We start from the raw sequence: 72,089 nt of genomic DNA on the forward strand, positions 1-72,089 counted from the left end.
CCACTTAGTTATCACTTTTGCCCTATGGCACGGTGCTCCATCGTGCTGGAAAATGCATTGTTCTTCACCAAACTGTTGTTGGATTGTTGGGAGAAGTTGCTGTTGGAGGGTGTTTTGGTACCATTCTTTATTCATGGATGTGTTTTTAGGCAAAATTGTGAGTGAGCCCACTCCCTTGGATGAGAAGCAACCCCACACATAAATGGTCTCAGGATGCTTTACTGTTGGCATGACACAGGACTGATGGTAGCGCTCACCTTTTCTTCTCCGGACAAGCCTTTTTCCAGATGCCCTAAACAATCGGAAAGTGGCTTCATCTGAGAATATGACTTTGCCCCAGTCCTCAGCAATCCATTCAGCATACTTTCTGCAGAAGATCAATCTGTCCCTGATGTTTTTTTTGGAGAGAAGTGGCCAACATTCTCACCTGAGTTAACAAGACGATTACTGAAATGATCTCTGCAGGTCCTTTAATGACAGCAATGAAATGCAGTGGAAAGTTTTTTTTGGGATTAAGTAAATTTTCATGGCAAAGAAGGACTATGCAATTCATCTGATCACTCTTCATAACATTCTGGAGTATATGCAAATTGCTATTATAAAAACTTAAGCAGCAACTTTTCCAATTTCCAATATTTTTGTCATTCTCAAAACTTTTGGCCACGACTGTATAGCCAGGGGAGTATAGCAAATCTCCCAGCGTATAGCAATCCCCAGCGTCGATCAGTTACCCAAACACCAGCCTCAACATGATGGAGGATAAAACAGGAACTCTTTATTGAGGGCTACCCGCCCGTATTTATGCAGGTCCCCATCTGGTGGACACGCCCCTAGGGGACCAAAATGAAGACTGTGACACAGGACAGATATGCAGCACTGCAGGATACACAGAGGCAATACATCCCCACAATGCATCATGGTTTCCTCCTCTCTGCCCTGGAGACACCCGAGGAGTAATCCAATTATCTCTCAAGACAAAGGGAAATCACCAATACACATGTGGGGACAACAGAACAGAAATCACCATTTAAACATACAATGTCACAACCCTTTTCAATACACAGACATTTAACATCCCAAAATGGCACGAATTAGACCAGGAGTTAAGTTAGTTCAAGTCCTTTGTAAACAAATGAGGCCTGGCTGATGAGAGGGCCCATAATCCTGGGGCAAGAGGCCAGAAGCCATGCCCCTCCAAAAACCAGTGGCGAGGTTGGTTTCGCCACAGGAAGCCTTTTAGGTTCTTGTCTAAGTCTCTTCAACTCTTCACTCTAGAATCTGTGTTGAATGAGTCTTATGACTGTTCCTTCAGCTTTCAGTCTGTCTTCTACATTCAATGATTCCTTCTTTCTGTTTCCCTTTGCCAAACGTTGAATTCGAGCTACTAAGTTTATGACTGTATTCCATTTTGAACATCTGGCTAGTCTTTCAAGTAGGTCATCAAAAGCTCTTTGTACTAAGAAAGGATGACCATATCTTGCATTTTATTTTTCCCAAGCTTGCTTGTAGGCTTCTTCGTCTTTTCTATAGAAGTTACCTTTAAGAACTTTCTTTGCTTCCCCACCAACATATCTCTGAAAGTAGAATAACTTGTCGATTGGACTGAAGCAATGATGCCCAATGATCATTTCAAAACTTGCCTTCCACTCTATGAACTTTAGTATGTCTCCTGAAAATACAGTGGGTTCTGGCACGGGAAGTCTAGCAAGGACTGTTCTCTGTTGTCCTGTTGGGATAATAGTTGTAACACACTCCTGAGCATTGCCGTGACATCTAGGAATAGAATCATCCGGTTCCATTTTCTCACTTAGTTCTGAATTAGGTGAGTCCTTTTCTTTATCTTTTCTGGTAGAGATAGAGGGTAAATTCACACACCTTTTTCCTAACACTGGATTAGGCCTCTCTTTGTTTTTCTGAGCAGGGATGGAAGGATAATAACTTATTCTCTCAAATGCTGGAGATTCCCTTCCATTCTCATGGGCGTAAGTAGAAAAGTAGGAGTCTGCTTCTTCACTTAGAACAGATTTGTACCTATGACTACTCTGATTCATATTTACGATCCTAACTTCTTTTTGCCTTTCCAGACTTTTCATCTGTTGGTGCTGTGCATCTATTTCAGCTTCCATCTGATGGCATTGTGCATCCTTTTCAGCGATTAGTTGGCGCTGTGCCTCGATGGGAGCTTCCATTTAAATTTCTGCTCTCTTGACAGCAAGTTGTTCAGCTAATTCCTTTTTTGGCTGAAGTATTTGAAGACTCTGATATGTGGATGGCACTTCTGCTAGCGAAGGAAGTCACGCTTGAGATTGTGGTTCCCCCTAAGGACCTAACATAGTCTCTCATAAAAAGCTTGTTCATTCTACTTCTTGCTTTAATTTCATCATAATTAGCTGCAGATGAAAGTTCTCTCATGAGCTTTACTAAATCTTTAGTGACTGCAGTACATGTGTCCATGTTCCTTACAATGTCCTGGAAAGGTGTCGTAAGCGACCACTGGTTGACATATGCTGCCATAAGCTCTGATTCAGATTCTTCTACCGTCTCTACCATATCACTCAAGTTCCCTTTTTATACTTTTTTGTTTTAACTTTCTACGAATGCCTTTAATGTATAATTTCCACTTCTTATACATTCTGGTGAACTTTCTTCCTTTTAATGCTGCTTCTTGCTCCAAATCTTCCAGTATCTTTGGGGTCAGTTTTCTGGCACTTGATGAACGTCTTAGTTCATCTGTTTGGGCTATATTTGTTTGAGGCAAGACTAATGCTGCATCAGACTCTTCTACCTCAGACAGGTTCCCTTGCTCTTCCCCCTCTACTCTATCTATCTTTGTATCCTCTAACAGTGGCATGGTAATACAAAGCTCAGATATTTTACTTTAAATGCTATAACAATCAATACAAATATTAAGAGTCCTTTCACTTTAAATGTAATATTGACAAATGAAGAAATAAATGACTTTCACTTTAAATGCAATAGAGTCCGTGTTATACAAACTGTCCTTTGTTTTACTTTAAAGTCTTTAACTGAACACAAAAATGCCTCTTTATGCCAAAGCCTATATGCAATAATAAGTAATAAAAGGAAAGCTCTGACCTTATTCTGAAGAGCAGGATAGTGCGATCTGAAGGTTGCTGGAACAAATGTCTGTCTTAAAAGAGACTTGTCTTTTCTTGATGTGATGAGATGCTCTGTGCTGACTTGCGATGCTCTGGCTTGGATACGCTGCTGCAGACCTCGGGCCTAGTGGCGGGAAACTAGCTGGCTGCAGTACGTGGTCTCTCTGTGGATAGCGGTGCGGGCACTCTAACACTGGACTTTGGCCTCCCACCATGCATCTCTCCTCTCTCTAGGGATCACAGGAGGGTTGGTGCTCTTTCTCTGACTATTTTGCCTTTGCCGTTCTGCCACTTTAAGAGTCTGCTGCAGTTTAACTAATGCACACGTTCTATGGCCTTTATGGTAGCTCCGCTGAGATGTCTTTGCTTGCTCACTCAGGGAACAGTTGCTACGTGGCGGTATATGCTGGCGCTCCACTGCTCTAATGCGAAATGCGCTTTTTACTGTGCAAGTTGAGTGCTATCACTTCGCCATCTGAGGGTAATAGTTCCTCTGTGGCAGGCGCAGCACTATGAAGTGCCTTTTGCATTGTGGCATTAGAAGAATTTTGATATCTCTGACTTTTAGTCTAACCAGACTGTCTATTACTCTGTAATTCCTCTAGCACTGTTCTATGGAAACAGTAGGTTTAAAGAGCACACCAAATGCTTGAAATAACTTCTTTATTAACTTTAACTTTTCTTCATATAACACTAAATTACTTGTTGCCAGCTGAAAGATAATCGCTCATGCAGTAATTATCCAATAGGAGGCTCATACCTATTTGTTTAGTTAAATCCAGGTGGCGCCTTTTTTTTGGGACAGGCAGTGTATATTCTAGTGTATTATACTGTGCCCTGTATTTCCCAGTAGAAAATAATCCTTGGGAAACATAGTCCTCATCCCTGACCACCAGGACCAGGTAGCACTCTGTGAGAACATGGCGGCCTCCCCTCAAAGCCACGCTGCTCCGCTGTGTACTGGTGCTTATTCTGACACTAGGGCTGGGTTCACATCCTATTTTATCCATCCATTTAATGCATAACAAAAATGTATGCGTTAACAGATGCCTCAGACTAATGCCGTATGGTGGCGTCCGTTCACCATACAGTTCCATGGTAGAAAAAAAAATTACGTTAACGTATGCATTTTTTTTAATGAACTGCAGGATACAAAAACGTGAAGTGCTGCACATTTGTATACATCAAACGGATAGGAAATAAAACTTTTCTAGGCTCCAGCAGGGCACATTTTTGAGAGTTTCCCTTTTAAGATGCATAAAAATAGCCCCTGATTAAAATACATATTTTTTTGTGCGAATTTTTGCCAATGATCCCCCTCTGGTATATCACTGTCCATGTTGTCGGACTATTTGTGTACTTCTAGCAAGTGTTTGCTGGCTGCAAATATGACCTGAAGGTTTTTCAGGTTCGCCTGCCATTAAAGTGAATAAGGCCCGCCGTGAACATACTTGCAAATTATGGGGGACACTGAGGGCATCTACTGGGGCACTATATATGCGGCATTTTATACTGGTACATTATGGGGGGCACTAGGAAGAAGGGGGGAGAGGAGCACTATGGGGGCATTTACTGGGGACACCATATAGGGGTATTTTATACTGGCACATTATGGGGCACTATGGGGACATTAGCTCAACTGGGGGCATTAAAAGGGGGTATTTTTTGCACGGGCACATTATAAGGAGAATTATTACTCGGGGGCATTATGATGGTCTTTATTACTACTGGGGGTCTATGGGGAACATGATTACTTGTATGGGCACTATGGGAGCATTATTACTTCTGGGGCACAGTGGGGACATGTTGGGGGCACTGTAGCAGCACTATTACTACCATGTGTGCTATAGCAGAAAATTATTCCTATTGGTGTGACTTTTTGGAGCACTATTACTGTGGGGGCACCTTGGCACAGTATCAGCTTACCACAATTATTTTTGGGGAACATTATGTTTACACTATTAGTGTCAGGGGCACTATTTGCTGGGCCCTGTTATTTTAGGGCAATGCGTGCCATTAATTTTGAAGGTCACTATCTGCATGGTACTACTATTATCATTTTTTTTTTTCTGTTTCTGCAGTATAGTATTGAGACGCAAAGCAGCACAGTATTGGGAGAGGTAGGATGATTTGCCCAGAAGATGGGAGGATGATGGAAAAGTAGTAAACTAAGATTTTGTTTGTCATACTGCGAGACAAGAAATGGATGAAAAATAGTGGTCTGGTCTGAAGGGAGAAGATGAGGAAAGAGAACATCTACATTAAAGAGACGTCACTGGATGTAAAAGGTATGTGGCCCTGTATTACCCTGTACGTAGGGGTGGATGGAGGGGTTAGTAGTACAGTATTATCTGCACATTTTAAAATAAAATAAAATTAAAAAATCTGCAAAATACTATATATTTGTGTCAGAAGTTGTGCTTTTTTAATTTTTAGAATAATGATACAGCCATTTTATTTGATACTTTTGTGCTGATTCTTTTCCCCCTCTATATTAAGGGACACTATAGTCACCAGAACCACAACAGCTAAACGTAGTAGTTCTGGTGTCTATAGCATGTCTCTGCAAGCATTTACATTACATTACTGCCAAGGAACACCTCTAGTGGCCACTCATTATTATTAAAGTTTACTACTCTATGAGGTGTGTGGATTTTTTATTTTTTTGTGTGTGTGTGTGTGTGTGTGTTGTGGTGGAGGGCGTAATTGCATGCTAGGGTGTGGGAAGGCGGGATCCAGGGGGCCCAAGTAAATTCTTACCCAGGGTCCAATCAATATTAACCACCTCAGCCCCCAGTGCTTAAACACCCTGAAAGACCAGGCCACTTTTTACACTTCTGACCTACACTACTTTCACCATTTATTGCTCGGTCATGCAACTTACCACCCAAATGAATTTTACCTCCTTTTCTTCTCACTAATAGAGCTTTCATTTGGTGGTATTTCATTGCTGCTGACATTTTTACTTTTTTTGTTATTAATCGAAATTTAACGATTTTTTTTGCAAAAAAATGACATTTTTCACTTTCAGTTGTAAAATTTTGCAAAAAAAAACGACATCCATATAGAAATTTTGCTCTAAATTTATAGTTCTACATGTCTTTGATAAAAAAAAAAATGTTTGGGTAGAAAAAAAATGGTTTGGGTAAAAGTTATAGCGTTTACAAACTATGGTACAAAAATGTGAATTTCCGCTTTTTGCAGCAGCTCTGACTTTCTGAGCACCTGTCATGTTTCCTGAGGTTCTACAATGCCCAGACAGTACAAACACCCCACAAATGACCCCATTTCTGAAAGTACACACCCTAAGGTATTCGCTGATGGGCATAGTGAGTTCATAGAACTTTTTATTTTTTGTCACAAGTTAGCGGAAAATGATGATTTTTTTTTTTTTTTTTTTTTTTCTTACAAAGTCTCATATTCCACTAACTTGTGACAAAAAATAAAAAGTTCTATGAACTCACTATGCCCATCAGCGAATACCTTGGGGTCTCTTCTTTCCAAAATGGGGTCACTTGTGGGGTAGTTATACTGCCCTGGCATTCTAGGGGCCCAAATGTGTGGTAAGGAGTTTGAAATCAAATTCAGTAAAAAATGACAAGTGAAATCCGAAAGGTGCTCTTTGGAATATGGGCCCCTTTGCCCACCTAGGCTGCAAAAAAGTGTCACACATCTGGTATCCCCGTACTCAGGAGAAGTTGAGGAATGTGTTTTGGGGTGTCTTTTTACATATACCCATGCTGGGTGAGATAAATATCTTGGTCAAATGACAACTTTGTATAAAAAAATGGGAAAAGTTGTCTTTTGCCAAGATATTTCTCTCACCCAGCATGGGTATATATAAAATGACACCCCAAAACACATTCCCCACCTTCTCCTGAGTACGGAGATACCAGATGTGTGACACTTTTTTGCAGCCTAGGTGGGCAAAGGGGCCCACATTCCAAAGAGCACCTTTCGGATTTCACAGGTCATTTTTTACTGAATTTGATTTCAAACTCCTTACCACACATTTGGGCCCCTAGAATGCCAGGGCAGTATAACTACCCCACAAGTGACCCCATTTTGGAAAGAAGACACCCCAAGGTATTCCGTGAGGGGCATGGCGAGTTCCTAGAATTTTTTATTTTTTGTCACAAGTTAGTGGAAAATGATTATTTTTTTTTTTTTTTTTTTTTCATACAAAGTCTCATATTCCACTAACTTGTGACAAAAAATAAAAACTTCCATGAACTCACTATGCCCATCAGCGAATACCTTGGGGTCTCTTCTTTCCAAAATGGGGTCACTTGTGGGGTAGTTATACTGCCCTGGCATTCTAGGGGCCCAAATGTGTGGTAAGGAGTTTGAAATCAAATTCTGTAAAAATTGACCTGTGAAATCCGAAAGGTGCTCTTTGGCATATGGGCCCCTTTGCCCACCTAGGCTGCAAAAAAGTGTCACACATCTGGTATCTCTGTATTCAGGAGAAGTTGAGGAATGTGTTTTGGGGTGTCTTTTTACATATACCCATGCTGGGTGAGATAAATATCTTGGTCAAATGCCAACTTTGTATAAAAAAATGGGAAAAGTTGTCGTTTGCCAAGATATTTCTCTCACCCAGCATGGGTATATATAAAATGACACCCCAAAACACATTCCCCACCTTCTCCTGAGTACGGAGATACCAGATGTGTGACACTTTTTTGCAGCCTAGGTGGGCAAAGGGGCCCATATTCCAAAGAGCACCTTTCGGATTTCACTTGTCATTTTTTACAGAATTTGATTTCAAACTCCTTACCACACATTTGGGCCCCTAGAATGCCAGGGCAGTATAACTACCCCACAAGTGACCCCATTTTGGAAAGAAGAGACCCCAAGGTATTCGCTGATGGGCATAGTGAGTTCATGGAAGTTTTTATTTTTTGTCACAAGTTAGTGGAATATGAGACTTTGTATAAAAAAAAAAAAAAAAAAAAAAAAAATCAGCATTTTCCACTAACTTGTGACAAAAAATAAAAAATTCTAGGAACTCGCCATGCCCCTCACGGAATACCTTGGGGTGTCTTCTTTCCAAAATGGGGTCACTTGTGTGGTAGTTATACTGCCCTGGCATTTTCCAGGGGCCCTAATGTGTGTTAGGTAGGTAAATGACCTGTGAAATCCTAAAGGTGCTCTTTGGAATATGGGCCCCTTTGCCCACCTAGGCTGCAAAAAAGTGTCACACATGTGGTATCGCCGTATTCAGGAGAAGTTGGGGAATGTGTTTTGGGGTGTCATTTTACATATACCCTTGCTGGGTGAGAGAAATATCTTGGCAAAAGACAACTTTTCCCATTTTTTTATACAAAGTTGGCATTTGACCAAGATATTTCTCTCACCCAGCATGGGTATATGTAAAATGACACCCCAAAACACATTCCCCAACTTCTCCTGAGTACGGCGATACCACATGTGTGACACTTTTTTGCAGCCTAGATGCGCAAAGGGGCCCACATTCATTTTATGAGGGCATTTTTAGACATTTGGACACCAGACTTCTTCTCACGCTTTGGGGCCCCTAGAATGCCAGGGCAGTATAAATACCCCACATGTGACCCCATTTTGGAAAGAAGACACCCCAAGGTATTCAATGAGGGGCATGGCGAGTTCATAGAAATTTTTTTTTTTTGGCACAAGTTAGCGGAAATTGATATTTTTTATTTTTTTCTCACAAAGTCTCCCGTTCCGCTAACTTGGGACAAAAATTTCAATCTTTCATGGACTCAATATGCCCCTCACGGAATACCTGGGGGTGTCTTCTTTCCGAAATGGGGTCACATGTGGCGTATTTATACTGCCCTGGCATTCTAGGGGCCCTAAAGCGTGAGAAGAAGTCTGGAATATACATGTCTAAAAAATTTTACGCATTTGGATTCCGTGAGGGGTATGGTGAGTTCATGTGAGATTTTATTTTTTGACACAAGTTAGTGGAATATGAGACTTTGTAAGAAAAATAAATAAAAATTCCGCTAACTTGGGCCAAAAAAATGTCTGAATGGAGCCTTACAGAGGGGTGATCAATGACAGGGGGGTGATCAATGACAGGGGGGGGTGATCAATGACAGGGGGTTGATCAATGACAGGGGGGTGATCAATGACAGGGGGGGGGTGATCAATGACAGGGGGTTGATCAATGACAGGGGGGTGATCAGGGAGTCTATATGGGGTGATAACCACAGTCATTGATCATGCCCCTGTAAGGCTTCATTCAGACGTCCGTATGCGTTTTGCGGATCCGATCCATCTATCAGTGCATCCGTAAAAATCATGCGGACATCTGAATGGAGCTTTACAGGGGGGTAATCAATGACAGGGGGGTGATCAGGGAGTCTATATGGGGTGATCACCACAGTCATTGATCATGCCCCTGTAAGGCTTCATTCAGACGTCCGGATGCGTTTTGCGGATCCGATCCATCTATCAGTGGATCCGTAAAAATCATGCGGACGTCTGAATGGAGCTTTACAGGGGGGTGATCAATGACAGGGGTGTAATCAATGACAGGGGGGTGATCAGGGAGTCTATATGGGGTGATCACCACAGTCATTGATCACGCCCCTGTAAGGCTTCATTCAGACGTCCGGATGCGTTTTGCGGATCCGATCCATCTATCAGTGCATCCGTAAAAATCATGCGGACATCTGAATGGAGCTTTACAGGGGGGTGATCAATGACAGGGGGGTGATCAGGGAGTCTATATGGGGTGATCACCACAGTCATTGATCACGCCCCTGTAAGGCTTCATTCAGACGTCCGGATGCGTTTTGCGGATCCGATCCATCTATCAGTGCATCCGTAAAAATCATGCGGACATCTGAATGGAGCTTTACAGGGGGGTGATCAATGACAGGGGTGTAATCAATGACAGGGGGGTGATCAGGGAGTCTATATGGGGTGATCACCACAGTCATTGATCACGCCCCTGTAAGGCTTCATTCAGACGTCCGGATGCGTTTTGCGGATCCGATCCATCTATCAGTGCATCCGTAAAAATCATGCGGACATCTGAATGGAGCTTTACAGGGGGGTGATCAATGACAGGGGGGTGATCAGGGAGTCTATATGGGGTGATAACCACAGTCATTGATCATGCCCCTGTAAGGCTTCATTCAGACGTCCGGATGCATTTTGCGGATCCGATCCATCTATCAGTGCATCCGTAAAAATCATGCGGACATCTGAATGGAGCTTTACAGGGGGGTAATCAATGACAGGGGGGTGATCAGGGAGTCTATATGGGGTGATCACCACAGTCATTGATCACGCCCCTGTAAGGCTTCATTCAGACGTCCGGATGCGTTTTGCGGATCCGATCCATCTATCAGTGCATCCGTAAAAATCATGCGGACATCTGAATGGAGCTTTACAGGGGGGTAATCAATGACAGGGGGGTAATCAATGACAGGGGGGTGATCAGGGAGTCTATATGGGGTGATCACCACAGTCATTGATCACGCCCCTGTAAGGCTTCATTCAGACGCCCGTATGCGTTTTGCAGATCCGATCCATCCATCAGTGGATCCGTAAAAATCATGCGGACATCTGAATGGAGCTTTACAGGGGGTTGATCAATGACAGGGGTGTAATCAATGACAGGGGGGTGATCAGGGAGTCTATATGGGGTGATCAGGGGCTAATAAGGGGTTAATAAGTGACGGGGGGGGGGGTGTAGTGTAGTGTAGTGGTGCTTGGTGGGACTTTACTGAGCTACCTGTGTCCTCTGGTGGTCGATCCAAACAAAGGGGACCACCAGAGGACCAGGTAGCAGGTATATTAGACGCTGTTATCAAAACAGCGTCTAATATACCTGTTAGGGGTTAAAAAAAACACATCTCCAGCCTGCCAGCGAACGATCGCCGCTGGCAGGCTGGAGATCAACTCTCTTACCTTCCGTTCCTGTGAGCGCGCGCGCCTGTGTGCGCGCGTTCACAGGAAATCTCGCGTCTCGCGAGAGGACGCACCGGCGCGTCCACCCAGAAGAGCAGGGCCGCCGCAAAGACGCAATCCTGCGTACGGCGGTCCTGAGGTGGTTAAAGACGGCCCTGATTGCAGCCACATAACTGTAGTACAAATAAAGAACTCCAGGCATCAATGCAAGAAGTCAAAAGCAATGAATAAAGTTCCTGTAATTGCCAGATATGGCCACTAGATGGAGCCTCAAATCCATAGATGGCAAAAACAGCAGCAGTCACGCAGTAGTAATTGAAGTATGGGTTTCACTGCGTAAATACTGATCAAATAAGTGCAACAATAGGGCTTGTCTATACTCCTATATTACTGGTGGGATACTTAATGTGGGATGTGTTCTGGCAGTCGGAAGGGAAAATAACTGAAGCTCCAGCAGTATCTCTGGGCAGCAGGGCAGTATCTACCCTTGCAGGAGCTAAATAAATAAAAACAAAAGTCTTTAAAGCTTCCCCACACTTCACAAATGCCGTCCCTGGAATCTGGAGGCACCAACTGCACGAGAACACGCCATGCACTGGACAAAAAAGGGTTCCATTAACCCTGGGTCCCCAAAGCACAGGTAATGGTAGCCACCAAACAGTACACCCATTGGGAAGGCCAGGCTCTTCAGGGCTTGCACGCTGTGAACAGAAGGCCTCTATCTCCCTCAGGGCTCTCGAGCACCACATACACCAAGGCTGCACTCTCCATCCATGCCTTGTCCTGGCTGAAGGACTCTCACCAGCATCCACCCACCACAGGAGAAGATCCACAACCAGGATGGAGGCAGGTTAGTGGCCCTGAATAAGCTGGATTCAATGCAGGCTCACGGTGCTCTTCAATCCCTCGCCCTACTCATATGCCTGTTAGCCACGCTCCCCTTCTATTCCTTTTTAATTAAAGCAAGTACATTTTTATGCACTGGAAAACATATGTCTCCTCTCCTCTAAACCATCAAACATAGAGGGGCACATTTACTAAAGTGTCGCCACCTGTTTTCACGAGGCCTGTTTTTAAAGTCTCATTTACCAAGTATTTTTGCACTTGTTTTTGAGGCATTTGTGTCTGTTGCGTCTATTTTGAGTTTTAAGATCAATTCAGACGTTTTCTAAGTTTTGCGCCTAATTTCTGTCGATGCACCTTATTTTGTGCCAGTTGTCATAAAAATAATTTCTATGTCACCCCAGGGCTGGCGTACTTTTCTGTCTCTGTTTTGAGTGGCAAGTTGCGCCACAATTTTCTTACTTTCATTCCAACGTGCGCCAAAATTCAGCTCACTTGCGCCACATTTTCATGCGCATACTATTTAGGCCAGTTAGTGAATTTGAATCTGTCTTACGATCACTAGATGTAGGACTTAAAAAAAATTTAATAAAAAATGACAAACCAAATTTATGAAAGGAAAATAACAGGCGCAAATTGAAGACAGGCTTTACCAATACATCTGTTTTTTAGTAAATGTGCCCCAGAGTCTTCCACAGATTTACCTTCTTTAACCTATAATAAATTCACGGTCGATCTGATTGCCTTTAGCAATGTATTCCATGTCTCCTATTGGAAAACAAGACCTTCCTTCTACGTCTTCATTTGATGAGTGCTCTAACCTAAAACTTTCTATAATTGAACTATTTCCTGCTAAACAATCTTACAGGTATATATTATGATCAAATGACCAATTTTGCTGCTTTTTACATGATTTTATCAAACTTTTGACCTCAGGTCTAATAAGAGTCTTCAAATTCTTATAAAAAGGAGATTCTTCAGCAACCATATTATCTATACAAGCTTGGTACAACTTCTTATCATAGGATGATGACCGGAAACATTTAGACAACTCGCATTAGAAACACAGAATGTGTCGGCAGATAAGAACCATTTGGCCCATCTAGTCTGCCCAATATATCTGAATCCTATTAATAGTCCCTGGCCCTATCTTATATGAAGGATAGCCTTATGCCTATCCCATGCATGCTTAAACTCCTTCACTGCATTCTCTGTTCTTTCGTTTCAATAATGCCTTTTTAGGCTTCCGCTAAAATAAATCGGATATACAAGGCAATAAATACTCTGGGGACTTCAAATACCAGCATGTAGAGATGCAGGAGAGAAGAGCTCCCACCCTAACCAGTCTCTGAAGCGGTCGCCCCACGGACCAGACCCCTAATCCAGCAATAAATGAGGGGCGGACACCCCGACCACCTAATCTGATCCACACAAGTAGGGAGGTCCACATCACAATGTCACTGCAATGGTCATGTCTCCCACAAGATGGTGCTGACCCACGCTGCCTCCGACAGGGACGATTGCTTGGAGGAGGAGAGGGGAGACTCAGATTGCAGCTCCCAACACCTCTGTGTAGATTATAAAAACCTGACCATCAAAGTGGTCAAAAAAAATCTCCCCTGATGTCTAAACCACTCTCTCCGCCACTGTATTGGCTGCCCTCCAGGTTTTCTTCCATACCGAAAGGCCGGATGAGGCAGAACGCCAATTGTCGACGGTCGAAGACGACATAGCAAGGACCTACACCCGCACCCGGGAACTCCTGCGGGATGCATCCAGGCTTACCGACAAGATAGATGATCTTGAAACGGGTCCCGCAGGAACAATATCCACCTGGTGGGGCTTCCAGAAAATTTTCCAGCAAGCACTCTTCCCCACATCTTTGCAGTACAGTTGCCAGTCATCCTGGCCATGGAAGGCTCTTACAAAGTGGGGAAAGAAAAAAAGTCACAGTTCCGACTTTGCAGACTGTCAAGTAGTCAGATAATGGTGCTCAGTGGGATTTTAAAACATATGTAACACAGACCATCACGACTAAAACATAACCTTTATTAAATGGAATTAAAAATACAATAAGGTGCCATCAAGTGATTTTTCTGGACTTTTGGGCACTTTGATGAAGGTGTCCCTAATTTTCTGTTTCAATTATTTTTATTGGATTTTCAACATATTAATGTACATTGCATAGATTTATTCAAAATGGAATAGCAAATCAGTCAGTTTGTAAAAACAAACAATTGTAGTTTCAAAATGTGAACACAATAAAACCACAAAATAAACAGTGTACTGTGCTGAAGCCACAGCTTATGCAGTTGAGTTTTCAGTGTTTACATGAAGGGTGTGTCGTCCACAGTTGCCACATTCTATCCACCTTGGTGTTGTGTAATACCCTATAGGAAAGTAGTTTTTCATAAGTGCATGTGGTGTTAAGTGTCGCCACCACCTTCTACAAGTCTGGATGTTTCGGCTCCTTCCAGAGCACCACCACCAATTTTGCAATCATTAAAACATAGCCTACTATTGTTCGCTCTGATACCGGAAAGGAGACTATTTCCAAAAAAGATAAAAGAAAGACAGGAGGCAGCGCCTCATGTGTGGTGTTGTACAATAAATTGATAGGAGATGTGTAGAAACTCTTACCAGATTGTGTTGTGAGAAGTCACAACACCATTTGAAGCTTGTGCCGATTTGGCCATTTGCCCGGGGTGCCTGCGCTGCTGCCTAGGTTCCAGCCCGTGCTATGATAGTATTCGTTGGGTAATCCGTGCAGAAGGAGAAAAAACAACTGAACCTTTTTGATGGCGCTGTCAGCAGGAATCAGATAACATCTGGGTATTGATAAACACAATACTTTTTTGTTTAAATAACCGCTACATGTGAATGCCTCTTTATGCTGTATATTGTCCTGATGAAGGGGGCTCTCCGCCCCTGAAACGCGTAGACTAAGAATAAAAAGTATTGTGTTTATCAATACCCACCTGTTATCTGATTCCTGCTGACAGCGCCATCAAAAAGGTTCAGTTGTTTTTTCTCCTTCTGCACGTATTTCCAAAAAAGGAGATCCAAACCCAGGGAAGGTTCCACTCTGTAATGCCATACTTCAGATAGTAAAGAGAATACCGCGTTCCAGTAGGGAAGAAGGATTGGGCATGACCACAAGGTATGGTATAGCGTTCCTCTCTGGCCACAGAGTCGCCAACAATAGGATGAGGAATTTGGAAAGGTAGTGTGTAACCTATTGGGCATGTGATACCAGCGCAGAAGAGTTTTCATAGCTGTCTCATAGTGGGTTGTAGATCTAAATGTTCTGGAGAAAAAGAGAATGGCCCTACTCCAGGTCTCAGCTGTAAACTCCCGACCCACCTCCTTTTCCCAAGTCATAATAAGAGCAGTTTTCACAAATGTTGTTGCTTGCGAGAGAATATCATATATCGGTCTCAGAGGTGATTTAAAAAAAAGCTATGATGTCAGTATTGAAAGGGGGAGGAGTCTTATTTAAAGATTCAAGCAGATGTCTCATCCACAAATATTTGTAAAAGTCCCTATGTGGAATTCCATAAGTCTCGTGCAAATCCATAAAGGACCACAGCGTCCCTTAGGAGTACACCCTGGGTGACTATAACTGGCAATCATTAGATTGCCCATTGTGTTCATTGATGGCTATATAGCCATCATTGAACACTTAATTTTTAATATAACAATACAGTGCTGCTACCTAGTGGCCTGTATTGGTGTATTCCTCTAATAGACTCCGAAGCCTGCTTGAGGCTTCAGTGTATTAGAGCAATGTAACTGGTAACAGGTTTCCCGATCTCAGCCGGGGAACGCTATTACCGGAGCAGAAGCGCCCGGTTTATGCTTCCGGACTGCTATGATGCCGTGGTCACATTTGACCACGGAAACTGAAGGGGAAAATGTATGCGATCAGCCTTATGGCTGATTGAATACGTGCCGTGGTTGTCTGCTGTTTTAAAAAGCAGAAACCCGGCAGCTATGGCGCCCACTGCACGGGCACCAAGGGGTTAAATAAAAAAATGGTGTCCCAATGTATCAATAAATAAATCGACTCTGTCCCAAATCGTTTCACTGTGCCACAGTCACCAGTTCATCAGGGGACCAAATATATAATATTTTTCAATGATGATGACTAAAAGATATAGTGCACAATGGGAGTTATGATAGAAATAAAGCAGACACTCGAATTCATCTGATCCACTTCATCAAATCATTGGGTCCAGCTATAACCACCACCCTATGGTTGGATATCATGATGATTATATTCCCCCCACTACATATAGAGATGGATTCCCCCTTAATAAAGGCGCTATATATATATGTATATAAATATATATATATATATATATATATATATAGAGAGAGAGAGAGAGAGATAATGAGTATATATCTTCCAGTTTTACCTTTTAGAGTTCAAAAAGATATATGGTAATAAATATATACATAGAAACATAGAATGTGTCGGCAGATAAGAACCATTTGGCCCATCTAGTCTGCCCAATATACTAAATACTATGGATAGCCCCTGGCCCTATCTTATATGAAGGATGGCCTTATGCCTATCCCATGCATGCTTAAACTCCTCCACTGTATTTGCAGCTGCCACTTCTGCAGGAAGGCTATTCCATGCATCCACTACTCTCTCAGTAAAGTAATACTTCCTGATATTACTTTTAAACCTTTGCCCCTCTAATTTAAAACTATGTCCTCTTGTAGCAGTTTTTCTTCTTTTAAATATTCTTTCCTCTTTTACCTTGTTGATTCCCTTTATGTATTTAAAAGTTTCTATCATATCCCCTCTGTCTCGTCTTTCTTCCAAGCTATACATGTTAAAATTAAATCAGTAAAACATTCTGGGTACGACTCAGTGGTCCATTGGGACCATTACTTGCGTGTCAGAGGAATGGTAGCCTTGACTGTAACCCCCAGGCATCGGGTTAGTTGGTTAGGATTATCACGTCCATCTCTAGTGTGGGGGTATGTCGCAGCAGTGGCCCGCGGTATGTGTCTCAAGCTTCAAGGTTCCAGTGTGCATACTACATTAGGGTCAATTTAAACACTCAGGGCGCGCGTGTGCTCACGCTGCAGCATGTTTGTGTTCATTATGTCAAGACGCTCGTGATGTCATTACGCTCCTAATTCGTTGCACCCATTGGGTGGAATTACACATATATACTATCATGACAAATTGACAAACACCTTGGTGGTGGGAATCTTTCCTGTGTCAGGGATAACCTAGGGATATTAGGTGGTTCCTGACAAGGGTCGCCCCTATTGGGTCCGCTATTCCGTTTAGGCAGGGCTTTGAAAATTAGGGACATCTTTCCCTTCATCATAGTGCCCATAAGTCCTGAAAATCACTTAATGGCACCTTATGGTATTTTTAATTCTATTTAGTAAAGGTTATGTTTTAGTGGTGATGGTCTGTGATACAAAAGTAGAGAAAAATCACCGAATAGGCCCAGAGACCCAGGCAACAGCAGCCAGCAAAGGGGACTGACAGACCACGGCAAGTGATTGCACGCTATTTAGACTACTCTGAGAAAGAGGCCGTCATGCGGGCATATTGGTGGATTCGCCAGCCACTACATATTGATGGCACAATGGTGACACGCTTCGCAGATTATTCAGCCAAAGTTACAAAAAAAAGCGGAGACCATTTAGTAAGCTCTGCACATAACCGTACAACAAAAGGTGTGCTTTGAACTAGCCTACCCGGCGGTACTTCGGGTCACAGAATCCAGAAGAATCCCAGAAGTCGTACCCAGAAGACAAAAATTGAGCATGCGGCCTTGTTGTCTCCCACGGTTCCTACTGACTCGCCTGAGGAATGCTGGCCCCCATCTCCTAGGAACCCAGACCCCCCTTAAAAGGACCAGACCAAAGGAAAAACGTCCACCGAAGACGCCTAGGAAAACTGCTGCAGGAGACTGATAACACGGGACTTACCCGCTGAATTGGCAGTACACATACGCTGAGGCTGTGAAACTCCACTAACAAAATCGCCAACATGGCATATTATTGCCCTCAGCATGAACATCTTGCTGGATTCACCGGCCGCGGAACTCAGTATACACAACACGTATGGCCCCAATACCGTTCAAGCGAGATTCTTTAACGAATTGTATTCCCAAATTCAATCCAACAACAGCAGGAACAAACTAGTAGCAGGTGACCTGAACATATTACTTGACCCGACGGAGGACAGGAAGGCTGCAGAGTGCCATGGCGATAGTCATAGACCTGCCAGGACAGTCCTGCACGATTTTATTGATGACTTATCCATCACAGACATATAGAGAAGCCAGCACCCTGATAGCAGAGAGTTCACTCATTACTCTCACTCTGGACATTCATGGTCCAGACTTGATTATGTTCTTCTAGCCAACGCTCTGGTTTCCTACACTGTTTCTTCAGACATAAGCCCGATGATCATCTCCGATCACTCTCCTGTAGTAATAGACCTAGAAGATAGGCAAGTGAGAGGCACCGATTTTATCTGGCTCTTCCCCTCCTCACTACTGAGAGACAAATCATTCGTAGAGCTTCTGCATGGATGGTGGACAGACTATGACTACCATAATTTGGCACATGTGGACGATCCTGCCCTGGAGAGCTGGAAAAGCAGTGCTCTGGGGGAAAATTATTTCCCACACCCAACAACAACTTAAACGTACGCAGACACAGAGTATCCTCAGTAGGAAGCTTATACACGTCAGCAGACGCCTAACCCTACCACATTAGCTGCCTGGAAATCAGCAGGGGCCTCTTACAAATTTATTTTAGAGCGTAAGGAACTGCTGCGACAGTCTTACTACAAGTCTTGGCTGCTCAGATACGGCAATAAGTCTTACTGCTTACTGGCCAATTTAGGAATAGGCTTTAAGGCATTCCACGTACATCACTGCTCTTCGCGACTCCACAGGCACAACTATGTCTGCTCCCACATGCATAGTTGAAATATTCAAGGCACATTACTCCTCCCTATCCTCGGACACTGGGTCTTTTGATGAGGCCGCTGGTCGACACTGTGCAATCTGGCAATCTTTCTACCATTCCTTTAGAGGATTTGGAGCTCTTAAACAGGGACATTACACACGAGAAAGTAATCCGCTCTATAGGGACACTAAAAGGAAGGAAAGCACCAGGGCTAGATAGCTTCTCACCCGATTTTTACAAATCCATGAAAAATAACATAGAATCCCTTTAAGGGCTGCGCTGTCAGCTAGTTCGAGCCTATAGAGCTGAGGACATGTGCTGCTAGAACATCCACAATATACATTTTCCATAGCTCTGAGTGCTTTTATTCAATTAAAAAAAAACAAGTTTATATATATATATATATATATATATATATATATATATATATATATATATACACTGCTCAAAAAAATAAAGGGAACACAAAAATAACACATCCTAGATCTGAGTTAATTAAATATTCTTCTGAAATACTTTGTTCTTTACATAGTTGAATGTGCTGACAACAAAATCACACAAAAATTTTAAAATGGAAATCAAATTTTTCAACCCATGGAGGTCTGGATTTGGAGTCACACTCAAAATTAAAGTGGAAAAACACACTACAGGCTGATCCAACTTTGATGTAATGTCCTTAAAACAAGTCAAAATGAGGCTCAGTAGTGTGTGTGGCCTCCACGTGCCTGTATGCCCTCCCTACAACGCCTGTGCATGCTCCTGATGAAGTGGCGGACGATCTCCTGAAGGATCTCCTCCCAGACCTGGACTAAAGCATCTGCCAACTCCTGGACAGTCTGTGGTGCAACATGACGTTGGTGGATAGAGCGAGACATGATGTCCCAGATGTGCTCAATTGGATTCAGGTCTGGGGAACGGACGGGCCAGTCCATAGCATCAATGCCTTTGTCTTGCAGGAACTGCTGACACACTCCAGCCACATGAGATCTAGCATTGTCTTGCATTAGGAGGAACCCAGGGCCAACCGCACCAGCATATGGTCTCACAAGGGGTCTGAGGATCTCATCTCGGTACCTAATGGCAGTCAGGCTACCTCTGGCGAGCACATGGAGGGCTGTGCGGCCCTCCAAAGAAATGCCACCCCACACCCTTACTGACCCAATGCCAAACCGGTCATGCTGGAGGATGTTGCAGGCAGCAGAACGTTCTCCACGGCGTCTCCAGACTCTGTCACATGTGCTCAGTGTGAACCTGCTTTCATCTGTGAAGAGCACAGGGCGCCAGTGGCGAATTTGCCAATTTTGGTGTTCTCTGGCAAATGCCAAACGTCCTGCACGGTGTTGGGCTGTAAGCACAACCCCCACCTGTGGACGTCGGGCCCTCATATCACCCTCATGGAGTCTGTTTCTGACAGTTTGAGCAGATACATGCACATTTGTGGCCTGCTGGAGGTCATTTTGCAGGGCTCTGGCAGTGCTCCTCCTGTTCCTCCTTGCACAAAGGCGGAGGTAGCGGTCCTGCTGCTGGGTTGTTGCCCTCCTATGGCCTCCTCCACGTCTCCTGATGTACTGGCCTGTCTCCTGGTAGCGCCTCCATGCTCTGGACACTACGCTGACAGACACAGCAAACCTTCTTTCCACAGCTCACATTGATGTGCCATCCTGGATAAGCTGCACTACCTGAGCCACTTGTGTGGGTTGTAGACTCCGTCTTATGCTACCACTAGAGTGAAAGCACCGCCAGCATTCAAAAGTGACCAAAACATCAGCCAGGAAGCATAGGAACTGAGAAATGGTCTGTGGTCACCACCTGCAGAACCACTCCTTTATTGGGGGTGTCTTGCTAATTGCCTATAATTTCCACCTGTTGTCTATCTCATTTGCACAACAGCATGTGAAATTGATTGTCACTCAGTGTTGCTTCCTAAGTGGACAGTTTGATTTCACAGAAGTGTGATTGACTTGGAGTTACATTGTGTTGTTTAAGTGTTCCCTTTATTTTTTTGAGCAGTGTATATATATATATATATATATATATATATATGCAAATGAGGCTAGTAAGGAGCCCAAGGGGCTGTTACCAACGTTTCAGGAGCCCAGCCACGCCCACTGTGAAGGAGCCCAGCACCGCCCGCATCCTCCAAATGTCAATACTCCCTTGATGTCACATAGTTGAAGCGCTGTAATCTCGCAGGTCATTCCCTCAGGATGATGCCAGCACAGGAAAGGAACGCCATGTCGGCACTCACATGCAGCATACTCGCGTATGCGCGAGATTACCGTGCTTCAACTCTGTGATTCGGAGGATGCGGGCGGTGCTGGGCTCCTTCACAGTGGGCGTGGCTGGGCTCCTGAAAAGTTGGTAACAGCCCCTTGGACTCCTTACTAGCCTTATTTGCATATATATAAAATCGTTTTTTTATTCAATAAAAGCACTCACAGCTATGGGAAATGTATATTGTGGATGTGCTAGTGGCGATCTAGCAGCGCATGTCCTCAGCTCTATAGGCTCAAACTAGCTGACAGAATCCCTCTAACATCAGGTTTTCAATCTGTTTTAGGGGGAACATCTGTTTTAGGGGGAACATCCCCAACATCAGCAGAAAACATGCCTTATCTAAAAATGCTACTAGAGACCAAAATCTACCAGAATCCTATTGCCTCATTTCCCTGATTAATCAGGATCTAAAACAAATTGCAAAAAAATCTAGTAAACTACCTGTCCTACACACTGATCAACCCCACCCAAACTGGATTTGTTAAGCCTCATTCACACGTCTGTGTCAGTGCTCAAATCCGTAAGCAGGTGGTCAGTGATGCATCCGTGAAGCTGTCCATGAAGGATCTGTGTTGGGTCCGTGTGTCCATTTTTTGCTGTCCGTGTGGCATCCATGCTTCACTGACACTGAACAGCTGAATTTTTTTTTTTCAAAGCATCTCTTCTTAATGATCCGTCAAACACGGATGCAACATGGATGGCATAAGTGTTGCATCCGTGGTTTTCACATGGACAAAATAGAGCATGCATCCGTGCTAAAACACTGTTGTCTGAATACACCCATTAAAATGAATGGGGATATGTTCTGTCTGTGGAGAACACGTACAGCACATGTCCGTGAAACATTGACGTGTGAATGAGGCTTTAGAGAGCGGTCAGTGGTCACCAATATTAGGAGGGCTTTGACATTATTGGATGGGTTCAAATACTAGACATCGTCAATGCCAACCGAAGCTTTGGTGGAAATGTCTAAGCATACTTACCCTAAGAGACATCTTGCATGGGTCAGACCATCAATGACCTGAGTCAACAGCACGCTTTCTCCAGCCCCCAGGGCTTCCAATATATGCAACTCTCCACCTATTGCCATAGGCGACTTAGAGATTACTCACAGGAAATCACAGACAATCAATTCGACAAATGGGTGGGAGGGGCAGAAGCTAGAAACACTATTCCCTTCTGGCTAGAGATACCAAACTCTTACAACCGTTAAAACTCAACTACAGGAAGAGAACGTTGAAAATCCCAGACACTTCGACGGGTGCATTTGGTGTGCAGACACTGGCGAGGCACGCAGTTTAGACTCATACATGCTGCGATTTATGCCTTTGATTTTCTGGCCCCCAGTGCCCAGCTTGATTGACTGCCCAAAATGTCAACGGGAACTGGCAGACTTATACCATTGTATCTGGCAATGCCGGAAGACACAAGATTTTTAGAAAGACATAATTTCTTTGCTAGGGATGTTTTGGAACGATCGGATCCAACTGACCCCCACGCCCCTTCTTTTCTACTTTACTACCCCAATTGACATGATGTCCAGGGAAGGGGCCAGATTCCCAGCGCTGATTCATATTACCCTATTGGCGGCAAAGCGGGCGTTACTGCAGCACTTGCTCTCACCCAGTGTCCCAACCACAGTTGAAATTTTGACGCATCTGAAACAATATATGTTTTTGGAAAGGCTGGAGGTGGAAAGTAGGAAACAGACCACGACGAAAAGATTGCGTAGTGTATTATTACTGTTTTATCCTCAGAGGAAAATGCCAATGTTATGTTGCCTATCCTGCACACTACCTGGTACTACACGGAAGACCTAAAGGGTACCTTGGGACCTTTATGCCAAGATTCACAGGCCAATGGGTAGGGTCCTACCTGGGAGGTGGGTGAGGGGGCACTATAGCTTACAGGGACCAACGTGCCATGGTATAGCAATTTTGTTTCTTTGTTTAGGTTTTGTATTTTGATGTATAGATATTTTTCATGTATATAACAATATCAAAATAGGGCTTGGCTGGGAGGCCGTTATCTGACTCCCGGCACTCCAGTCGATCAGCTATTTGAAGAGAAGGCAGCATGCATATGAACGCTGCATTCTCTGCTCTGTTTACCTGGTCGCCGCAGCAATTGCAGTGGTGAGCATGTGTAATTAAAAGTATGGTGTCCCCATTCACTTCTATGGGATGGCTCCTTCCTGTTCAAGTGAATGGGGAAGCCATGCTTGTAATTACACCTGATCACCACTGCAATTGCTGCGTCGAGCAAGTAAACAGAGAAGAGAAGGCAGCGCTGCTCTCTCTTCAAACAGTTGATCGGAGGGGGTGCCAGGAGTCGGACCCCACCGATCTGATATTGATTACCTATACTGAGGATAGGTCATCAATAGTAAAAAGTAGACACCCTGTGTTTAAGGCTGCTTCTGGCCTGTGGATATGCCATAAATGATTTAGATGGTAATACTCATTTTCAAAGGGAACCTGTCACCATGAAAATGCAATCTAACCTACGGGCAGCATGTGACTGCAGGAGAAGCTGAGCAGATTGATATATAATTTTATAAGAAAAGATTCAGTAAAGCATGTAATTTATACATTTAAGTTCCTGCTCATTCTGGGTTTTAAAGTCCAGGTGTCGGTCCTATCAGTGATTGACAGCTACCTCTATGACTGTGTATACACAGATAGCTGTCAATCACTGATAGGACCGCCTCCTGGACTTCAAAGCCCAGAAAAATCAAGAATTTAAATTAATAAAATACAAGTTATACTGAATCTTTTCCTACAAAACTATATTTCAATCTGCTCAGCTCCTCCTGCTCTATAACTTGCTGTCTGCAGCTCAAACACCATGTTGAACATGATAGGTTCCTGGTAAAGAGGACCTGTAACCTCTCCCCAACATTTCTGTTTTAGGGTACTTTCACACTAGCGTTTTTATTTTCCGGCATAGAGTTCCGTCTTAGCGGCTCTATACCGGAAAAGAACTAATCAGTTTTATCCTCATGCATTCTGACTGGAGAGCAATCCGTTCAGGATTCATCAGGATGTCTTCAGTTGAGTCTTTTTTACGTTTTAGGACGGAGAAAATACCGCAGCATGCAGCAGTTTTCTCTTCGGCCAAAAAAACTGAACACTTGCCAGAATGCCGGATCCGGCATTATTTTCCATAGGAATGTATTAGTGCGGGATCCAGCATTCAAAATACAGCATGCGCAGACCTTTAAAAATTTGGGGGGGGGGGGGGGATAGAAACGGATCCATTTGTCCGTATGACAAACGGACAGACGGATCCGTTCTTGCAATGCATTTGTGAAATTGTCTACAAATGCTGTCCGTTTGCCCGCGACGGAACTGCTTGCCGGATCACTCTGCCGCAAGTGTGAAAGTACCCTTAGCAACTGCTTGCATTCTGCTTGTAATTATAATTCTGCAGCATCTATTCTTATGACTCTAGGTTGTACAATTCCCTTATTATTCCTGGTAGAATTTAAGAATGACTTACTAGCAGTTTGGAGTGAAGGTCCAAATCGGTGTTACCCCTGAATAGTCAAACACTATCCAATCAGTGCTGCCATTGTCAGACTGTGCAGGGACAGCCCTCCAACTGCTAACACCCATTTGGACTTTCCCAGCAAACTGCTAGTAAGTCATTCATAGCTTCTAGCAGGAATAATAAAGGAATGGAACATAGTCATAAGAACAGACACTCCAGAATTGTTATTACATGAGGAATGCAAGTAGTTACTAAGACAAGGGAGGAGAAGTGACAGGTCCTCTTTAAGGCAGTGACTAGGGCACAGCTAAAGGAAACAAATCCTGATGGTAGCCCCACGTGTTTTCAGATGACATGGGGAACGTCTTTCAAAAGCTGGTTAAAGTCATTTTGGTTCTTGCAAGTAATGGTGGCCTTCCACTTTAGGTTCTCCAGTGTAGAGGCCCTTACTGGATGCATGTCTGTATACATGGGGTGAAAACGGATTAAATGAGTGAATCAGCTTCTGTCACATGTTCTTCCAATCTAAAATGTTTGTGGCCAGATTAAGTTATTTGTGACCACAAGTCTGCAAAGTTGTAAAGGGGTTCTCTGGGCTACAGATACTGATGACCTATTTTCAAGATAGGTCACCAATATCAGATCAGTGGCGATCCAACACTTGGCACCCTATCCGATCATCTGTTTCTAGACCTTGATTGGAGTCCACCTGTTGTAAATTCAGTTGATTGGACATGATTTGGAAATACACACCCCTGTCTATATAAGGTCTCACAGCTGACAATACAGATCAGAGCAAAAACCAAGCCATGAGGAGGAAACAACTGCCTGTAGAGACTAGAGACAGGCTTGTGTGTAGGAACAGATCTGGAGAAGGGTACGAAATAAATTCTCCTGCAAGTTCACAAGAGTACAGTGGCCTCCATAATTCTTAAATGGAAGAAGTCTGGAACAACCAGGACTCTTCTTAGAGCTGTAAGCCTCACCAAACTGAGTTATCAAGGGAGAAGGGCTTTGGTAACAGAGGTGACCAAGAACATAATGGTCACTCTGACTGAGCTTCAAAGATCCTACGTGCAGGTGGGAGAAACTTCCAGAAGGTCAGACACCCATGTAGCACTCAACCATATCTGGGCTTTATAGCGTATATGGAAAGTGGCCAGATTTAACTTTTTGGCCTCAATTCTAAGTGTCATTTCTGGGGGAAAACAGGCACTGCTTATCAACTGCCCAATACAGTCCCTACAGTGAAGCATGATAGTGGCAGCGTCATGCTGTGGGGGTGTGTTTCTGTGGCTGGGATAAAGAGACTGGTCAGACTTGAGGGAAAGATTAATGAAGTGAAGTACAGATATATTAATGAAAATCTGATCCAGGGCACTCTGGACCTTACACTGGGTGAAAGGTTTACCTTCCAACAAAACAATGACCCTAAGCACACAGCCAAGACAACACAAGAGTGGCTGAGGGACAACTCTGTGAATATCCTTGAGTGGTCCAGCCAGAGACCTGACTTAAACCCAATCGAACATTTCTAGAGAGACCTGAAAATTGCTGTCTTCCGACTGTCCCCACCCAACCTGACAGAGCTTGAGAGGATCTGCAGAAAAGAATGGCAGAAAATCACCAAATCCAGGTTTGAAAACCTTGTGGCATCATACCTGAGAAGACTGGAGGCTGTAATCGCTGCCAAAGGTGCTTCAAGTAAGTCCTGAGTAAAGGGTCTGAATATTTATGTCAATGCAAGAGTTTAGTTTTTTCTTTTCAATAAATTACCAAAGATTTCGAACACTGTGTTTTCACTTTATCATCAGTAGGGATTGAGTGCAGAATGATAGGGAAAATCGTATTTTTTTATTTTTTTTTAGCACTTTTAGCACAAGGCTGCCCATAAAATGTGAAAAAGTTAAAGTAGGGCTGGGTGATTATCATGTGCCATATTGTCTCTTGATTAAGAGCATATAAAAAGCGCTAATGAGATACATATTATATTCCTGGATATACCAGAGTGCACCCATATATCTTTCCATAGACACAAAACATTGTTACCGGTCCATAATAAGTTTCATTAGCGATTCATTTCAAGTAATAATCAAGCTGCATCCAACTGTAATTAGTGATCACTATAAGGAGAATAGATCCATCATAACTCAATAAAGCTCACTTCATATTTACACATTTATGAAATATATATTAGATTCAATATAAAATATTATCTTAAATCCAAACCCAGAAATGTTTTAGCCCTAGAAAAAAGAGAAGTTTCTTGTCCTGTGAGTCCTTTGGTGCGCAAAGAGACTGGAACTTTTCATGAAAGACTTCCCACATTCTGCACAGTAGAACGGCTTCTCTCCTCCATGGATCCTCTGATGTGAAACAAGGTTGGAACTTTTTATAAAACTTTTCCCACAAATGGAACACACAAAGGGTTTTTCTCCCGTGTGAGTCCGCTGGTGCGTCACGAGGATTGATTTCTGATTGAAGCTCTTGCCACATTCAGAACAAGAGAAGGGTTTTTCGCCAGTGTGAATCCTCTGATGTCGGATCAGATGTGGTTTAGTTGAGAAATATTTGCCACATTCAAAACAGAAAAATTGATTTCCTCTTGGATTATATCTGGCTTGGCAGAAAAAGTCAGTTGTTTTGGTAAACCTTTTTTCTCGTTCATAACTAACTGTTGGCCTTGCCACAGGTTGCTCCTTTTGTTGGACAGCCAAACAGGAGTTATCAGCAACTGATTTCAACCAGTCTGAACAACTTGCTGCTCCTATAGAAGGCCTTGGATTTGTAGGAAAAAATGATCTACTGGGAAAGATCTCCCCACGTTCACCAAAGTTTATCAGTGATGAATGATGGATATTCTCTGAGCCAATATCCCAGTTATCATATTCCAGAATCCCCATGTCTGTATAAAGCTGTTCTACAGGTGCATACATATTGAGGCTACTCTCTTGACAAATGTCTGCAGGTACATACATGTCAGACTCTGTAAGGATTGCACCATCAAACGACTCTAATTCCTCTTTAATGTGAGATTTTGAGTGCTGTACAAGACCACAGGGGTTATAAATACCTGTCTTTGTTGAATTTCCATCTTCACATGAGATGGGTTCCTCTTTAACACAACTAGATGGATACTGGGTGGATAAAGAAAGGTTTCCTCCACCCCATGACATCAATTTGTCTTTATTAGCAGCAGATGGACACTTCTGCATAGGTTGTGTAGTTGTGCAACAATCATGGTCCTGGATGTTATTTTCTCTGGGTGGGCCTGATTGTACAAGTAGAGTCTTCTCCATTTCAAATCCTTCGCATTTAGGAAGAGTTTTTGTTTGCGGTGACTGAACAGAACTTTTCTGATCATGATCATGGTCATGATTGGAAACCGAGATAGGGTGTGGAACTTCAGATGAACTTTTGTCACTGAAAGGTAGACCTGTATAATATAAAATCAACAATAACACATCCCATAACTTCAACAGTCCATTCTGATTTAGTGCCTGTAATCTTTACTATTCACAAAAGAAACTGAAAGTGAATGTATCACCTTGTTTTCTTACTAATTAAATATAAATACTATGATATTCTCAGGGGTACTTCGCTCTTGGGATCATTGTTTCCAGGGTTAGACAGACAAGTACACCTGGTCCCCGCTCCAGCAACCAAGCTCTATTCTGGCCTCCGAAACATATTCAAGTGTAGAGAAAACCATTTTTTTGCTGTCTAAATGTACATGATTCCAAGAGGAGGGGAACATGGATTTCTGTGCATGTTATCAACCAAAGCATAATTACTCAGATTGTCAGAAAAGGATTGAAAAGATGGCTGCCTTATAGTCAATGGGGCCTGGTGGTGCTCCGTCAGTTTTCAGATGGGTGTAATGCAGGGGCATCTTTGTGCACATTTTACAGACGCAAACACCTCCCACAGTTCATCAGAACCAGAGTTATGGTCGTCTAAGGGCTCTTTCACACTTGCGTTGTCCGGATCTGGCGTGCACTCCACTTCCCGGAATTACACTCCGGATCCGGAAAAACGCAAGTGTACTGAAAGCATTTGAAGACGGAACCGTCTTCCAAATGCTTTCAGTGTTACTATGGCACCCAGGACGCTATTAAAGTCCTGGTTGCCATAGTTGGAGCGGGGAGCGGGGGAGCGGTATACTTACAGTCCGTGCGGCTCCCGGGGCGCTCCAGAGTGACGTCAGAGCGCCCCATGCGCATGGATGACGTGATCCATGCGATCACATGATCCATGCGCTTGGGGCGCCCTGACGTCACTCTGGAGAGCCCGGGGAGCCGCACGGACGGTAAGTATGCTGCTCCCCCACTCCCCGCTACACTTTACCATGGCTGCCAGGACTTTAGCGTCCCGGCAGCCATGGTAACCATTCAGAAAAAGCTAAATGTCGGCTCCGGCAATGCGCCGAAACGACGTTTAGCTTAAGGCCGAATCCGGATCAATGCCTTTCAATTGGCATTAATTCCGGATCCGGCCTTGCGGCAAGTGTTCCGGATTTTTGGCCGGAGCAAAAAGCGCAGCATGCTGCGGTATTTTCTCCGGCCAAAAAACGTTCCGGAACTGAAGACATCCTGATGCATCCTGAACGGATTTGACTCCATTCAGAATGCATTGGGATAATCCTGATCAGGATTCTTCCGGCATAGAGCCCCGACGACGGAACTCTATGCCGGAAGAAAAGAACGCAGGTGTGAAAGAGCCCTAACTCATTTTCTGATGAGCTTCAGATGTTGTGTCCATAATAGGAGACCAATAAAGCCAGCATATTATACCCATCTGAAAGCAAACTTAGTTAAAGGGGTTTTCTGAGATTTTAATACTGATGACCTATCCTCTGGTCGGGGTCTGACAACCGGGACCCCCTGCGATCAGCTGTTTAAGAAGGCACCAGCGCTCGCAGTAGCGCCTCAGCCTTCTATCTGTTTTTTCTAGGCCACTGATGACACGTTCATGCATCACATGGCCTAGGAGCAGCTCAGCCCCATAGAAGTGAATGGAACTGAGCACGATATCAAGCACAGCCGCTATACTATGTAACTATGTATGGCGATCTTCTTGATGAGCTGCGAGAAGGCAGCGGCACTCACAGGAGAATCAGTGCATTCTCAAACAGCTGATCAGATACTAATGACCTATCCAGAGGACACGTTTTCAGTTATAAAATCCTGGAAAGCCCTTTTAATGCATTCTATTATCATGTTTAATTAGGATTACAGTTTGTATAGGGGTATATATGGAAATGTATATACTACATATTTCACAATACTTGCACGCAAAAGTTGGTTGGTGAATTTCTGCAGGTTTTGCATTTCTTTAACACATGCAGCATACAATGTGTGGTATGTATGAACTCCTCATATCTTACAGTCTTTTTGCAGAGTATATTTTAATTGCATAAAGACTGCAAGAATACGCATTTTAGTCACAAATTGTAATTTTTGTCCAATTTTTACATATACTCACAGTCTGCTGCAAATCTGCATGTAAGTGATTTTGTCTATTAGGGTATATTTTTATATGCTCTCAGAAGACGTAGATTTTGGGGACTTGGCAGCTATTTGCCGTGTACAGTATACATTTTAACACATTTGTGGAGAATGGCCAAATATTGCATGGCGTCTGTCCCAGTGTTTTTAAGAGCACAAATTCTTCTTGATGTATACACTTGTGGTATATATGAGCTTCACACACCTTAATACTTTATTTTTACATTGCTTTTATGTGTAACCCTCTGCTTGGATGTGAGATTTGCAAATGTTTGTTTTGATGCATTTCTTAAAAAAATTATTTCTGATTGTCACATGAATGTGGACATGGTTGTCAACAGCCCATCGAGGCAACTGCAATCATCTGGTTTTCTGCTTTCAGGAACACTTACGTTTTAAGCAATGTACCCCTGTAAAATTTCAACTTAAAATCTGATTTTTGGTCTTTCCAGTTCTGGTAATTTATGAAGTTATGTGCGTATAAATGTATGTCTACATGGTATGTATGCAACTCTGGATGTTTATGCAATTGTTATGAGAAATTACATTTTGATGCAAAATTGCATGAAGGTGTGTGCGTGTACTGTTTAAAGTGCTGAAAGACATTTTAACAATGTGCCTGGTGTGTACTTTTACATAATATATGGGTTTAGTGTCGCCTCCAACAGCTATACCCATGGTCCTCTGAACTTAGCAACAAAAGGATTTTACAGGTGCATCATAAAAAATACTATTTTCTTACTCTTGCCAATGTGGGACACAGAAAACAATAGAAGGTCCAAAAGCAATCTCGAGGGGAGGGAATGAAAAACAAGAGCACAATTGGTAAGGGTGGATGCAAACTCCAGCAATCGCAGTGCATCCTAAGGCGATCTCCCATAAAGAACGGAGCATCCAGTGCAGATGTGAACATACCCTGTTACAATGGTTTCTAACTTCATACCAAGCGATGTATCAACTGTGAGATTTCATTTCCTGGCCTGTCAGACAAGACCATCTACCAAAATATGGTCAAAATAGATCATTTGAGAGCCCAAACTAGATCTAGTAACTCCCTTGTGACAAAGTCTCACCCCAAGAAGATGGAAAATCCTTGCAGAAGGAGGGCCTGTAAACAAAAGGTGCTAGGGAAGCCCCTAAGGGGTAATACGATAGACTGTCCACAATGTGCTCGGAAAAGCGACTCAACCATGGTAGACTCAATCAAAGGCACCGATAGTGCCCATACCATCACTGTGGTGTGAAATGGAGAGGGCGGGTGTCTGGATGGCATCATTCGAACACAGCAGTAATGTTTCAAATATGATGAACCAAAGGAGGGTATGCCGGAATAGAATAATCACTCTGTATTAGGAGATAATATGGCTGTCAAACGTAGCAATAGTGTATCGCCTAGCCTTCTGGAGGTATGGAAGAAGCAGCAGGTTTGGTGACCCGCTGGCCTCCCTAGCCTATTGGGTAACAGGGGGCCTGTGTTCCCAGAAAAAAATGAAAAAAACGGTAGCAGGCATGGCTGCCTCCTACAGACACTAAGCTAAAACATATTACCTCAGTGTCTGCAGGAGGGGTATGGCTGATTGCAGGAAACTACACTTTTTTTTGCTTAGTGTCTCCTAGTGGCAGCAGCTATACCCATGATCTTCTATGTCCCCCTATGATATCAGTGAGAAATTCATGTTTATGGCTAAAAGTGTGACCCAAGCAAACCCTGATCAGCACACCACCTTCTAAAAATATAAGGAGAACATGTGCAAACATGCCGCTTTTGTCTAATGGGTTTATCCATATATCTTCACATAGTCACCCGAACTGAAGAGAATAAAAATATTCATGACCCACATGCCAGTAAACATCCAACTTACACAGTTGACAAATGTCCTCATTAGGGGAAGGGTAATGCCTCATTCACACGTCAGTGTTTTAGTCAGTGATTTCCATCAGTGATTGTGAGCCAAAACCAGGTGTGGAGCCTCCACAGACATAAGGTATAAGGGAAAGATCTGCACCTTTTCCGTGTTTAGAGCCGCACCTGGTTTCGGGTCACAACCACTGATGGAAATCACTGACCGAACACTGACGTGTGAATGAAGCATAACTGTTCATCTCAAACCTTTGGTAGAAAAAAAACTGTGCATATCTTCCCTCATTGATGAGAGGGTGATGACACGAAGAAAGGTTCCTGTATCCCCACCTTCCCTCTGGGGTCATTGGAGGCTGTAAAGAAGGAGAAATGCATATTTCTTTCACCATTTTGTGTCCATGGCCCCTGTGACGTCCGATCCAGCAGTCATGCTCCATTCCATCTGTCCCTTACTTCTTGATAATAAACAATGTAAAACTAAGATGTCTAGAGACAATGAGGATCATTTCTTACCCAGTAATGGGAGATTCTGCTGGTCCTCCATCATGATGTCCTTGTACAGATCCTTATGTTCTTCTATATACTCCCACTCCTCCATGGAGAAATGGACAGTGACATCCTGACATCTTATAGGAACCTGACACACACAATGATAGTCATCATCCAGACATCCCTTGTATTACTACATAATGCCCCAGTATTCCCGGCAGCGCTCACCTCTCCAGTCAGCAGCTCAATGATCTTGTTGGTCAGTTCCAGGATCTTCTGCTCACTGTATCTCTCATGTATAGGTGAATGAGATGGCTCTGTCACAGGGCTCTGGGTCCTGCTTCTTCTTCCATACTCACCAGTCATCTTCTTCACTGGAGCATAATCCTATGTAGTAAAAGATAATACATCTGTATACACCGGTCTTCTCTTAGATACAAGTTCATCCGCTTGGTAGTAGAACTAGTTAATAAATGTCTTTTCCTGTTTTATTATTAAATATAATGTAATTTTTATGACCCCAGGACAAGGCTCTGCTGTAGTAACAGAGATTACCAGATATCATATAAATTCCCTCACCCCTGAGGGTATATCACTAGGGTGCCAACTGCAGGAACCTCCACTGATCATGAGTATAAGGTAGTCCAGGCCTCTCTTTCTAGCACAGCGGCTTTTCTATCCAAGTACGGTGTAGAGAACTACAAACCATTCACGTAAAGATACATTGACTGCTCTCCACAAGAGCTAGCAGATGGCAGGAAAAAAAGGATCTGCCATGCTCCTCAGAGCATGGTCATGGCTATGGCACTTGCATGCACGTGGTGACATCCAGCCATTCAGGCTCTGTAATAGGCACATGGTGTGCGCTTTCTCCTGATCTAGGAGTGTCTAATACAGGAATAAGCAACCTTCGGCACTCCAGCTGCTGTGAAACTACAACTCCCAGCATGCAAACATGCTGAACTGTTCTTCTAGCTCCCATAGAAGTGACTGGAGCATTCTGGGAGTTGTAGTTTCTGAACATCTGAAGTACAGAAGGTTGCTGATCCCTGGTTCTAATTGATGCTTTTTTGCTATGTAGGACTTAAAAGGGTTATTCAAGACTTTACTATTGATATCCTATACTCAGCATTGGCCATCAATATCTGATCAACAGGGGTCTGCAACCCCACTCCCCAGCTGATCAGACAGGCCATCAATAGTAAAACTCTGGTCAACCCTTCTAAGGTTTTTACTAAGTGGTGGCCTATCCTCAGGATTGTCAGGGGTCCAGTACAAGGTTAATGGAGTTCTGCAGTTCCAGCGACGACTTCCGGTGACAAAGCTAGATCTGGAGCCCCGCCGATCATCTTGTGATGGCTTATCCTGAGGACAGGCCATCACTTAGTACAGTACAGACAACACCTTTAAACACAGATTAATCATCAGGATAGGTCATCAGTATCAGATCGGTGGGGTCCGACTCCCGACACCCCTACTAATCAGCTGCTCGAAGGAGTTGCTGCCTTAGGGCGAGCACTGCAACCTATTCTTTGGCCTGTGCCATCATGCTCATTAATGACATGGCCTCTGTGCTGCTCGGGACTGAGTTGCTATAACAGGTACAGCCGCTACACAATGGCCGGTCCCGGGGGCATTTTTACCCCAGGGCGCCTCACCTCTCCAGTCAGTAGGAAGATGATCTCCAGGGTGAGGCTGAGGATGGTGTCTGTGACGTTGCCTTTGGACATTGTTTCTGCAGGCGTAGGTGATGGAGCACACGGAGTGTTCTAGAAGAAGTTATTGCACATTATAATTCATGCACATTCAGGGTGAGGGGGGTATAATACATAATAATTCATGCACAGTCAGGGTGAGGGGGGATATACCCAGGGAACACTTGCGGTAAAGGTTAATTTCTTACATAACACAGATTAACCTGCAAATTAGCTCATAGTTTACTTCCCATTATAGTCTATGGGCATTCCATTGTGCAATTCACCCTCGTCATTCGGCAGAAAACAGTGATAATTCCACTTAATCTGAACATTAAATAATCCCACTGAACTTGGAGAGTAAGCCTGCTAAATAATTATTAGATATGTCAAATGGTTTTGTCTCTAATTCAAATATTACATTTTCATTCTTCTCTATGGGCATTCCACTCTGGTCCATTATTCTCTATGGGCATTCCACTCTGGTCCATTATTCTCTATTGGCATTCCACTCTGGTCCATTATTCTCTATGGGCATTCCACTCTGGTCCATTATTCTCTATGGGCATTCCACTTTCCTGTTAAAGTCTATGGGCATTCCATTCTGTCATTGCTTTTAGTAGGTCCCGGATATAATACATTATAATTCATGCACAGTCAGGGTGAGGGGGATTTATTATTGCACATGGTCACTTTACTGATCACATTATCAGACTTCCTATCAGTGGCTAGCCTGGCTTCATACAGGTCACATGACTAACCTCAGAGCTGATGACATGAGTCACCTCCGGGCCAGTCATGTCAGCGAGGACACTGCGCTCCGCATTGTGCAGTCGTACCGTACAGCGTGGAAAGCACGTTATAACCAGCGGTGACTACCTCCTCCACCAACGCACATAGCGCTTCTACCAATGGGGAAAATCTACCGGAAGTCATAGGGACTCATCCGCCTGCACAGCGCTATAGAAGCTGCAGTCTTCCTGATCGAAGCGTCATGTGACCACAATCTGCCAATCGAAAGCGGCAGTTACAGTCATAAGAGGGCGCCAGTTCAGGGAGGAGGAATATCGTCGAAAGGTGTGGGTCACTCTGCTAGGACGCCATCATCTAGTAGACAAGATATGGCTGGAGAGCGTGAAGAGAGTAGGACGCTGCACAGGGGACCTCTCCCACTGGCTTTGTGTTTATGAATGAATAAATAAATGAACACATTTTGCTATATTTTAAAGAAAGGGTGGTGGTGTCCGTAAATGTTGGCCTCTGGACACAAAGCAGTAGAATAGGCAAACGATCAAAGATTTCAAAAGAGAGAAAGTGGAAGGGCTCAGATTTTTGCCAACTTTTCTGGAACTTCCATGAGACTCCCAAAAAGAGAGGTGACACAGTCTAATCACAAGTGTGGCGTAGAACTGCAATATTTTCTTACATTAAGCCACGTCTCTAACGCCGCTCAATGCTGCCCAGTCCCCTTTGTGCCCCCACACAGTAGTTATGCCACCATAGTGCCCCCTTTACACTAGTTATGCGCCCTTAGTGTCCCCACACAGTAGAATCTCCCATTAGTGCCCCCTGTTAGGGCCCCCACATTTGTGCTGCCACACAATAGAATGCCCTGTTAGTGCCCCCCTTACAATAGTGAATAGAATAATAAAAAAAAATACTAATCTAACCCCATTCCCCTGATGAACAGAGCACATCACCCTCTCCTCGAACCTGCTGAGCAGGAGAGAGCACAGATCGGGGGATGATCCTTTATCACTGAGTTGCGCCTGCTGCTGGGGAGAGGAACACCAGGGGAACAGTGGAGCAGGGTGCTCCCGGGCATCTGACATTTCTTTTTATTTTTTTACATGCTGCTGCCAGACATATACATTTTTTTATTAGGCTGGACGGCCCATTTAATCTACTCATATGGTTGTTGTGTAAAACCCAACAAGGACGCGCTCCTAAATACTATTCACTTGATGTCTATTTGGAATAAAGACTGAAAGGGATAATAAAAGACTAATCATAACTGGTGTCACCTGGTACTCTTTGAGAGATCATCTGTATGGCAATAACAAATCTTTTGCCTAGAAGATTTCTGGCCATCAATAAAATGGCCTACACCTGGATTGAAGGAGTAGCCCCTTGTCAAAAGACTTTGAAAGAATGTCCTGAGTAGATGAGCCTTGAGGTGATTCTTCTATATACATCACGTACAGATACAAATGTGACAAATTCTAGCAAAGAAATATGTGGCAGGCATTGAACTACATCAGTGTGTGAAGACTGGAGCAACAAGGTCTATGCTTGTCAGTAAGGGCTTATGTGCCCACACTGTAAAGCTGAACATCTACTTGACCCTCTGGTTGGTTGGGGCACAGGAAGTTTTCAGAAATGTCCTTCTCCAACAACTGGGAAAACCTGGTCCACTTCAACCAAAATGGTACTATGGTTGGTACAGCCAACTTTTTCTTCTCCACTTCATACTTCTTTTACAGTATATCACGTCGCTCTACCATCTTCTCTAACTTTTCCTGTAAACTTCACATTTAACCTCTCTAAGTTCTCCACCTCTCTCTATTTAAATTTCCTTTTGCCTATCCACCTGCCTATTGTTACTCCTTTGTACTCACCTCTGTGCCTCTTTTTCACCTCTCTCCTAATCTCCATGCTATCTTCTGATACACTTCATCCATCTGTCCTGTTACCACTTCCTCACAGGTCTACTGTATCCCTATTTCGACCTAATCCTCTATCTTTTATATTGTACTCCTCCTTTAACTCTCCTCCCCTTCTCCCATCTACAGATACTTTATCTTCCAGTCAAATCGATATGGTGAACAATGACTGAAAAAAAGATACAGAAATAGTATCGCTATATAGGCGATAGGTAAATACATAGATAGGAGGTAAATGCATAGATGTACTGTGCTGTTTATTCATGTCATCTACTCTTGTCTGGCATTTAACATTGCCAAGATTATTATAACAGCATGAAGATTTCATTTTCCTTCTCTCGTGCTTGCTTTTGTGAATTTATTAGGCCAGTTTCAGATAAGCAAGTTCACTGAAGGATGATTTTGCATCTTGAACTTTGCCTATGTAACAGGACCTCACAGCACTAGGGTTCATGTACACAACCGGATTGTTTTGGTCCGTGTCCAATTTGCAGACCCATTCATTTCTCTGGGCCTGGAAAAAAATGCAGACTGCACATGGATATCCCCACTCTAATTTTTGCTACGGATCCCCCTCTCATGTATGCCTGTGCCTGCCACCAGGTCCTCTCAGGTTGTCTATTAATTACTGAAGTGTAGAGCAAGCTACACTAAAATTGGCTTTGTTTTTACTAGCAGTTGTGGTGCGGCCTATGGACATGGGAGGCCACAGCTCATATAATCCCAGTCCCTTTCCCCTCGTTTCTACAGGCACTGAAATATAACAAAATACCGTAATTATGGGAGTTATTTTTAGAGCCTTCAAGAAATCTACAATCAACCAGTAGAACTGCTGCCAAGTCAATTAATGCAGATGCTGACCTATCATCGGTGCTTGATCTACATGATGTGCCCATCATTGCTGCCTGATCCAGTTGATATGTCCAGGTCATTGCTGTCTGACCCAAGTGACTTGCCCTTGTGGCCTGATCCAAGGAACATCTCCTCGTTCATTCTACTTGATCCTTGTACTTATCACTGGCTGACCCATACTAAATGTCCTAGTCATTGTGGCTTATCTAAGCAACTTGTTCTGGTTGATGCTACCTGATCCAAGTGATTTGTCCCAGTTATCACTGCCTAACCCTGGTCATTGCAATCTGATCCAATGGTTCTTAGCATCCACCACCAGTCTGATCCACGATTGTCGCCCCCCTTAACTGGCGGGAGAACTGTATTACCAAACATAAAAAATAGTAATGTGTAAGATCAAAGGATATAAGTTCTAAGGTAACTTTGTTATATGTTTGTTCCCCTCATGTTGAGGAAATATCACCTCCAGTATTGTGTAATGATAAGATATGTAATGATATAAAGTTCTATGGTGGCCAGGACTGTATTCCTTCAATTTATTCAAGATATTAGTGGATCAGTATTTGAGAGCAAACTTAGTATATTCAAGTTTACGGATCAGAACAGATTTCATCTGATTAGAGGTTTAATATTCATTAGCATTGAATATTATGCATAATGCTTCAGAAGGAGGTGATTTAAACTATCCCGATCCTCTCTTATCCGCGTGTTGTCCACTTCCATATATCCGTTCTGCAATTTATAGAACATGTCCTATTTTGGTTCACAAAACCCGGACCATGGACCCATTGAAGGGTCAATGGATCCAGAAAAAAATAAAAATAATGGATGGTATCCATATTTTTCAGTCTTTCATTTCATCTTCATGTACTGTCTGACAGAATGTGTAATTTTAGACCCTTTGATCTTTAGAAGATCCTTCCGGATCACCCTTTATTAAAGGGGTTGCCTGGGCTACAGATATTGATGACCTGATCTCAGGCTAGGTTGTCAATATCAGATTGGTAGGGGTCCAACACCTGGCATCCCCAACAGCTGTTATGGCAGCAGACACTACACCGTGTACGGAGCCGGAAACAAACAGCTTCACACACAGTGCAGTGGCTGTGCTGGGGTACTACAGCTCAGGTTCTATTCAAGGGAATGTTATCTGAGCTGCAGTACAATGAAATTGAAAACTTCCATTCATACACTATAATTTCCAGTGTGCGGCTGCCTGAAATTCACAGGGATGATGGGTGTAGGACCGCCACCAATCTGATATTGATGACCTATCCTTAAGGTGGTCTTAAAGGGGTTCTCTGGGAATTAAGAAAATGAAAATACCTAAATATTACTTTATTATAAATACAGTCACGTCCATAAATATTGGGACATCGACACAATTCTAACATTTTTGGCTCTACACACCACCACAATGGATTTGAAATGAAACGAACAAGATGTGCTTTAACTGCAGACTGTCAGCTTTAATTTGAGGGTATTTACATCCAACTCAGGTGAACGTTGTAGGAATTACAACAGTTTTCATATGTGCCTCCCACTTGTAAAGGAACCAAAAGTAATGGGACAGAATAATAATAATAAATCAAACTTTCACTTTTTAATACTTGGTTGCAAATCCTTTGCATTCAATTACAGCCTGAAGTCTGGAACGCATAGACATCACCAGACGCTGGGTTTCATCCCTGGTGATGCTCTGCCAGGCCTCTACTGCAACTGTCTTCAGTTCCTGCTTGTTCTTGGGGCATTTTCCCTTCAATTTTGTCTTCAGCAAGTGAAATGCATGCTCAATCGAAATGAGGTCAGGTGATTGACTTGGCCATTGCATAACAGTCCACTTCTTTCCCTTAAAAAACTCTTTGGTTGCTTTTGCAGTATGCTTTGGGTCATTGTTCATCTGCACTGTGAAGCGCCGTCCAATGAGTTCTGAAGCATTTTGCTAAATATGAGCAGATAATATTGCCCGAAACCCTTCAGAATTCACCCTGCTGCTTTTGCCAGCAGTCACATCATCAATAAATACAAGAGAACCAGTTCCATTGGCAGCCATACATGCCCATGCCATGACACTACCACCACCATGCTTCACTGATATGGTGGTATGCTTAGGATCATGAGCAGTTCCTTTCCTTCTCCATACTTTTCTCTTCCCATCACTCTGGTACAAGTTGATCTTGGTCTCATCTGTACATAGGATGTTGTTCCAGAACTGTAAAGGTTTTTTTAGATGTTGTTTGGCAAATTCTAATCTGGCCTTCCTGTTTTTGAGGCTCACCAATGGTTTACATCTTGAGGTGAACCCTCTGTATTTACTCTGGTGAAGTCTTCTCTTGATTGTTGACTTTGACACACATACACCTACCTCCTGGAGAGTGTTCTTGATCTGGCCAACTGTTGTGAAGGGTTTTTTCTTTTTTTCAGCCTAATGATCGCTTGCTTCACTTATAGTGACAGCTCTTTGGATCTCATCTTGAGAGTTGACAGCAACAGATTCCAAATGCAAATAGCACACTTGAAATTAACTTTGGACTCTTTATCTGCTCATTGTAATAGGCATAATGAGGGAATAACACACACCTGGCCATGGAACAGCTGAGAACCATATTGTCCCATTACTTTTGGTCCCTTAACAAGTGGGAGGCACATATGCAAACTGTTGTAATTCCTACACCGTTCACCTGATTTGGATCTAAATACCCTCAAATTAAAGCTGTCAGTCTGCAGTTAAAGCACATCTTGTTTGTTTTATTTCAAAGCCATTGTGGTGGTGTATAGAGCCAAAAATGTTAGAATTGTGTCGATGTCCAAATAATTATGGACCTAACTGTAGATTCTGAAATACCTTTCATTATTTAGAATGGCTCGTTTTGTCTGGGGAGCAGTCATCGGGGGAAACAAAATGGCCGCTGTCCCATTCATTCACACAAAACTTGTCCTCATCACATATGATGGAGGAAATTACTTTACAACACTGAGGTAAAGAGCTGCCTCATTATCCTCCCTACTTGCCAGGGATTATGATCCTGAATACAGATGATAAGAACTTTAGCTGAATCTGGGGAATTTAGTTCATGAGGAAATAGATGTAGTACAGAGAGGACGGACAGGACAGGCTGTGGTAATGTGGGGCTATGGTAATGGAGGCTGCATACAAGAGCTGCTGCTCATTAGCCACACCTTACCCTCTTCATCATCTCCATTCCCACAGAGATTCCCCTGTATTCAGGATCATGATTCCTGACGAGCAGAGAGGAGGATGAGGCAGCACTATGGCTAATTGTGGTGAAGTAACTTGTCCTGCTGTGTGATTAGGACAGGTTTTGTGTGCACTGATAGGACGGCGGCCATTTTATTTCTCCTAATGATTGCTCCCTAGACAAAACAAGGCATTCTGAGTAATGAAAGGTATTTGTGAATATATTTATTATAAAATAATATAGTATTTTCATTTTTTTAATTCCTGGAGAACCCCTTTAAGGTCAATTTACAAATGGTGATCAGCCAAGAAACAGACGTTTGATGGTTGATCACATCTTTTATGCATACATTAAGAGCCCATTTACACATACCCAGAGCCAAACAGCGGTATAGCAAGTTGATTGGTGCTCGTTTAGCTCCATTTACATGAAGGTTTGGGATACAGCACATTGAATTAATTGAAAAGCCAGGTCACAGAATACTGTGGGTGGTTATTTGCCTAAATTTGTGAAAACAATATACCTTTTATCCACTAATGATTGCAGCTTGATTCACAAATCATCCATTGATGGAGCCTTCAACAAGTCAAAGGAAGGGGGTGAAGGGGGTGCAAGCAAATCTCTGAGACTGATGTGAATATTCATTTATTCTATGTTTTATTCAATAAGCACAAAGTCCCTTTATAAAGTAGGAATGGTTTAGGCGGGAATAGAGGGGTGTAGAGATTGATTCACAAACTCATAAATCGGATGTTTAGGGTTTAAGGTGTTCAATATGAAGGGATTTGCAGTTCCAGACAGTTTTTTGTATTTTTTTTTACATCAAACTTGATTTTCATTGGCTTATTGTTGAACGTCAACTGCAAAAGAAAGATCAAGATGCTGTGAAGTATAACATGCATGAAATGTCATCAGTTAAATAGCATATGATGTATTAACAGGTTATAGGTAAAGAGGGCAATGTGTAGAAAATGGTTGGCTTTAGGGTACTCATAGCTTTGTGGCCAAGACCTAGTTTCTATAGACATCCATAGAAATGGTTGTACGATATACCATAAATATTCATACTTATGACATAAATGTAAGTGCTGTTACATGGCACTAGCTTAGGCCTCATGCACACGTCTGTATGTAATTTGTGGTCTACAAATTGTGCATCCACTTTTTGCGGACAGCACATGCATTTTGTGTATTTTGTGGATCCTTGTTCTGAGACAACTAAAAAATCCAACTCCTCTGAATACTATTTCTCCTGAGACTGGATGGATGATTCCTGTCCCTCCACCTCTGACCCAACAGTGTCATGGAAAATTCTGATTATTTTGCCCACATGTACTGTAACATTTCCTAAATTTTTAATACCAAATGGCTTAAGTTAGTGCTGCTCAGGTTCATGTAAGCCGCAATCAGCACAGGTGCAGCCAAGTATAGGACAGAAGGTAAGGCTACTTTTACACTGGCGTTTCTATTTTCCGGTATTAAGATCAGTCATAGGGTCTCAAAACCGGAGAACGCTTCCGTTTTGTCCCCATTCATTGTCAATAGGGACGAAACGTAACTGAACAGAACGGGATGCTCCAAAAAGCATTCCGTTTGGTTGTGTTTCCATACGGATCCGTCCCCCATTTGACTTTCAATGGAGTACATGACTGATCCGTCTTGGGTATGTTAAAGATAATACAACCATCTGCATCCGTTACAAACGGATCCGGTTGTATTATGAGTATCGGATACGTTTTTGCTGAGCCCTGCCGGATCCAGCAAAACGCTAGTGTAAAGTAGCCTAATAATCTGGGTGATAATCTTTAAAATTGAGTTATTCAGACATGTAGAGCTCTGGAATTATTTTAATTCTGTTTTTGCCATAACCCATCAGCAAATGAGGAGTGACCAGAGGATAGTCCACCAGTATTCTGAACCTTTAAAACCCTCTGAAGTACATGTACATCATAGTGCCAGAAGGAGCCTGAGCTGCTCCATATACAGCGTGGACCAGCCTGCAGTGGGATCAGAGATGACTCTAATCCTGGTCATTTAAACCCCTCAAAAAAAAAGGTAATAAAAATCATCATGAAGTTGCACCCCAAAATGGTACCGAAAAAAAATACAGTTTTACTTTACAATGAACTACATAAAAAAATATGTTTGATGGCGAATCCTCATCAATATCTGATCGGTGGGGGTCTGACTCCTGGCAACCCTGCTGATACAGACAGTGGCTCTCCAGTAAGCTCTGCGGCCTCTTCCTAGACCAGCGACGTCACTTTTATCATTTATGTGACCTATTTGCAGCTCAGCCACATTCAAGTGAATGGGACTGAGCTGAGATACAAAGCACAGCCGCTATACAGTGTACTGCGCTGTGCTTGGGGAGCTGTGAGGAGGTCACAGTGCTCACTGAAGCGGAGCAGCTGATCGGCGGGGATGCCAGGTGTAGGACCCCCATCAATCAGGTACTGATGGCCTATCCTGAGGAAAGCCCATCAAAATCCTGGACCACTCCTTTAAGTGGTGCCATTAAAAGATACAACTAATCCCCGCAAAAAAAATAAAAAGTCCTCATAAGGTTACGTTGATAGAAAGTCGGGGACGAAAATCCAATCTTTCCTAGAGTCCTCAGTCACAAAAACTGCCAAGGTACAAAGAGATACAGTTCTCATAGCTGCATAAGCAGGCAGATTGACCATTCAGTACTCTAGAATTGCTGGGTGACAGCTTCTGGGAGCCATATAGGTGGTCACTCTACTTGCAAATAAATCAGAGGGCACATTTTAACTACTTGAGAACATGACTACTTAAAGGGCTCAAATGTACTGAGGAATTTCATGGGCATTAGTCATTTTCCATTATCCAGACTTGATAAAGAGTGAATGATGCTTACGTAAGCAAAAGGTCATTTTTAGCCAATAATCATCCAGTGCATTTCTTAACTGTAGAAGATGGAAAATACAAAAATGATTATAAATATAACAATTTTTGTACACCTTCTATTCATAAATCTTATATGTATATATATTACACAACAACCCACTGGAGCCAAGCCCAGAGTGGACCAAAGGAGCCAGAAACCAGCAGCAGTAAGCAGGTAAGTATGCTTCTCTCCTCAGGTCCATTGGGAAGGGGGGAGCCAAAAAGTCCTAAAGGGGTTGTCTCATTACTAGGATTGCCCCCATTCTCTGATAGAAGATGGGTGCAGGTCTCGTCGGTGGGACCCGCACCTAAGTGGAGCCCCACAGAATGGTGGAGGATGCACTGCACATGCGCAGCCACCCTCCATTTCATTTCTATGGGCCCGCCGAAAATAGCCTAGCACTGGCTCGGGTATTTCCGTTGGACCCATAGTAGTGAATGGGTGTGGAGACCGATCATGCGCAGTGCGCTTCCATTCACCTCTGTGGGGAGAGCGTTTGGTCCAGCACCATTTTGCGGGGCTCCGTATCGGAGATAGGTGCGGGTCCCACTGATGGAAGCCGCACCTATCAGACAATGGGGCATATCCTAGTGATATGCTCCCATAGTCTCAGATGAGACAACCCCTTTAAGTCCTTTTTACATGAGTCGATAATGAGCTGAATGGGCATTCAGAAGAACACTCATTCCAAAACCATATGCCTTATGTAAACATGGCAGCGATCAGCTGAGTTGTTTGTCAGCTAGTTGCAACTTTTCAGTGGACCTAAAATTATTGTGGTTGACAGGAAAATTTCCTTTGCAAACAGGATCTGCTGCTGAATATCTGCTAGCTCAATCTTGATTACCCCTGCACAGATTGCATCAGACAATTTAAAGCCCTTTAAACCAGTGCCGATTGCCACATGTAATGGCCAAGCCTCAGTCTGTATAAAGGGACCCTTAAGATGTTCACCAATGCTGGATATATAAGCGAGATACAAACTGTATTGGAATTCCCTGTGCCCAATTGCGAGGAGCCAGCCGCGCGTGCACTCCATATCTTGAGATTGTGTGCCCGTGTCATTCAGCTGAATCTTAGGAGTAGTAGTTAGAATTTGTTTTACAGAATTATACATTACCAGAAGTTTTATCTGATCGTTGCTTGCACCAACATCAGAATGTTGCTTCTTCTCCACTAGAAAAGGATTAAGTAACCAAATTAATTTGCCTTTCAATGCAACATATACCATTTTAAAACAAAAAAAATTCAGTACTTACTATTTAACCGTTATCGAGATTATAACTGTCTCAAAGGGCATGATCTCCCGCTTTCTTCTTTTTTCACTAATAGAAAATATAAGCTTTGTGAAAAATGACTTAAGAGGTGTAGACTGCTGTTCTTGTTGGTCTCAGTTACAACACAACTTCATGGGATTACCACTTCTCAGGGAGTGGGTCAATCTAAAAATTCTGCCTACGCTGTAAGTTGTCAGAGTAGTCATAATATTCAATTTTACTGGTCAGCATGAGACTTGTGTGGGTTTTTTTATAATTTCACATTAAAGAGAATCGGTCACCACGAAATGCAGTGTAATCTGCAGGAATCAGGGTTTAGAGGAGGAAGAGCTGAGCAGAATGATGTAAAGTTTTGTAGGAAAAGATTCAGTAAAACTTTATACATTTGAATCTCTGCTCTTTCTGAGCTGAATGAGGGTATCACTGATAAGGCAGCCCTGTGTACAACTAAGCCCAGAGCAGAGATATAAATGAATTACACGTTTTACTGAATCTTTTCACACAAAACTACATATCAATCTGCTGAGCTCCTCCTGTTCTATAACATGCTGCCTGCAGATTGGAGTGGATTTCGTGGTGAGAGGTTCTTATTACCAGACCATCTCTTTTGGGGGCTTTCACTATCCATGAACAGTGGCCACTTAGACATTGCCATGAGAAACTTATTTTTATTGCAACCATTTTAAACCCCTTCCCGATCAGCACTGTACATGTATGGTGCTTGTCTGGTCTTTAAAGATGGCGCCGGCTCTTTAGCGCAGTGGGCAACCATAGCCACCAGGTGCTAATGTCTGCGATCAGCCATAACATTGATTGACATTTAACCCCTCAGATGCTGTGTTCAATGTGTCTAAAATCTAAAAAAAAAACTGAAGTGTGCACTCCTAGGGCTTGAACGGCTACCCTAGTGGTAATCGGGAGAGCCGTTTGCTCCTGTGCAGCCTCAGGCCCCGTGAAAGATCCAAGGCTGCCGCAGCTATGTTCCTGTAGAACCAAAAGGCTCCATAGGAACATAGCATAATCCTAATAAACTTCAATGCAAATGCATTGCAGTCTATGACATAAGCGCTCGGATCTCTGCCTGTTAAGTTTCTTAAAGGGGTTGTGTCACTTCAGCAAGTGGCATTTATCATGCAGAGAAAGTCTATACAAAGGCACTTACTAATGTATTGTTACTATCCATATTGCTTCCTTTGCCTGCTGGATACATTTTTCCATAATATTACACACTGCTCATTTCCATGGTTATGACCACCTTGCAATCCAGCAATGGTGGCCGTGCTTGCACACTATAGGAAGAAGTGCAGGTCTTTCTGGTGGCCCGAACTGTGGGGAGCACACATAGGCTAGTGCTTTTTTTCTATAGTGTGAAGCACAGCCACCACCTGCTGGATTACAAGGTGTTTGTAACCATGGAAACGAGCAGTGTTGAATGTGATAGAAAAATGCCATCAAGCCAGAAAAAGGAAGCAATATGGAAAATACATTAGTAAGTGCCTTATAATAAAGTTTCTCTACATAATTAATGCATTTGCTGAAGTGACAACCCCTTTAAGTGTAAAAATAAGTTTTTGCCAACCATTAAAAAAAAAAAATATATATATATATATTATACATACATACATACATACACACATTCATAGGTATCATAGGAACATTATAGGTATCAGAGTGTCATAAAAAGCCCATACTATTAAAATATATATCCCATATGGCAAAATGGTAATGGGAAAAAAATAAAAATGACCATTGGACCATTCTTTAGTTACTTCACCTCTCCAAAAATATTTCATGAAAAGGGATCAAAAAGTCCATGAACCACCCAAAATAGTATCATTGATTGCTCTGCAAAAAAATAAAGGCATCACACAGCTCCATAGACATAAAAACACAAAAAGTTATGGGGGTCATAATATAGTGGTGCAAATAAAAAATGTTTATTCAAAATTTTTATTTTGTTTAAAGTATTTAAATATTTTAAGTATTAAAACATAAGAAAAACTATACTGGTATTGGCGTAATCGCACTGACCGGAGAATGAAGGTAACAGGTCAGTTTTTACTGCATAGGGAACGCTAATAAAAACGAAACCCATAAAACTGTGGCGTAAATTTTTTTTTTACAGCTTCCCATTAAATTGTATGAAACAGTAAATGGCTCCATTAGAAACTATAACTTGTCCCGCAAAAAACAAGGTCTCATACGGCTATGTGAATGAAAAAATAAAAGTGCTCTCCAGGAAGGCAGGGAGTAAAAAATGGAAACGCAAATACGGAAGGGTTAATCATCCACATGAAGTTATGGACAAACCTTGCTCAACAAATGGAACGCTGTTCCACAAGATATACTGACGGTTGATTCATTGAAGAAGTGTAAGAAGAGTCTGGATGACTGCCTTGAAAGTAATAATATCACAAGTTATGGGTATTAGATTTCTGGAGAAGGGATTTAGATCCAGGGATTTATTGTGATTGCCATATTTGGAATTGGGTTACTATAGATCAGGCATGCTCAACCTGCGGCCCTCCAGCTGTTGCAAAACTACAACTCCCATCATTCCCTGACAGCCTACAGCTATCAGCCTACGGAAGGGCATCGTGGGAGTTGTAGTTTTACAACAGCTGGAGGGCCGCAGGTTGAGCATGCCTGCTATAGATCAACACAGTAGAATTATAGGTTGACTAGATGAACATGTGTCAGTTTTCATCTTTATTGAGTTGTAACTATATTAGTATGCGATAGCAAGAGTACATTGTGTACCATCATGACCACCTACAAAAAGATGCAAACAGTGGTCGCCCAAATTTCATAGGGGATACCACCATTTTCAAGACTTATGTATTTTATTATACATTGTTGATATACTTGGACATTGAATTGCTCAACCTGGCTACTTAATGTAATACTTAGCTTGGCAAACCTGTCTATCCATTTAAGAAAACAAATTTAAGTCCATGTTTTTCAGTTTAGTAAATCATACTTACCCTGTCATAGATCTTGTAGAATCAGTGAGTTTTCCTGTATTCACATCCACTGTAAATATAAACTCAGCTGAATAGTCATCGTTCTCACTCCCATTTCCTAAGCCATTCAATAGCTGTGACCTGTGGATATAAAAAGATTATTCAAAATCTTCTTTTAATAGTATACTGTGTAGACCTGTGAAATGGAGATTAAAGAGGCTCTGTCAGCATGATCAACCCTATTAGACCAGGTATACTGCCTGGTAGGGCTTATCATGCTGATGAAAATGATGCCTTTCTTTTGTCTTTATGCTAAACAGCTGCAGAGATATCTGCATTTATATTCAATAGCAGATTAGAGCACCAGGGGGTGGGGCTGAATCCTTGGAGCACTGCTTTTGCAAGACCTCCTGTGCTCTGCACACTTTCCCCCTCCCCTTGATTGACAGGGCTAGACATCAGCATGGTGAGGGCAGAGCTGTGTCTTAGAGCTGTGTAATAGCATGTACATATCATATACACTGACACGCTACTACTGTAGCTTTACCACATTGAGCACAATATATTATATGATACTAGGAAACAGTTCTAGGACACAGATCTGTCCTGAGCATATTTTAAGTCTTTGCTAAAGTGTTTTTTATCCATGGAGCTTCCCTTTCCCATGTTTTATTTTGATCCATTATGTGAAAAGTTCCTGTTACTATATATGTTAATAGCATATCCTTGTCCTAATAATAAAATTTGATTTAAAAAATGTATCAAACTTTGACTTACTGTTCTTGTTCAGTATCTACACCTGCTTGCTCTTGTCCAACATCCATAATTTGTTGCAGTAGGCTCATACTTTGCTGCAATTGTTCTAAATATGTATTTGCTAGTAGTTGTTCAATATCTTTGTCTTCCAATAATCCAGTATTTTCAGCTCCTTGCTGTTGTCCGTTATAGGCTTCTTCCTGTTGTCCGTTATAGGCTCCTTGCTGTTGTCCATTGTCCATTTCTTGCTGTTGTCCATTGTCCATTTCTTGCGGTTGGCCAAAATCCACTCCCTGCTGTTGTCCAATATCTACTCCTCCATTCTGGTCTCCAACATCTTGACCCTGACCCTGTTCTTCAGTATGTACACTTCCATGATACACCATACTGATTTCTATTTGTCCAGGCTTTGGGGACTTATTCAGAACATGAGCTGTGCAGTTGTCATTTCTTTGTTGCCATAATCTTAATCTGTAATATATAACAGAAGAGTGGCAAAAATAGGAGAAACGGATCCCACCAAATACCATGATGTATAGGCTTCTATTTGAATTTGCTCTTGTTTATAGTATGTGATTTCCCCTTCTTCTAAAGTCTTAAAGGGTTATTCAAATTTGGACATTTATATCCTCTCACTTCTATCTCAAGAACAGGTCCTCGCCTCTCACCATTGTGACACCTGTCACCAGGTGTCTGCAGCTCTACACCTATCGGCCATTTTTGGCATGTCCTGTGGATATGTCATAAGTGCTCAGATGGGGCAACCCTTATAAATACCCTTCTGTTCACAGTAAAAATAAAAAAACACAATAAATTCCTAATTCATATTTAACCCTTTCCTGGCAGTGATTTTCAGTTTTTGTTTTTTTCATTTTAGCTTTTATACTCCTTGCATTCCAGGAGCCATACATTTTTTTTTATTTGACCATTTGCATAGTCGTATAAGGGTTTGTTGTTTTTTTTGCAAGACAAGCGCTTTCAAATGGCACCATTTAATATTGCATACGATGTAGTGGGAAGCTGGAAAAAAAATACTAAATTGGGTGGAACTGCAGAAAAAAGCAATTCAACCATAGTTTCATGGGTTTCCTTTTTACGGCCTTCCCTATGCAGTAGAAATGACATGTTCATGTCATTCAGCGGGTCACTATAGCAATACCAAAAGACCTTTAAAAAATTACTTTTTTTTTGCATCACCATATTCTAACCCCCAAAAAATTTTTATATTTCCGTTTATGGAGCGGTTTGAGGGCTCATCTTCACTTTTAGGCGTTTATGACTTTTTATTCAACTTGGTTGGGGGGGTTAAGCGACAAAAAAACTGCCATTTTTATTTTTTCATTACACTGTTCATTGTAGGTTTTCATTATGCCGTTCAAGTGTTCAATGAATACTTTATATTTTAATAGTACAAGCATTTTGGGATACGGCAATGCCAATTATCTTTATTTTCTTATTGTTTATTTTTAAAATAGGGAAAGGGGGTGATTAGAATTTTTATATCTTTGGGAATCTGTCACCCAGTGCCAGCCCTTGCGCTCTCATGTCCACTCCCTCCTCTGCGACTTCATGATCTGCACAAAACTCCACCTGCCTGGTCATTGTGCTTCTCGCCAAAATTTCACGCATGTGCAGAGCAGTTGAGATTTGTGCAGATTTTCACATAACAGAGGAGGGGCAGACATGAAGCAGCAGCTGGAAACTTGAGTAGAGGCAGCTTGGACCCCTATAACCGTTAATCATGCCCCACCAGGCACGTAGAAGGCTAATTAGGATATCAAACAAACTTCATTATCTGCCGATTGGAAACAGAGATATCCTTAAAGGATAACTGTCACATTTAGACCCCAATTTAAATTTTCATATATGTAGTTACTATTAACATGATATTCCAGAATCAGTTTCTATTAGACTGACTTACCCCATATTTAATAAGATTCAGCCCTTAGCAACCAGTCTGCATAAAACTGCAATCTCACTATTCAGTTAAGATGGCCGCCACTGCCCTCACTAGCCAGTAACAGCCTCCCAAAAGTGTCAGTAACCAGAGCCCTCCCCCCCTAAAGGGTTAATCTCCTGCATTACAAAGGAGTCCTCTTACCACATGTTGCTTTCATTTATACACTGAGCAGATGGCAGATCTCCCTTCCCTGTTGTGCGCTGCTTCAACTCTGCATTCTCCAGCTCTGCTGAGTGAGAGAGCGTCTGCCAAGCGCAGGGACAGGGAGAAGTGCACACAGCCCAGGCACTGTTATCAGCTGCTGGGGAGGACCTGGCTTTAATCATTTACTTACAGTCCCTGGCTGTCAGTAATGTGACCCTGCACGCAGCCTGCTTCTGCGTGCTCCATCTATCAACAGATAGACGGACCATGCCTAGCAACCCTATTTTAAGCACAGGTAAAAGTAGGCAGTACAGGGAACAAAAATGTGGAATTAAGGGGTAATTGAATACACAGTGAAAAGTTGAAATTGGGCCACCAAGGTGATATTAAATCACCACAATCCAATACAAAAAAAAAAGGACAGTTATCCTTTAACAAAGATATACAGTTCAGATCCATAAATATTGCGACATAAACACAGTAATTTTTTTGTCGCTATACACACCACAATGTATTTGAAATGAAATGAACAAGATGTGCTTTTAACTGCAGACTGTCAGTTTAGTTTGGGGTATTTACATCCAAATCAGGTGAACGATTGTAGGAATTACAACAGTTTGCATATGTGCCTCCCACTTGTCAAGGGACCAAAAGTAATGGGACAATTGGCTTCTCAGCTGTTCCCTCATGGTCAGGTGTGTGTTATTCCCTCATTATCCCTCAATTACAATGTGCAGATAAAAGATCCAGAGTTCATTTCCAGTGTGCTATTTGCATTTGGAATCTGTTGCTGTCAACTCTCAAGATGAGATCCAAAGAGCTGTCACTATCAGTGAAGCAAGCCATCATTAGGCTGAAAAAACAAAACAAACCCATCAGAGAGATAGCAAAAACATTAGGCGTGGCCAAACAACTGTTTGGAACAGTCTTAAAAAGAAGGAACGCACCAGTGAGCTCAGCAACACCAAAAGACCCCGAAGACCACGGAAAACAACTGTGTTGGATGACCGAAGAATTCTTTCCCTGGTAAAGAAAACACCCTTCACAACAGTTGGCCAGATCAAGAACACTCTCCAGGAGGTAGGTGTATGTGTGTCAAAGTCAACAATCAAGAGAAGACTTCACCAGAGTGAATACAGAGGGTTCACCACAAAATGTAAACCATTGGTGAGCCTCAAAAACAGGAAGGTCCAGATTAGAGTTTGCCAAATGACATCTAAAAAAGCATTTACAGTCTGGAACAACATCCTATGGACAGATGAGACCAAGATCAACTTGTACCAGAGTGATGGGAAGAGAAGAGTATGGAGAAGGAAAGGAACTGCTCATGATCCTAAGCATACCACCTCATCAGTGAAGCATGGTGGTGGTAGTGTCATGGCGTGGGCATGTATGGCTGCCAATGGAACTGGTTCTCTTGTATTTATTGATGTGACTGCTGACAAAAGCAGCAGGATGAATTCTGAAGTGTTTTAGGCAATATTATCTGCTCATATTCAGCCCAATGCTTCAGAACTCATTGGACGGCGCTTCACAGTGCAGATGGACAATGACCCCAAAGCAACCAAAGAGTTGATTAAGGGAAAGAAGTGGAATGTTATGCAATGGCCAAGTCAATCACCTGACCTGATCCGATTGAGCATGCATTTCACATGCTGAAGACAAAACTGAAGGGAAAATGCCCCAAGAACAAGCAGGAACTGAAGACAGTTGCAGTAGAGGCCTGGCAGAGCATCTCCAGGGATGAAACCCAGCGTCTGGTGATGTCTATGCGTTCCAGACTTCAGGCTGTAATTGACTACAAAAAGATTTGCAACCAAGTATTAAAAAGTGAAAGTTTGATTTATGATTATTATTCTGTCCCATTACTTTTGGTCCTCCTTAAACAAGTGAGAGGCACATATGCAAACTGTTGTAATTCCTACATCGTTCACCTGATTTTGATGTAATACCCTCAAATTAAAGCTGACAGTCTGCAGTTAAAGAGGACCATTCACTAGAATAAAACATCTAAACTAACTATACAGACATGTAGAGCGGCGCCCAGGGATCCCCCTGCACCCTACTATTTACCTGGGCGCCGCTCCGTTCTCCCGTTATAGCCTCCGGTATCTTCATAGTTAGGCTCCACCCAGGGGAACCAGCCGGCGTCTCATTCTCCCATGCTGATAGCGCTGGCCAATCTCAGCGCTCCGCTCATAGCCTGAGAGGCCTTTTTTTCTATGAAGATACCGGAGGCTATAACCGGGAGAACGGAGCGGTTGCCCAGGAATAATAGTAAGTGCAGGGGGATCCCTGGGCGCCGCTCTACATGTCTGTATAGTTAGTTTAGATGTTTTATTCTAGTGAAAGGTCCTCTTTAAAGCACATCTTGTTTGTTTCATTTCAAATCCATTGTGGTGGTGTATAGAGCCAAAAATGTTAGACTTGTGTCAATGTTCAAATATTTATTGACCTGACTGTAGTTATGATGGTAAACTGAAGTAGAATGCATTGCCATTTGTTACATACACTGGAAAGAGGTGATAGTTTCTCTTTAAAACTTTTTGTTCCCCCTAGGACACTTGAACATGCAGTCATCTGATCACTTATCCCATGGATTGCAATGATTTACTATTTTAGCCTATGGAAGATTCAGTATGTAGATAGGAACTTTGCCATGCGGGCATTGGAGCCTCTAAAGGGCCAGACTGGCACACAGCCAAATGGCTCTTGTGCAGTTTTCCCTCAGATGCCATGGTCACAATTGACCATGGCATCAAAGGGTTAAAAAATAAATCAATGATCGGTGTTATTTCTAATCACATATTCTGCCTCTGAATGTATTGCTTTGTAAAGATGAACACACTTGGAGGCTGTGGAGCCTGATTAACTCCTGAGAAGGTGCCATCTTTAAAGACACTACATGCGCCATACATGTATGATGGATGTTGGGAAAGGGTTAAAAAATCTGTACTTTCGTTTATAGCCAATACCCAAGTCCATTCTTGCAATCTATAAATTGCTTCCAGCTGGTGTAAAGGAAAGCTGTCTTAGCTAACCCAGTTTTGATAAATCTTCCCCAGTCCTTTGGTAGTCTCCCCTTACTCTTGGATGAACCAGCTGACAGCAGGAAGCAGGGGAGTATCTAAAACTACCCAAGAACAGAGTGCATAAAATAGTTTGATAAGCTGGTTGCAATTTAACAGAAGTAAAGAGGGTACTGGGAATTGGAGGAACATCACCAGAAAGATTAAAATGCAGGTCACCGGTTATTATAGCTATGTATGGTGAATTATTGTGAGGTTTTTATTGGGACCCAGCTTTTACCCATTCTTAGATATCAACTAGTTTTTCTTATTGCTGCAATTTTGTCTCTTCTTACCAATCAAAACCAATTTTAGGAAGAGGGTATACAAATGGGCTTTTAACAAGCTCTGCCTCTAATGCTACCAGATGCAAGGTAGCTATCCTATAGGTCAGTGGTGGCGAACCTATGGCACGGGTGCCAGAGGGGGCACTCAGAGCCCTCTCTGTGGGCACCAACGCCCTGGAAAAAGTCTAAGGTTAACAAATATGCCTTACTAGTCTTTTCCTGCCATTCATCAGCTCAGGGCGCACTATGAACAGCACAGGCAGAGCACTGAATGCAGGCAGGCTAGTATAGCTAAATTATAAAATATAATGGAAGATATAGCCAGACCCTTATTTCTGCAGATTCTATACTGACAGGGAATGTCCAACAGGATTGGCGCATGCAAATGTGGTGCCAATATTCAAAAAGGGTCCAAAAACAGAGCCTGGAAACTATAGGCCGGTAAGTTTAACATCTGTTGTGGGTAAACTGTTTGAAGGTTTTCTGAGAGATGCTATGTTAGAGCATCTTAACGGAAATAAGCAAATAACGCCATATCAGCATGGCTTCATGAGGGATCGGTCATGCCAAACAAATTTAATCAGTTTCTATGAGGAGGTAAGTTCTAGACTTGACAGTGGCGAATCAATGGATGTCGTGTATCTGGACTTCTCCAAAGCATTTGACACTGTACCACATAAAAGTTTAGTATATAAAATGAGAATGCTCGGACTGGGAGAAAACGTCTGTAAGTGGGTAAGTAACTGGCTCAATGATAGAAAACAGAGGGTGGTTATTAACGGTACATACTCAGATTGGGTCACTGTCACTAGTGGAGTACCTCAGGGGTCAGTATGGGCCCTATTCTCTTCAATATATTTATTAATGATATTGTAGAAGGCTTGCATAGTAAAATATCAATTTTCGCAGATGACACTAAACTGTGTAAAGTAATTAACATTGAAGAGGACAGTATACTACTACAGAGGGCTCTGGATAGATTGGAGCTTGGGCAGATAAATGGCAGATGAGGTTTAACACTGACAAATGTAAAGTTATGTCACATGGGAAGGAATAATGCAAGTCACCCGTACATACTAAATGGTAAAACACTCGGTAACACTGACATGGAAAAGGATCTAGGAATTTTAATAAACAGCAAACTAAGCTGCAAAAACAGTGTCAGGCAGCTGCTGCCAAGGCCAATAAGATAATGGGTTGCATCAGAAGGGGCATAGATGCCCGTGATGAGAACATATACCTACTACTTTACAAATCATTAGTCAGACCACATATGGAGTACTGTGTACAGTTCTGGGCCCCAGAGAACAAGGCAGACATAGCAGAGCTGGAGAGGGTCCAGAGGAGGACAACTAAAGTAATAACTGGAATGGGGCAACTACAGTACCCTGAAATATTATCAAAATTAGGTTTATTCACGTTAGAAAAAAGACGACTGAGGGGAGATCTAATTACTATGTATAAATATATCAGGGGTCAGTACAGAGATCTATCCCATCATCTATTTATCCCCAGGACTGTGACTGTGACGAGGGGACATCCTCTGCGTCAGGAGGAAAGAAGGTTTGTACACAAACATAGAAAAGGATTCTTTACGGTAAGAGCAGTGAGACTATGGAACTCTCTGCCTGAGGAGGTGGTGATGGTGAGTACAATAAAGGAATTCAAGAGGGGCCTGGATGTATTTCTGGAGTGTAATAATATTACAGGCTATAGCTACTAGAGAGGGGTCGTTGATCCAGGGAGATATTCTGATTGCCGGATTGGAGTCGGGAAGGAATTTTTTATTCCCTAAAGTGAGGAAAATTGGCTTCTACCTCACAGGTTTTTTTGCCTTCCTCTGGATCAACTTGCAGGATGGACAGGCCGAACTGGATGGACAAATGTCTTTTTTCGGCCTTATGTTACTATGTTACTATGTTGCTATTGGATTGTAGTAATCAGGTATAAATGCCGTGTTGGCACTTTGCGATAAATAAGTGGGGTTTGGGTTGCAGTTTGGGCACTCGGTCTCTAAAAGGTTTGCCACCACTGCTATAGGTCAATGATCAACCTTTTGAAAGGTCTCGAGTTAGGACTTGGATAGAAATGAATGGTTGAGGAACCTGTGGATTACCTATTCGGGGAATTTAGGGTGTTGGGAACCAATAGCATGGCTTATTTATATCATATATTTTGTATTGTTAACTCAATACACATTTCATGCTTATCAGAAGAAAGATCTATAAGTTGACAAAATTACAAATTTATGTATTTATATGCTCATAGATTGTCCCTATTATTTCTATGACAGAAACGGGTCTTAGATCTGCAAAGATTTATATACAGGGAGTGCAGAATTATTAGGCAAGTTGTATTTTGAGGATTAATTTTATTATTGAACAACAACCATGTTCTCAATGAACCCAAAAAACTCATTAATATCAAAGCTGAATATTTTTGGAAGTAGATTTTTGTTTTGTTTTTTGTTTTAGCTATTTTAGGGGGATATCTGTGTGTGCAGGTGACTATTACTGTGCATATTATTAGGCAACTTAACAAAAAACAAAATATATACCCATTTCAATTATTATTTTGACCAGTGAAACCAATATAACATCTCTACATTCACAAATATACATTTCTGACATTCAAAAACAAATCCAAAATCAAATCAGTGACCAAATAGCACCTTTCTTTGCAAGGACACTCAAAAAGCCTGCATCCATGGATTCTGTCTGTGTTTTGATCTGTTCACCATCAACATTGCGTGCAGCATGCAACCACAGCCTCCCAGACACTGTTCAGAGAGGTGTACTGTTTTCCCTCCTTGTAAATCTCACATTTGATGATGGACCACAGGTTCTCAATGGGGTTCATGATCAGGTGACACAGGAGGCCATGTCACTTAGATTTTCTTCTTTTATACCCTTTCTTGCCAGCCACGCTGTGGAGTACTTGGACGCGTGTGATGGAGCATTGTCCCTGCATGAAAATCATGTTTTTCTTGACGGATGCAGACTTCTTCCTGTACCACTGCTTGAAGAATGTGTCTTCCAGAAACTGGCAGTAGGACTGGGAGTTGAGCTTGACTCCATCCTCAACCCGAAAAGGCCCCACAAGCTCATCTTTGATGATACCAGCCCAAACCAGTACTCCACCTCCACCTTGCTGGCGTCTGAGTCGGACTGGAGCTCTCTGCCCTTTACCATCCAGCCACGGGCCCATCAATCTGGCCCATCAAGACTCACTCTCATTTCATCAGTCCATAAAACCTTAGAAAAATCAGTCTTGAGATATTTCTTGGCCCAGTCTTGAACGTTTCAGCTTGTGTGTCTTGTTCAGTGGTGGTCGTCTTTCAGCTTTCTTACCTTGGCCATGTCTCTGAGTATTGCACACCTTGTGCTTTTGGGCACTCCAGTGATGTTGCAGCTCTGAAATATGGCCAAACTGGTGGCAAGTGGCATCTTGGCAGCTGCACGCCTGACTTTTCTCAGTTCATGGGCAGTTATATTGCGCCTTGGTTTTTCCACACGCTTCTTGCGACCCTGTTGACTATTTTGAATGAAACGCTTGATTGTTCGATGATCACGCTTCAGAAGCTTTGCAATTTTAAGAGTGCTGCATCCCTCTGCAAGATATCTCACTATTTTTGACTTTCTGAGCCTGTCAAGTCCTTCTTTTGACCCATTTGCAAAGGAAAGGAAGTTGCCTAATAATTATGCACACCTAATATAGGAATGTTGATGTCATTAGACCACACCCCCTTCTCATTACAGAGATGCACATCACCTAATATGCTTAATTGGTAGTAGGCTTTCGAGCCTATACAGCTTGGAGTAAGACAACATGCATAAAGAGGATGATGTGGTCAAAATACTCATTTGCCTAATAATTCTGCACGCAGTGTAGATTATAGTTCCAAACCAGCTGAGCTTCAATACAGCAATAGTTCTTTTAGAATGGACATTGCAGAGAAGGAGATACAAGGTGAATGATTGCCTTATTTTTTAACCCTAGGTGTATATTAGCCATACATTTAAAGGAAATCTGATACCATGTTCTTGGATTCTTTAACTTTTATTTGCACTTTCACATGAGTAGCACTGCAGATAAGAAGTGAAGATCATTATTTTGCAGTTGTCCCTCATTACCCCACTGTCAGCTCTTAAAGCTGCACTGAAACACAAAGTCTGGACTGCAGTGCTGAACTAACATAATGGGGAGAACTCATGTGGGGGGTTGGGGCAAGTGCTGTAAGAAGATAAAACCAGTAATCTGGACTCATTATCTGCAAGACTACTCAAGTATTACTACAGAAAATTGACCAAGATAGCGGTGACGGATTTCCTTTCATGTTTTGGTTCTGTGAAGAATGAGCAGGGGCAGATTTGGCCATAGACCTTACAGGAAAATTTTCCGGTGGGCCGATGCCCAGACAGATTTCATGCGTCCACATTTTGGCAAATCCAACACTGAACCAGTTTCACGAAACTTAGCAAGCAGTTCGCTAACTGTAGCATGGGAGATGGGTGGTCTCGTAGGGTGTCTTGCATTGAAATCTGCTGCAATGACCCGGTTACTGCGTTCACCAGACATCAACACAATTTCTATTCGCTCCTCACGAAGAGAAACTTGTAAATAACTCATGAAAGAATAAAGTTACGTTAAAAACCAAGCAATTCCCAATAAGTTTGATGTGTCACATGACCCTCTTCGAAAAAACAAAAGTTGGATTCAAATGGCCGACTTCAAAATGGCCGCCATGGTCACCACCCATCTTGAAAAGTTTCCCCCCTCACATATACTAATGTGCCACAAACAGGAAGTTAATATCACAACTATTCCATTTATTAAGGTGTATCCATATAAATGGCCCACCCTGTATTTTGTTTCTGCTGGTAGTATTTTATGATGGACTGTGGTATTTGGCTCTGTTGGGGTGGTATAATGTGCCACAATATAGTATTGGTGGCTCTGTCTTCCATCAATTTGGACACCAACTACAAAATGGGGCCACTTGTAGTATTTTTTCCAGGGCCATTTTAAGTTCCCAGACCGCCCCTGAGAATGAGTCACATTATAATTGCTATGCTTTGTGGGTGGTGACAGGGGGGAGTATCTAAGACAACGCCTTTATGAAATTGTAACGTTATGCATCTGGGTAGTAATAATCTCCATGCATCATATGTCCTAGGGGATGTAACACTGGGAGAGTCGCTTGTAGAGAAGGATTTGGGTTGTCCTTGTAGATCATAGATTAATTAACATCATACATTGTCAATTAGCTGCTTCTAAGGCTACCAGGATATTGTCATGCATAAAAAGGCATGGCCTCGCGAAGCAGGGATGTAATATTACTTTATAAAAGGTTTGGTGTGGCCTCATCTGGAATATGCAGTTCAGTTCTGGGCACCAGTCCATAAGAAAGGATGCCCTGAAACTGGAAAACGTACAAAGAAGGGAAACTAAACTGATAAGGGGCATGGAGGTCTTAGTTAAGAGGAAGAATAAAATAATTAAATTTATTATAGTCTTGAGAAGATCTGTCTAAGGTGGGACATAGTTTTTATTAACAATATATGAAGTTATGCAAACAATAGGACAACAGCATCTCACATAGCTAAGGTGGGACATAATTAACCTATACAAATATAGAAATGGGCCATACACAAATATGGTGATAAGCTGTTCCATGTAAAATGCCCTCTAAAGACAAGGGGGCACTGCCTTCGTTTGCAGATGAAAAAGTTCAGTCTCCAGAAGCGTCAAAGCTTCTTCACTGTAATAACTGAATTTGTGGAATAGTCTACCTCAGGACATGGTCACAGCAGGAACAGTGGACAGGTTTACAAAGGGTTTAGATGAATTCTTAAAAGTGAATGACAATAATACATGAAAATGTGTAGAGTCTCACTGCCTTCTGGGATTGATGTTCAACCAAGGGATAGGTGAGGACTTGATGGACTTATGTCTTTTTTTTAATCGTATTAACTATATATGTATCAGGGGCAGTATCTAAGACAAAGACTTTTATGAAACACAATCTCCTGACTAAATTTTATATTATTATAGGGAGGTTCAACACTGTATAGGAAAGTACTAGAGTGGGTGTATATCTCACACAGACTGCTAAGATGATTGAGGTAGATTTGGTGAGGTTTTTTCTTTTTCAAAGTTGTGCTTGGGCTGGATTTTTTCAAATTGCTAGGTAGGTTGGTAGAGGGATTTGCCATTCCACCTCACTCTAGTACTACTTTTTGCTGTCTAATCCCAGGTTCAGCTACTGGTTTCATTAATGGAGGAATAAATATGAGCAGAAATGTTCATTCTGTGTCAGAGAGCATGGGAAGCTAGATGACCTGCTGGCTGTGTCAGCCTGATCTCCTGCTGATGCTGAGCATACAGATGTAGCCGAGCTAAAATTAACCAAGATAACACTGACGTGTTATCAGAGTCATCTCGTGACAAAACCAATTGAAATCCATTGAAAAAGTCAGTTAACATTTTCTTGCCATTCTTTACTTAAATGCGTAAAGAATAAGTGAGGAAAATCTTGTTTAGTTGGCACCCAGGCGGGCAAGGACTTTATTTTGCTGTTTTGTGATAATTTGCATGTGTATCCATACAAGTGGCGGCTTAACTTTTGTTGAAGGAAAAATAATTATTTGGACTTAACCCGCTGTCCTTATGTGGAATCGGTCATTGCCAATCCCATTCAAAGCACACGGTCCTGCAACAGGGGGAATCATAGCTTGCACTTAAAGGGGTGGTGGTCCGTTCTTGCACACTATTGGAAAAAGCGCCAGCCTCTCTGGTGGCCAGGACTGTGGCACCAGACATAGGCTAGTGCTTTTTCCTATAGTGTGCAAGCAGGACCACCACAGATGGATTGCAGTGGTTTTGTGTCCAGTCTGCGAAACGGAACAAACTGGATCCAACATGAAAATCAAAGTAAGTGAATAGTGCCGGATTGTTTTTTTTTGTTAGCTAAAAAAAAAAAAAAAGGCTTACAATGATTTTCATACCGGATCCAATTTTTTTCAGATCTGGCTGAAACAAATGCATTAAATGGCACGATCAAAGCAAGTGTAAAACAAGCCTAACACAAAACCTGGACCTCAGTTAATTGCACACAAAGAAGATACAGTGACTGGTGTACCCCAACTTACGTTTTGCAGTCAATTGATAAATTTAGTGCACATCTCTGTCTGAAGCAAAACAAATATTCCTGATAAATTTCCCCCATAGGAGGTAGACTTCACACCTACTTTAGTTTTTGCCCATTGTCAACTTCAAGATCATTTTTGTTCACAGACTCTAAAAAGGCTCCGATGACATCATTTGCACATGGACCTATAACAAGAACAAGGCAAAGTTAGTTCATCACCAAAGCTGACCATACACATAATATTAAAGTTCTACAAACCTACTGGGAAAAAAGAGGGGCTTCACGTGGTGTGGGGCTGCCGTTCTCATTATCGGTGGGAGTCCCTTTAATTGCTAGTGATTTTGTGTGTATAGGGGTTTACCAAAAACCAGATGTCAAAAAGAAGGGGGAAGAGTGGGATCAGACATGTTGGATTTCAAGTTTGTTCATAGTTTTTCATAGCCAGTGGGTTCTAGGTGTGAATTATTTCCTTCTCCTCATTGCATTAAGCATGCATGCTATGGTGGAGTCAGGAGACATTGTGGAGAACCATTTGGCCACTTGGTTCACTTCTGGAGCCTCCACGGGGTACGAAGTCCCGTTCTTGTTATCGATCCCTCATCGATCTAATAGTTATTCCCTATCTTGTATATAGGGGATAATTTCAGTTTAATGAAGTGAATAGAGATGTGCTATAGTACTGCAGACAGACTATGGACAGGAGCGGAAATGTTTTAGATTAATCCTAACCATCTTTTGTTCAAAACTTACTGCCTTTAAGAATCTGATTTTTTTTTTGTAGTATAGAAGCTAAATGAATGCAAGTAACTTTACACTTCGTACCAACAAACTATAGGTGTTGGAATAGTTTGATGAAAGGTTGAGTTGGCTCCAGTACAAAAGTATTCTCCACGTCCTTCCTCCCTGTTTTATATGATGCTCATTGAATTATCCACCCACTTATTAGTATGTTTTCTCTCCTCTTATCATCAACCATACATTCCTGTTTTCTATACTACACACCCAAATCTTACCACCTTCTTGCCAAGTCTCTGTCACACACAAATCTGCACAGTTCCAACACACTGGTAAAAGGTTTCCTATAACCGACACCAAAACTGCATCTAAAAAGGTGGTCATGCACCTTAGATAGCTGCTAGCTGAAGTTCCTTCTGAGCACCTCCTAATACACAGGCTCAGCGAGTAGGTGTTCTCAACAGGGAGAGAGGAATAATCCAGTGCCAGATACCTCTGGTGACGACTTATATAGCTTCAGCACAAAAGGGTTGCACGCGCATGTTGGCTTTCATGATGCCTAAACCTTTGCAGAACAACCCTTCTTATTCCTAAAATCTGCTGTATGGGGAGAGAGTCGGGACACCCTCACACACATTAGATGGTCTACTAGTCCCCGTGAAATGCATCTGACTTTTGTTTACTGTAATGTGTATGGCTACCTAAACTAGCCTGGCCCTAAACATGTTTCTGCTCTTTAGAATGGTATATCAATGTTCCAGTCATGTGACTATTATAACTTCTATAAATTCATTAGACATCCACACACCCAACCCCATACACAAGCTCATCAGGCATGTATTCCCAATATGTAGATGGGAATAAACTAGTGCCAAATACTGCCCAAAATCTGACATTAAGGGAGGGTTGAGACACCCTCATGGGAGTATCAGTCCCACTGAAATCAGCAAGTTCACATGACTTTCATCTGTGTCCACTGAAATTACTCTGGCCCTTTTCTACCCTTTAGAATGCCATACTATCCTGTTGTCCTGATACTTTGAAACGCATCACTTCTATATCACCCATTATTGATACCATTTTCCTACTCATCTTCTTCCTGTTCCTATGTCTGTCTTTTTTCTTCTACAAAGGTCTGCATATGACATCTACCATTCAAGTATTAGCAACAGCCCAAACGTCTACACAACTACAAACCACATCAGGATCAGCAATCTTCGGCACTACAGCTGCTGTGAAATTCCAACTCCGGGCATGCACACTCACTTGGTTTTTCTTGTAACTCTAATAAAAGTGAAAGTTGCAGTTTCAGAAGAGCTGGAGTGCCAGAGGTTGCTGATCCCCGACCTACATCATATATTTATGTAACCAACCTCTTCTGTACCACACTGGCATTTTTCTTAAAAGGGTTGTCATCATGCAAAGTTAATACAAAGAACTTACTAATGTATTGTGATTGTCACATTATACACTGCTTGCAGCCAGGGGTTACGACCACTCTGCAATCAAGCAGCGGTGGTCGTGCTTGCACACTATAGGAAAGTGCGGTCCCAGACACCAGAGAGGCTGGTGCTTTTTCCTGTAGTGTATAATATATTGGAAAAATTAATCAAGCCAGCAAAAGGAGGTAATATGGACAATTACAATATATTAGTGCCTGGTATTAACTTTCTCTACATGATAAATGCCATTTGCTGACGTGAGACAACCTCTTTAAGGCTACTTTCACACTCGCGTTTTGGGCGGATCCGTCACTCATCTGCAAAAACTGATCCGTTACAATAATACAACAGCATGCATTCGTCATGAACTGATCTGTTTGTATTATCTGTAACATAGCCGAGACGGATCAGTTATGAACTCCATTGAAAGTGAATAGGAGACGGATCCGTTTTCTATTGTGCCAGATTGTGTCAGAGAAAACGGATCCGGATTGTGTGCCAGGACGGATACGTTTGGCTCAGTTTCGTCAAGCGTACAGCAAAATGCTGCAGGCAGCGTTTTGGTGTCCACCTCCAGAGCGGAATGGAGACTGATTGCAGGCAAACTGATGCACTCTGAGCGGATCCTTTTCCATTCAGATTGCATTAGGGCAAAATTGATCCGTTTTGGACTGCTTGTGAGAGCCCTGAACGGATCTCACAAACGGAAAGCCAAAACGCGAGTGTGAAAGTAGCCTTACACTACAAAATATGAATAGAATACTCACATTTTTCCATTTTCTCAATGTCATAGTCCTGACCATTGATCACTAGGATGAAGACTGCAATAACAGTTAAATATAATATTTTCCACATTTTTGTGTAGAGACCTGTGTGTGACAATATAAAATACTCAGTTTTATAAGAATACCATATATTGTATTATATTACATAGACTATATATTCTTTCAAATTATTTCTGGAATGATCCTTTTTCCCAAGTGCCCAACATTATGAATTTAGTGATCATTGTGGTTTGTGTCTAGATAGACAGATATACAGTACATACACACAGTATATATTTATATGGTAACAATTCTGTACAGTACATGTTTGATTCTAACAGCAAAAGGCGTAAATTGCGTATTACCTGAATTTGCACAGATGAAGGAGACAAGTTAGGCTTGCTGAGTGGAGGTGTCAATGTACTGGCCAAGGAGTGAGAAAAGCAGCTATAATATAGTTCAAATTTTTAATGAGAGGAAAGATCAGGGCGGGTCATAAAAAAACATTCAGGTGGAGCATTCTGGGCTTCAATCCAGTTTTTATATTATTCAGGGATAAGTATGTTTATAAAAGCTCTAAAGTTATAGATACCGAGCCCTTATGGATTTCTGAAGTAGTCTTTCTCCACAAGCTTCTAGAGTGGGATTGAAGGTTTAGGTACATACATATCACACAGGTAGCCTATGCATCAACCATGGGACTCCTAGAGAGCATAGGGCATAAAATCAAGTTGGCTTAATCCCTTTTCTTCAAAAGTGAGTCCTTTCTCCGCTGACTACACTATTAGCAAACAAATCAGTGAGTGATTGGCACAAGGTCATGGAAAGGTTTTGGTAGCAAATAAGTATTAAACCCTTCTTTTGCGGATGATGGAAGGGTTGGAGTGATATTTGGATATGTAGAGTACATTATGGGAAGAAGGCATTTTCTTGACCTACTTTTTTCTTCTCAACTGGTTCAGGACCCGACTAGAGGGACGGCCATACTGGACTTAGTAATAACCAATAAACTTGACAGAACAGATGTGCAGGTTGGGGGACACCTGGGAAATAGTGACCATAAAATAATAAACCTTCCAATTGTCATTCAAAAGAGTGTTTCTTCAGGGAGAAACAAAAATACCAAACTTCAAAAAAGCGAAATTTAGCCAACTAAGAAAGGTCATTGGCCTAACTACTGTAACTGGGACAAAGTCCTCAAAAATTAAAAATACAGCCACAAAATGGGATATTTTTAAAGGCATAACTAAACTCTAATTGTGAGCCAAAATAGAGACAGAGAGATTCAATTGCCAAAGAGTAAAACTAACCCTAAAAATGTTCTTCAATTATATAAATGGTAAAAAAGTATAAATCTGAAGGTGTCAGCTCTTTACAGAGTGATGAGGGAGCTGCAGACAGCAATGAGGAGAAAGCAAATCTATTAAATGTTTTTTTTTTTCTCCACTGTATTCACTGAGGAAAATAAACTGTTGCATGAAATGCAGAATGTAAGCGTAAATTCCCCATTAAAAGTGCACTGTCTGACCCAGGGAGAAGTGGAGCTGCGTCTTAAAAAGATTAAAATAGACAAAATAACTGGGACCAGATGGCATACACCCCCGTATCCTAACAGAATTAAGTAATGTCATATCAGAAATAAAGATCTGGCTATTTAAGGACTCTACATTGACAGGGAGTGTTCCACAGAATTGGTGCATAGCAAATGTGGTGCCAATATAAAATAAAAAAAATCCCAAAATAGAGCCCGAAAACTATAGGCCGGTAAGCTTAACATCTGTCGTGGGTAAACTGTTTGAAGGTTTTCTAAGAGATGCTATCTTGGAGTACCTCAATTAAAATAAGCAAACAACACCATATCAGCATGGCTTTTGGGATTGGTCATAATTTAATCAGTTTCTATGAGGAGGTAAGGTCTAACCTTGACCGCAGCGAATCAATCAATGTCGTATATCTTGATTTCTCCAAAGCATTTGATACTGTACCACATAAATGTCTGTATGTGGAGAAAATGTCTGTATGTGGGTAAGTTATTGTCTCAGTGATCGAAAACAGAGGGCGATTATTATTAACGGTACACACTTAGATTGGGTCACTGTCACTAGTGTGGTACCACAGGGGTCAGTATTGGGCCCTATTCTCTTCAATATATTTATTAATAATCTTGTAGAAGGCTTGAACAGCAAAATACATTTTTTTGCAGGTGACGCTAAACTGTGTAAAGTAATTAACACAGAAGTGGACACTATACTGTTACAGATGGATCTGGCTGGATTAGAGGCTTGGGCAGAGAAGGTGCAGATGAGGTGTGACACTGACAAATGTAAGTTCATGTACATGGGAAAGAAAAATACATGTCAACAGTACATACTAAAATGGTAAAACGCTGGGTAACACAGACGTGGAAAAGGACTTAGGAATTTTAAGCTGCAGAAAACTAGTGTCAGGCAGCTGCTGCCAAGGCCAATAAGATAATTGGTTGCATCAAAAGGGGCATAGATACCTTTGATGATAACATAGTCCTGTCACTAGTTAGACCACACATGGAGTACTGTGTAAAGTTCTGGGCTCCTGTGAACAAGGCAGACATAGCAAAGATGGAGATGGTTCAGAGAAGGTCAATTAAAGTAATAACTGGAATGGGTGAACTACAGTACCCCAAAAAATAATCAAAATTAGGGTTATTCACTTTAGAAAAAAAAACACGACTAAGGGGCAATTAACTATGTATAAATAGATCAGGCGTCAGTACAGAGATCTCTCCCATCATCTATTTATTCCCAGGACTGTGATGAGGGGACATCATCAGTGTCTGGAGGAAAGAAGGTTTGTACAGAGACATAGAAGAGGATTCTTTACGGTAAAAGCAGGGAGACTACGGAACTCTCTGCCTGAGGAGGTTGCGATGGTGAGTTCACTAAAAGAGTTCAAGAGGGGCCTGGATGTATTTCTGGAGTGTAATACATGTTATAGTTACTAGAGCGGGGTCATTGATCCAGGGAGTTATTACGATTCCCTGATTAGGGGAAAAAAATTCCTTCCTAACTCCAAAGTGAGGAAAATTGGCTTCTACCTTACAGTTTTTTTTTTTTTGCATCCCTCTATATCAACTTGCAGGGTAACCGGCTAAACTAGATGGACAGATTTTTTTCAGCCTTATAAACTATGTTACTATGGAAAATCACTTCAGGACCCCATAGTAGAAAACTGCGGCTGAGATTTCAGTGGGAGCCTATATCACAGTTTCCAGTTAAAAAAGGACCAAAAATGCAAACTAAATATAGCGGCATTTTGTCATTCAGAATGCTGGAATCCATCATGGCAATCCAGCTGACACTATTAATGGGATCAGTCTGGGGTTCTTAGTGTCCAGCATATGTTAAATCTGGTTCTTTGCCACAGATGTGACCCTAGCCTAATATGGACCAGTATTCACCACATTACCATGTGGTGATGAGCCTGGTAGAGAAGATAGTGGTAATTTTATGGTGTACGTGCTTGCAATGGTCTAGAGCTCTGCTACATCTTAATCCAGGTCATTCTATCAGACTGAAATAGATGAAATTAAATTCATATGGTAAGCAATATTATATAAAAAATTGAGCTCAACCCAATTGTGTATCAAAGGAAAAAAACCATGTAAAGCTGTTTAGTATCAGGAGGAACTTATTATTCATGTTTCTTTTTGGTACAGCCCCAGAATTGGATCCCTTTTTGGCAAGTGCTTACAATGAATCTCTAATTAAATGTGACGGTGAGGGGAAGGGGGCGGGGACTGAACCCTTAATTCCACCCGCATCTCTGTCCCTACCTAAGTGGTGGTCCACAACTGGTCGACAGCCCCTGCTTATTTACATGCTGGGGCTTACCAGGGAAGAGCAGAGGGAAAAAAAACAAAAAAACAAAAAACAAAGTGACAGATAAGCACATAAATACTGAGAAAAATCCAGAAACGAAGTACTCAGAATCAAACAAGAGGAGATTAAAACCAATAGAGAACAATGAAGTAAAGTCAGAAAGCAGATCATTAAACAAAACCAAGCCAAGGTTCCTTGGCACAATACGGAGAGGGAAGCCATGGAGATTGAAAATGTGGTCAATAAATTTCTTGGCCAGTTGAGCAGCAGAAGGGAGTCTAGGCAGAGGAACGAAATGTGCCATTTTAGAGAAGCAGTCTACCACTACCCAAATTCCACCCAGGGGAAGTCGGCAGATCCGTAATAAAGTCCATGGCTATTTGTTGACAGGGAGCCACAGGAAGAGGAAGAAGCGATACATTCTTGGATATCTTGGTACCGTTGCTCGATGAATCTGAAGGTCATTCGCTGACGGACATGACCCGCCATTTTAGATGAATGACCCCATAGTAAGACCTGATTCCTGAGAGATTCTGAAACAAAAGTCTTTCCAGGCGGAATCTCGAATAGTTTGACAGGCCAAACTGATTTCAGCAGGATTGATGATATGTTGGGGTCCATCCTCCTGGTCAGAATCAAAGGATCTAGAGAGCATCTGCTTTGATGTTCTTTTCTGCAGCACGAAAGTGAAGAACAAAATCAAAACGGGCAAAGAACATGGACCATCTAGCTTGTTGAAGATTAAGTCTCTGAGCAGACTGCAGATAGGTGAGGTTCTTGTGGTCGACATAGATCACCACAGGATGAGCCACTCCCCAATCGAGTGGTTGCGCTCAGGAGCAGAGTAGGCCCTATAGAAGAAGCCACAGGTTTCATCTTACCAAGGAAGACCGTAACAGCGGCTGCTGTGTGCCGCTGTTACCCTGATTACCGCTGCGGTCCCGGGGGCAGTGTTCAGCCATGATCTGCGGCCGATGCTTCCCATTCACTGCTGCAGTCCTGGGCTCTGTCTGTGTGGGTCCTGTTGTTCTGGGATCCACTCCACAGTTTGCCCTCAGCCATGGTCACAGCATGCTTGCAGCTAGTTTCCTGCAGTACTTCCTTAAGGGCCGGCGTGCGTCACTTCCTGGGCTTTATGGGTTAGGTCATGTGACCTCGCTGACCTATCCTAGCCCTCCTGCATATATATATATATAAGTGTCTCAGCCCCCTTCCCAAATGCCTCAGTGTCAAGGTCCTTGTGTCCTGCTAAGGTTCCTGGTTTCCGCTAGTGTTGCGGTTTTGACTCATATCTGTATTCCTGCTACCTGTTAGATCCCCATCTGCTTGCCCTGACTCTCCTGTTGTACCTGTGCCGCCTGCCCTGACCTTTTGCCTGTCTGACTACGCCTCTGCCTCATCCTTCGGTCCTGCACCTCTGGTACCTTTCTCAGGTACCTGCTGGTCCGCCTGGTCCATCTGCCTCGTGTGCCTATCCTCCTCAAGAGGTAGCGATCTGGTGTTCCCCTCGGGAAAGTCTATTGCTACCATCAGGGGTACTGTAAAGATCCAGGGGTTCACTTAGACAACGCGCTTAGAGGAGGTAGCACAGTGGGTGACAAAGACTTTGGGCATCACCAGATACTCAGTGGCCATCATGAGTGTTGAAGGTGGTCTTCCAGTCATCCCCTTGACAAATTCAAATCAAGTTGTAGGCATCACGTAGATCTAATTTGGAGAAGATCTTAGCTCCTCTGAGGCAGTTAAACAACTCTGGAATAAGGGTCAGAGGGTATTTGTTCTTGACTGTGATCTTATTGAGACCCCTATAAAAATCGATGCATGGTCAGAGAGAACCACCTTTTTTCTCCACAAAGAGGAAGCCAGCACCAGCTGGAGAAGAGGATTTCCGTGTGAATCCTCTATCAAGATTTTCTTTAATATATTTGGACATGGCTTGTGTCTCTGCTGGCGACAGGGGATAAATGCGACCACGGGGGAGGCAAAAAAAGGGGCCCAGGTCAATAGGACAATCATATGGTCTGTGTGGAGGTAATGTCTCACCCTCCCTCTTATCGAAGACGTCCTCATAGGTGTGATATGCTGCAGGCAGATCTTGAAGATTTGGTAGTACCCGAGGTGACTGAGCAGGCTGAACAGGAGAAAGACATTTTCCAAGGCAGGACTGTCCGCAACGAAGCACCTCTCCGGACTTCCAATCAAAAACAGGTTCATGGATATGGAGCCATGATAGTCCCAAAAGGAGAGGATGACAGACTTGGAAGAATCAAGAACAAAATTTCTTCAGTATGGAGAGCTCCCACCTGCAGTTTCACAGGTTCAGTAGTAAATTGTAAGGACTTGGATAGAGCCCTTCCATCAACAGACAACACCATCAATGGTATCTGCAGGCATTGGACTAGAATACAATATTGATCCACTATGGCTTGCTGCAGGAAGTTTCCTGCCGATCCGGAATCCAGAAGAGCCATCTGTGACTTGATTATCTCCAAACGACAAAGTTGCTGGTAGAGTCAGAGGTAGAGAGGAATTATCTTCACCTAGGGTAGCCTCTCCAACAGATCATAGGCTCGGGAGTTTCCTGGCTTCAAGGGACAAGCACAGAGAAAATGATCTGAACCACCATAATAGAAACAAAGTCCTTTAGCACGGTGGTGATCATGTTCCTGTTCTGGCAGCCTGACTCGGTCAACCTGCATGGGCTTTGGAGCTGCAGACAACATGGAAGGCTGAGGGGTAGGAGCTCGTTGAAGGGAAGATGCCAACTGCAATTCAATTTGAGTGGCCAGGGAGATGAGGCCATCCAAGGTAGAAGGAACAGCCCGTCCGGCCAGCTTGTAGTTAATTTTCCTGCAGAGACCTTCCCAAAAGACAGCCACAAGTGCCTCATTATTCCATCATAGTTCAAAGGCCACTCTATGGAATTGGACTGCATACTGGCCCATGGATTGGCTCTCTTGACGCAACCCCAGTATAGAGGTATGCATCCTGGCTCGTCGAACACCCTACGGAAGGCTTCTAGGAAGGCCTGTAGATCCATTATGACTGTTTTATTCCTTTCCCACAGAGGGTTGATCCAGGCCAGTGCCTCTCCAGTAAGGTGCGACATAAGAAAAGCCACTTTGGCTTGGTCCGAGGCAAAAGTTCAAAATGTAGGGTGCATTGATTTATGAACCCCTGGTACTGCTTAGGATCACCATAGGAGGAGCTGAAAGGCAAGGTCCAGATTCTGGTACGCAGGGAGATGGCGGGCCGTGTCTGAGGTACCTGATGGTGCAGAGTTGGTGGACATCAGGTCATTTAGGCGCATATTCACATTATGTAAAAAGGACAGGATTTGATCCTGGCGCTCACGCTGTTGGGCCAACTCTTGGTATAACTCAGTGAGACTGAGGGTTCTGATCAGCGGGGTCCATGGCCTGAGAAAACTGTGATCAACTCCCTCTGAGGGCAATGTCTAAGCACACCCCTCATTCTTCACACGATACCTCTGATGGTGAGGAGAGACTTTCGAGGGGAGTACCAGGTGCCACTTCAGAGGGGAATTGGGACTAGAGTGTGAACCCACTGGACTGACCTGCAGGTGACACAATACACCCAGTGGATACTGGGAGTCCAGGGGCTGATCAGACGGAAGCGTACTCAGGGTACGAAGGCAGAAGTGAGGGCAGGCAGCAGTCAGGCAAAGTCCGTAAACGTAGATCAGGGCAGGCGGCAATCAGGCAAAGTCCGTAAATCCAAAGTCCAGTACACAGAATGACTAGAACCAACAGAACATTTTCGCTCAAACAGGAAACTAGACAAGGAACTTGTCTAGGCTCCGTTCTCCCATCGCTGTCATCTCCCTCCAAGTCTTGATTGACAGGGCCATGCAGCGTTCACACCCTCATGCCGGCCCTGAGCGCATGGTAAATCT

At 42.6% G+C, this 72,089-nt stretch overlaps 2 protein-coding genes across 3 annotated transcripts; both read right to left on the reverse strand.

Annotated features, from left to right (window-relative positions):
- Positions 1-26,426: 26,426 nt before the first annotated feature.
- On the reverse strand, positions 26,427-35,112 carry LOC121004113 (oocyte zinc finger protein XlCOF7.1-like). Its single transcript, XM_040436235.1, has 5 exons — positions 34,906-35,112; positions 34,109-34,219; positions 32,679-32,837; positions 32,475-32,598; positions 26,427-28,029 (listed from the first exon to the last, which is right to left on the reverse strand). The coding sequence occupies exons 1-5, from the start codon at positions 34,942-34,944 to the stop codon at positions 26,840-26,842; spliced, it is 1,623 nt and encodes a 540-aa protein (XP_040292169.1). The 5' UTR covers positions 34,945-35,112; the 3' UTR covers positions 26,427-26,839.
- A 6,376-nt stretch (positions 35,113-41,488) lies between these two features.
- Positions 41,489-64,776, reverse strand: LOC121004131. Of its 2 annotated transcripts, XM_040436268.1 has the most exons (9): positions 64,682-64,776; positions 64,320-64,421; positions 61,476-61,560; positions 48,788-49,237; positions 48,032-48,151; positions 45,030-45,095; positions 44,891-44,946; positions 43,741-43,789; positions 41,489-41,719 (listed from the first exon to the last, which is right to left on the reverse strand). In XM_040436268.1, the coding sequence occupies exons 2-7, from the start codon at positions 64,405-64,407 to the stop codon at positions 44,925-44,927; spliced, it is 831 nt and encodes a 276-aa protein (XP_040292202.1). In that variant the 5' UTR covers positions 64,408-64,421; positions 64,682-64,776; the 3' UTR covers positions 41,489-41,719; positions 43,741-43,789; positions 44,891-44,924. The 2 variants fall into 2 exon arrangements, with proteins under 2 accessions (XP_040292202.1, XP_040292203.1); XM_040436269.1 differs by lacking the exon at positions 64,682-64,776 and having other exon boundaries at positions 64,320-64,440.
- Positions 64,777-72,089: the final 7,313 nt, after the last annotated feature.

This window comes from Bufo bufo, chromosome 6 (genome assembly GCF_905171765.1).
Source record: "Bufo bufo chromosome 6, aBufBuf1.1, whole genome shotgun sequence".
NCBI classification, from domain to species: domain Eukaryota; kingdom Metazoa; phylum Chordata; class Amphibia; order Anura; family Bufonidae; genus Bufo; species Bufo bufo.

Bases quoted from the DNA above. Each gene is read 5' to 3' on its own strand.
- LOC121004131 (XM_040436268.1), bottom strand. From the start codon at position 64,407: ATGTGGAAAATATTATATTTAACTGTTATTGCAGTCTTCATCCTAGTG. The intron at 61,561-64,319 runs GTGAGTATTCTA...TTCTTGTTATAG, and splicing joins CATTGAGAAAATGGAAAAAT to GTCCATGTGCAAATGATGTC. The intron at 45,096-48,031 runs GTAAGTATGATT...ATTTTCTATTAG, and splicing joins TCTACAAGATCTATGACAGG to TGAAAAAAGAAGAAAGCGGG.
- LOC121004113 (XM_040436235.1), bottom strand. From the start codon at position 34,944: ATGACTGGCCCGGAGGTGACTCATGTCATCAGCTCTGAG. The intron at 32,838-34,108 runs GTGAGGCGCCCT...TTTACTACATAG, and splicing joins TCTTCCTACTGACTGGAGAG to GATTATGCTCCAGTGAAGAA. The intron at 32,599-32,678 runs GTGAGCGCTGCC...TGTGTGTGTCAG, and splicing joins TTGAGCTGCTGACTGGAGAG to GTTCCTATAAGATGTCAGGA.